Here is a 68,596-nt window from a genome sequence, read left to right on the forward strand (position 1 = left end):
TTTTGATAATAGCCATGCTAAGAGGTGTTTGGTGATATCTCATTAAGATTTTGATTTGCATTTATCTGATAATTAGTGATGTTGAGCACCTCTTCGTGTATTTGTTAGCTAGTTGTATGTCTTCTTTGGAAAAATATCTATTCAGTTCCTTTGACCACTTTTCAATTGACTTACCTGGTTTTTTGCTATTGAGTTGTAGGAGCTCTTTGTATATTATAGATATTAGCCCCTTACTAAATATGTGGTTTACAAATATTTTCTCCCATTCTATAGGTTGCCTTTTAATTTTCTTGATGGTTTCTTTTACTGTACAGAAGTTTTATAGTTTGATGTAGTCCTACTTGTTTATTTTTGCTTTTTTTTTTTTTTTTAATTTTTATTTATTTATGATAGTCACAGAGAGAGAGAGAGAGAGGCGCAGAGACACAGGCAGAGGGAGAAGCAGGCTCCATGCACCGGGAGCCCGACGTGGGATTCGATCCCGGGTCTCCAGGATCGCGCCCTGGGCCAAAGGCAGGCGCCAAACCGCTGCGCCACCCAGGGATCCCGTTTATTTTTGCTTTAATCCATTTTTAATCCATTTAATTCAAATCTTTAATCCATTTTTAATTAATTTTTGTGTATGGTGCAAGTTAGTGGCCCAGTTTTATTCTTTGCATGTGGCTGTCCAGTTTTCCCAGCACTGTATATTGAAAAGACTACCCTTTAATCATTGTATATTCCTGGATACTTTATCATAAATTAATTGACCATATATACATGGATTTATTTCTGGTCTCTCTATTCTGTTGCATTGATTTATGTATCTGTTTTATGAAAATACCATATGTTTAATTACTATAGCTTTGGAATGTGGTTTGAAATGAGAAAGTGCAATACTTCTAGCCTGTTCTTCCTCAAGTTTGCTTTCACAATTTAGTGTCTTCTGTGGGATCTATTACAACCTTAGGATTCTCTTTTCTGTGAAAAAAAACTATTAGAATTTTTATAGCAATTGCATTGAATCTGTAAATTTCACTGGATAGTTTGTACATTTTATTAATTCTTCCAGTACATGAACATGAAGTATATTTTCATTTATTTATGTCTTCTTCAATTTCTTTCATCAACATCTTATAGTTTTCAGTGTATAGAACTTCCACCTTGTTGGCTAAATTTATTCTTAAATATTTTATTATTTTTGATACAATTATAAATGGAATTGCTTCCTTAGTTCTCTTTTTGATCATTATTTGTTAGCATATAGTAATGGATCAGATTTTTTGTATATTGATTTTATATTCTACAACTTTACTGAATTTGTTTATTAGTTCTAACAGTTATTTGTTGGAGTCTTGAGGGTTTTCCATATATAATGTTATCTGCAAACAGAGATAATATTACTTCTTCCTTTTTAATTTGGATGCCTTTTATTTCTTTATCTTGTCTGATGACTCTGGCTAGGACTTCTCCTACTATGTTGAATAAAATGATGAGAGTGGGCATCCTTGCCTTGTTCCAAATCTTGGAGAAAAAGCTTTCATCTTTTCACTACTGAGTATGATATTAGCTGTGGGCTTGTCATATATAGCCTTTATTATGCTGAGGAACATTTCCTTTGTTCCCAGTTTGTTGAGACTTTTTATCATGAAAAAATGTTGAATTTTGTCAAATGCTTCTTCTTAATCTATGGAGAAGATATGATTTTTTTTTTTTTTGCCCTTCATTTTGTTAATGTAGTGCATCATATTGATTGATTTGCAGATACTGAACCATCCTTGCACCCCTGGAATAAATCCTACTTGATGATGGTATATGGTATATGATTTTTTTTAAGTTGTTGAATTTGATTGCTAATATTTTGGGGGGAATTTTGCATTTATGTTCATCAGGGATTTTAGACTATAATCTTCTTGTAGTGTGATTATCTAGTTTGGTATCAGTGTAATGCTAGCCCAGGAAAATGAGTTTGGAAGTGTTCCCTCCTCTTCTGTTTTTTGAAAGAGTTTAAGAAAGACCAGTATTAATCCTTCCCCAAATGTTTGGTAGAATTCACCAATGAAGCCACCTTGTCCTGGACTTCTGTTTGTTGGAAAGTTTTGATTACTAATTCAATCCCCTTACTAGTAATTGATCTGTTCCAATTTTCTATTTCTTCACAATTCAGTCTTGGTAGGTTGTATGTTTCTAGGAATATATCCATTTCTTCTCATTGGTCCAATTTGTGGGCATATAATTTTATACCATAGTCTCTTATGATTCTTTTTATTTGCTTGGTAGAATTGTAATGTCTCTAATATATAATTTCTCATCTTCTTTGTTATTTCCTTCCTTGTACTAAATTTGGGCTTTTTTCTTTTCTTTCTTTCTTTCTTTTTTTTGTTTTTTTTTTTTTTTTTTTTTTTTTTTTTTTTAGCTATATATTTAGGTTATTTACTTGAGATCTTTCTTTTTCCTCAATGTAGGCATTCATTACTATAAACTTCCTTCTCGAAACTACTTCTGCTGCATACCAAGTTTTGGTAGGTTGTCCCTTTATTTCCATTTCTCCTAAGATTCTTTTTGTTTCTTTTTGATTTCTCCTTTGACTCATTTGTTGTTCAGTAGCATGCTGTTGAATTTCAACATATTTGTTGTTCTTCTTATAATTGATTTCTAGTTTCATACCATTGTGGTTGGAAAGAGGATTGATAATGTCTAAATCTTCTTAAATCTATTAAGATTTGCTTTATGGCCTAACATATGATGTATCCTGAAGAATGTTCCATTTGTACATGACAGGAATGTATATTTTGCTACTATTGGATGGAATAGTCTGGATATGTCTGTTAGGTCCATGTAATCCAACGTATAGTTTAAGTCCAATGTGTCCTTATTGATTTTATATCTGGATGATACATCTATTGTTGAAGGTGCTTTATTCTTATTCTTTGAAGATTTGGCTAACTTTCTTACTGGCTCAACTATGGACTTAACATGATGTATTTTATTGTTAACCCAGCATATTTAGATGATTTCAGGTAAAAATCTGGAAGGCTTTCAGGATATCTAGCCAATTACACTGCCAGTAACAAGTTCAAAACAATGATTTGGGGCTGCTTATGTTACCAAGAGTAAAATGACAAATAACAGGAATTTAGAACATGGGATTACATGTGGAGTCAGTGGTGTGGGCCCTAGGCTTCAACTAAAGCAACAGAAACTAACCTACTTCCACACTCCTATTGGCTGCATAGGCTTCTCCAATTTGCTGAAGTTTTCCTCTAATCTAGTTCATATTCCAAGGCTGTCACCATCTTAGCAATCATATCCTTCCTCTTACCCTAAGGCTTTTTGAAATAAAAGCATAAGGTCCCAAGTCAGTCATGGACTGGTCCTACAAATGCTGTAAACTTTATATATGTGTATGTGCATGTGTATAAATATGTGTGATATGTAATGTGATATGGGGTATATATAAGTACATGTACCATTGGGATGGCAGTTTTATGTGAGCCAGTAGAAAATGTGCTAGGTAGGTTTTACACAGCTCTTGTTCTATTTCCAGAAGGAGTGGGGCGCATATTCTTGTGGTAATAGACTCTTGTAAATGTATATAGCTGGATTCTTCCCAAGTCCTTTCCCCCGTTCAACTCTTTGGAAATATACTTTAACTACTGCCCAGTGCCTCTGAGATCTACCCTGAAACTTGGAAGGACTGAGAATCACTGAATCTCATCATAGGTTCTTTTCTAATACAAATATAACTGAAGCATTATGATTTATTCTAGAAGTTGAGAAATATTTTCACAGAATCCAGATTTCTGTCCAAAAAGAAAGGACAAATTAGGGATGCCTGGGTGGTACAGTGGTTGAGCATCCGCCTTTGGCTCAGGGCATAATACCGGTCCAGGGATTGAGTTCCAGATTGGACTCCCTGTGAGGAGCCTGCTTCTCCATCTGTTTGTCTCTGCCTCTCTCTGTGTGTCTCTCATGAATAAGCAAGATAAAAATCTTAAAAAAGAAAAAGGAAAGGACAAATTGAACAATTATAGATAAATTTCAGAGGAATGTATAATGCTGTAGCCAAGAGTTGGTCCAGTGAGCCCCTATCCATCAGAACTTACCTATCTCTCTCCAGGAAGGATCCTGGTCTAAACCAGGGGCCATGTTCTTCCTAAGATCAAAGTGAGTGGGCTCTATTTTAATTGTGTCCCATGGGTGAGACCAAGGATGCATAGGCTTCAGAAACCTACTATCTGAAAATAAATCTAAAAAGGTAGATGACATGCATTTTAAAGAGATGTTGGGATCAACTATGGGAAGAAAAATGTTTTTCCAAGATGGGGAAATAATGTGATAGGGAAATGGTTTATGATTATGTTTATTGCTGATTAGTTTACTTATAGATGCTAGTTAGAAATTGTCCTTCAGTGACTAGTAAACTCTTGAGAGTTCCTGGAATAGATCAGCTCGTAAAGTAGGAAAACATAATTTGAAATATAATTGGTGAAAGGTAATGGGAAGTTTTTTAGATCATAGTATAATTATTAAGGCTCCTTTGGTGGTAAAAGAAATCCATATAGTTAAAAGAAAAAACATTTTTGATAAGGATATAACCTTGTATTTCTTCATAACTAATATCTCTACTTGGTACTGTAGTATATATTTTCTTGTTTGTTTATTATGTATCTCCCACAAAAATATCATTTTAAGAAGACATGAATATTGTCCACTTTTTAAAAAAGATTTATTTATTTATTTATTTATTTATTTGAGAGAGAGAGCAGGGAGAAAGGCGGAGAGGGAAAGAATTTCAAGCAGACTCCTTGCTGAGTGCAGAGCCTGACATGAGGCTTTGATCCCACCCCCTTGAGATCATGAACTGAGCTCAACTAACCAAGCTACCCAGGTACACCTGTCCACTTTTTTTTAAATAACTATTCCCAATACCTAGAAAATGGCACCTAGTATATAATAAATGCATATTATAAAACTGAAGAATAACTAAATTTTCACATTATTCAAAGGTGGGAGTATAGCTAGTCCAGAGAAAGACTAGAATCAATCAAGAATATACACATATACATATTTATTGTTTAGTTAATGAAAAATATTTACAAAAACAACACAATTTTAATTTTTAGAAATTTATTCTTTCCAACTACCTTGTCTATGGTCCATTCACCTTTACTTTTACTAAAGGTTTCAGGAACAGGAATCTAAAGACTATATAGATCCCAGTAGACATGGCTAAATATCCTAAGGAAGTACTGTTTTCTCTTAGCACAGAAGTTTGCAAAGTCCTTGGATTCATATTTTAACAAAGGTAATTCAAAGAAGATAATGTTAAATAGTGGTATCATGAAATAGTGAAATTATTTCCTAATACACTTTTTGTAAAATTTCTCACATTCTAAGATAATGGATATAAACAGGACTGTCATTAACAAACTAAAATATGTGGTTATTCTAATTATGACTCATGTGCAATTGGAAGAATGGATTTTCTCTCATTTCTACATTATAGCCCCTTATAAAAGTTTCAGGGTATGGTAAAGTGAAACATCAAATAAAATGAAATTTGACATTTGGCAATTAATATAAATGTGGAGAAGACTAAAGTTTTTCTTCAGTTTACTATCAAATTTAAGTTATTTTACTATTACAGAAATTTGGAAACATGGAAAACTGATTTTTAGAATAACATCTCAGTCTCAATTAATTATTCTTAATTTGTTTTTTTTTAAAGCATTTTTATAATAGATATCAGGGGGGCGGGGGGGCTTGTCCTACCCAGAAAATCTTTGTTCATTGTTTGGCAATATCAGCTCCTACCTTTCTTTGGAGAGTTTGATTTTAGCTTTGTCATGTGTAGAACTGCAATCACAGTGCTTGCTGGTGCTAAAATGTGGGGGACACATGACGCTAGCCTAGCCAATCAGAGCTCTTCTTAGCAGTAACTACAGTAATTGGTCCACTGGGGGAACATATAAGCCAAATTGGCTAGATTCTCATTCCCCCACCCTGGAGTCACTATACTTGGAGACTTTACACTTGGAGCTGGCTAATTTCACACTCCCACCACATATATAAAGCAATTGCTCTGTAATATGAAATACAAAGTTAGCAAACAGTTAAAACAAAGACAAAAGATAACCATGGTGGCATTGTTGTCTTCAGGTCCCATATCTGAAGTTCCCCATGGTTGCCTGATCCCTGCAGCTCTTCCAAGGCATCTCAAAAAGACCCCCTGAATGACTTCGTTAAAACAATCTTATTGCTTAAGCTTTCTTAAATTGAAGTGTTAGGGATGGTGAATCTAGAAGATACAATGAACCTAACACCCTGAATCACTAGTTGGAGGAGAATTGCCCCTGAACTCTTTGGGAGTTTATATGATTGAGAGACAAACTTCTTTCATACATTTTTAAACAATTATATATTTTGAGGATTGTGTGTTATAGCAGCTACTCCTATCATAAGTAATATACTAACTATTCTAATCTTTAATCTTAATTTATTCTCATGTCAATTGAAATCTTCTCTGAGCTTCAGAATGAACATGAAAGATAGCATAGAAAAGAAAAGGTACTGCTTTAACCAAGCCTAGAAATCTGGGAAGAATTTATTGTGTGATAAAGGAAGGGAATGGCATTTTAACAGAAGAGAAGTACATGTACAAAACATGGCAACAAGTAGGAGCATAGAATATTTGGAGAAAATATATTCTTCCATTTTTCATGAGGAAAGGAGAAGGGCAATGGGGGATTAGTTGAAGTAGCAGATGAGAACTTCTGGGTTCCCATGGCCACGATCATTATGTCACCTTGGAGGACAGAAAGGGCAAGTAATTCTTTAGGGAAATTATTGCTAGGATTCGTGGCATGTGTATAGAAGAAAATTCAGATACTCTGCACAAAATTAACAGAGTTGGGGATTAGGCTAGTTCCAGAGGCACAAGTTCCAAATTGAACTTGAACTTGGGGGTAAGTCAATGGCTTCTGCAGTAGCTTGGAAATAAAACTGCCTAGTAAGAATTCTTTGTATAGGAAGATGACAAACTAATGTAAATTAATCCTCTCTCTTGGGATGTAGGAATAGAAAACAGATCACATAAGCTACAGCTATAAACAAAATAGCACAAAAATATTGTTATAATTCTCCATCAGGCTTACAGAACAACCCAGTTCTGGAAGTTTCAGCATCAGGCCAATTTATAAGAAAGCAAGACATTAACCCAGGTTACCTTGTTTTTATCTTGATTTCTTGTACTAAACCTCTGTTATCAGTGGTGATCTGGGTGCACCACTTCCATGCCACCTTAGAAACAAATACACTTGACCTTTTATGCCACGCTAACAAGTTAGTATCTTGAATAGGCAAGCTACTCCTACCACCAGTTAACAACCACAATATCAGCTCCCAGGATATAAAACAATTGCATTTTTAGTCCAGACCTATTCAACCTCTTTTTACATTAAGTGAAGGAAATAAATGAGTCAGAGGAAATCAATCTAAACAACTGTTTTATAACACATGAAAGCAATATTTTAAAATAGTCCATCTGTCGATAGGACATTGATACTAGAAAATTCTGTGGATAAATTGGCAGGGCTTTTGCATCACAAATCTTGTTAGCCAGAATGTGGCCATGGAGGCAAAGGGGATACTGTCAAGATTCTGCCAATAAATTAGATAAAAATCAAATAGAATAATTGCACATTGTAAGATACAGAGTAGTTGACTTATCAATCAAATATTTTATGTCATTTTGGAAATAAAAATTTCTCAACTTGTTTTTCACAAGATGCTATTTGTCCTTTTACAACAAAAGTTTCCTGATTGCAGGATTTTTCAGTCTATAATATGCTAAGTAAAACTGTAAATGTCTAAGAAAGGGTTTTGAGCATGCAAATTATTTCACCCTTATTTTACCTTGCAACTTTCTTTAGTAGAATACCTCAAACACTGTTCAAAATTTCCAGTGTAACTAGTTTCCATGCACTATTGTCACCAGAGAACTTTTAATTCAGTGTTTCAAACTGAATTCAATTTTCTATAAGAAAATTTAGCCAAAGTGACTGTTTAGTACTATAGTTAGATGAAAAGTTTTACTCAAAGAATTTCTGCTCTGGAGTTTACCATGGAAATCTTGGTCAGAATGAAAGAGCCATATTTACCAGAAGGATCTATAGGATCCTCTCCCTGGAAAGTGAGTAATCATCTAGAACATGAACTATCCAAACCTTTTGGTCATACGAGGATGGCCCTGCTTATCCTAAGAAATGAAGTGTATTACACAAACAAAATTATTTTATGATACAGCTACTTCAAAAAATAGAATATTTCACTCCATTTATATCCAGGTGATTAAGCTAATTTCCTTTTCAACTTGGTGACAAGAATAATATTCTCTTAGAAAGTCAATAGATAGACAACATCTTTCCATTAAATATGGTCATCTTGCTTGAAAAAAGAAAACTTCATTGAAAGATGTCTGGCAGCAATGCAAAATGCTAAATGGAACAGCCATTCCATCTATCTGAGTTAAGATGCGATCTGTAAATTCTATATAATGAGAACATTAAGATTTGTTTCTTGTCATTGTGACAATGACTAATAGACTGATTTTGTTTTTTGTTTCTTAATATCAAATCTCTACCAAGGAAGCTTACTGAGCTAAGATTTTCCTTAGAATATTAAACATAGGCTATGGAATATTTTTATTTATATTTTCTTCAAAATTCCAAGGTAGATATATGAATCTATCCTAAGAACAGTAATAACTACAGAGAAGATGAATTCTGTATAGGAGACAGAAGATGTGTGTCCAGGTCTAGTTCTGTTACCAGAACATTTGGACAATGAGCAAACCACTCCAGGCAACATTTCCCCATCCTAAAATGAAGAAGTTAGAATTGATCATTCTAAGGATCCTTCTAGCTCCAAAAAGCCATGATTTAAAAATAATTTTTTAACCTATCAGACACTTCAGCTGAGATACAAGTAAGTAGATTGATAGTGGGTCCTAGTGTCTCATGTGATTCCCAATTACAAAGTAATGCAAAGATTTCTAAAGGATAGTTCAATGTGCTCTTTGTCTTGGGCAGCTCATCCCTAAAAGGAAATGCCTATTAATCTCATGTGGTGAGGCTAAGGGCACCTCTAGAGGCCTGTGGGGAAGGGAATCTGAAAGGAATGAATTCTGCAAAGTTCAAAGCTACACATATTTGTCCCTTTGACAAACCATTCATATGCCACAAAGATTTCTATTTTGTTCTCCTTGGGTTTCGCAGTTTTTCTGAACTTTCTAGTATGAGTTTGAAGTACATGTAAATGTGAACTATTATATGGGTCCAAGTGATACAAAATCTTATATGGAAAGTCAAGATACTTACAGGCTTATTTTTTTATATTGTATTTAAATTCAATTTACCAACATATAGTATAACACCCAGAGCTCATCCCATAGTATGCTTCTCAGTGCCCATCCCCTACTCACCTCCCCTTCTGCAACCCTTTGTTTGTTTCCCAGAGTTAGGAATCTCTCATGGTTTATCTTCCTCTCTAATTTTGCCCCAGTTTCCCTTCTTGCCTTTATAGTTCCTTTCACTATTTCAGAGGCTTATTTTAAGTGAAAGTTTCTTTTTACATCTTTGAGGCATTTGTGTGAATACTCATGACACCTAGTGGTCAAAAACTGGGAAATGGGATAGTTAAGGAAGAGGAAATAGAAATGGCCTGAAGGAGAAAGACTGTAGATTAAAGAAAGAACTGCTTTTCACCAAAACACTTATTGGTAAAGGGGTCTGATTCTAAGGTCCCTTATTTAAGAAGAAAAACAATGTGAAGGAAACAGAAAACACAAGCTGTGAAATGATTCTTAAAAAGAGAAAGTCTAAAGAACATGGAAATACGCCATCTACAGAAAATGAACTTCATTCATCGGTATCCTGCCTACCCAACATTATGAAAAACAATCAGAGAACACCTGTGGTCTGCATGGCTCAGTCCAAGCACACATGGATCCACACTGGTCTTTAGGACTGGTGAGCTGACAGGTCAACATCTTTTTATTTTGTATCAACATCTTTTTTTATGTTCCATATACTGATGCAGTCATAAAAAAGTGTTTCCAACAAAAGTAAACTCTTAATTATTCATGATAAACCTGGTTTGTAAAGCCTCCAAGGAGAAGAGATGTAAAGCTAGAGTTTCTTTTTAAGAAAAATAGATTATCTCCTCTATTAAAAAACAAAACAAAACAGAGAATCAGAAAGATAATAATAAAGAGAAGATACACAGAGATAAAATGGATTTCAAAAAACAATTTACTACAGGAGTGCAGGCAGGAATGAGCACAATTGTTTACATAGACAGCCCCATTAATAATATTCCTAGAAGAGGTTATAAGTGATCATCCCTTTTGGTTCCTCCCTCAACATTATGGCATTTCTCAATGAGATCCATCCTAGGAATTTTATCATAGAAAGCACTACTATCCACCTCTCTTCATAAATACATTCCATTCCTTAAAACAAGCCATGACCTATTGCTTAGAACTCTATCCAAAATATATTCTAGAATATCACTGCTTTTATCAAAATTTCTCTTACAAGTTGTAAGGATGGTAGTGGATGGAGTTATGTAAGTCTTCCCCTTTTGAAAACAAGCCCTAAATATTTTGTATATATGCTTTGCCTAAGAAGCATGTTTCCCATTAATATGCCTAGTTGTTAATTTTCTTTAATAATAATTAAATTATTAATTTAATAATTACATTAATGTTTATTATTAACATGTTAATAATTAACGTGTTAAATATTAACATATGTTAATATTTTACATTAAACATTAATGGGATGTTAATCATTCTGAAGAATTATTTATTTCGAATCATGTATACTATTGCTCCCCTTCATTGTTCTAAAGAGCCTAATCTGGGAGCGTCTGGAATCTTTTCCAGACCTGAACTTCCTGAGAATCTAATCAGCTCAGTGGATACATATTTTTCATTAATCTGAGGCCGAAAGTTTAAATTGGAGTCAGCGAATGTGCAAAAAAATAAAAAAGAGACTGAGAGAAAGAAAAAGAAATCAAGTTCTCAGGATCCAAAGGTCTAGTAAACAAGTTTTCAGGGAACTAGGGGAACCAGAATACCTTTCATGCATTGAAGTTTCTCTTGAGATTTTCCTCACAGTCCTTCTGGAATTCAAGAGAATGGGACCTAGCAGAGGCTCCACCATAACCATCTGTTTCACTGAGCAAACATTCTTGGTCTTCCTTAATTCATCTTCTAAAATGAAGATATTTTACTAAATGATATCTAACTAAAGTGCCCTTTGGCTTCGGAATTTGATTTTTTAAAATAATTCATTATATCTACTTTTTCTAGTTTTATTATCTCTGCTAATTATGCTCCTCAAGTTCTCAGTTCAATACTCTTTGAGATTTGATCCAAGGAGAGAATAGGAAATCAGTGATGATATCTGTATTCTCACTGCTATGAGAAAAGAGAAAATAGAATGTACCAGAAAATTATCTTGGAAAATAAAATAAACACATCATGAACTTAGTGTAGGCAGTGACATACAATGTGAGTGTTACGTGATATGTACAATTTATGACACTTTTAAACACTACTGGTTTGAAGGTTAGAAATTGGTAATTTAGTGTTTCAAAAGTGGGAAGGAAGTAGACTTCAGGACGCAAGGGTTCGCAAACTAGAAATTGTCTTTAAACAATTCTACACATTTCCGGAGAGATACGAATATCTGATATTGGGTTAAATTCTCTGTAAGTTTCCTTCCAGTCCTGAAAATCTAAGATTCTATATTTATTTCTCCTGGGTTTTCTATCAGAGGCCCTTCCAAGTGCCTCTGGGCTTGGAGTTATTTGATTCCATGACTCCTATCTCCCAAAGAAAACCAGAATTTGTCACCCTAAAATATGTCTCTATACCATACAAATTATTTTGGGCTGAAAACCTTTGAGCAGTAAATATAGACAAAGCTGCCCCTTTTCTGCCTAAACTCTGGACATAAGTCTCCTTGCACTGGAGATAAACTCTTATCAGCCCAGAGAAGTCACTCGAAGAATCTGCAAACAAACCTAACTAAACTAAGCCCTTATCTTCCTACTGACTTCTTCACTGTTTACTGCCTTAAGCCCAAACCCCTTTGTTTTGTCAATTCACAAATTTATTGTTTCTCTGCATAAAAGACATAAAAGCTTCCTGCTCTAGTCACTTCTGGTCCTCATTCTCTGGTGTAGGCTCCACGTACGTGTAAAATGTGTATGCTTTTCTCTCTGCCTTTGTCAGCTTAATGTTCAGACCCAGCCAGGGACTGTAAGAGGAGCGAGGAAAACTTCTCCTCCTCTCCATTACCAACACACAAGAATGGGAAAGCCAGTTCATAGACTAATGAAGACAGCATGGGAAGATGCTTTAGAATAAAGATTATTTGAATTGTTTTTGCCATTTTCAAATTGACCTGGTAAATAAACAATGAAATATAGGTAACTGAGAAAGAGTAAGAAATAAGCAGAAGAGTAGTCAGACTAGTATTACCAGGCAATGCCTGGAGAGAGAAAAAAAAAATCAGTTTTTTATGTTTATTTTTTGGAACACTGGTTTTTGCAATCTAGCGCCTTCATGTTCATTCAAGAGACGCATTCACGTGGTACTCAAGAGCAATTTGCAACTGGGTAGCAGGGCTCCTATACTTGCGAAAGCACTTCTCAGGAAGCGCTAAAGTAAATCTTGTGGCTGAGAGGATCCCTATACTTGGGAAACATCGATTGTTTCAGTTCCTGTGATATTTATTTAACATATAAAGTGTCAGTGAACACACGCTGTACACACCACTCAGAGGGAGAGTACCTGCTACCCTGAACCAGTGGACATTTCAGTGTGACAGTGTTAAGAATAAAAAGTCAAATTCATGGGTCAAATCTGCTAATGTTGCTTTCCCAAATAATAAGTTTGCTGTAGAACTTGAACAGGTTGAACATTCCACATGTTCACCTAACATTTCAGAGCTATTTCTTCCTTAAGTAATAAACATGTTATTAAAGGTAGTGAAAAGATTAATTGTGATACATAGTGATTGCAGAACCTTCATCTTCCCTTTTAAACTAAATTCCTACCCGATTAGTCTGCTTTTATGGAGGCTTATTTCAGGGTGCGGTTCCATATGCTTGACTCGCAAAGAATTATGGAATATAAGGAAATCTAAGCCACACACATTACTTGTGTATATTATGCAATATATGAATTCTGTTGAGAGCAACTCTTGCGTATAGATAGCATCTTTGTTTCCATGTCAAGCTACCTTATTGTAAACCTACTGAGAGTAGGAAGCATTTCTTTTTCTTCTATTTTTTTTTAGAGAGAGCAGAGGGGCAGAGAGGAAGAGGGAGAGAGAATCTCAAGCAGGCTCTACGCCCAGCATGGAGGCCTACACGGGGCTAGATCTCAGGATACCGAGTTCATGACCTGAGCTGAAATCAAGAGTCCGATGCTTAGAGTCCGACGCTTAGACGCTTAACTGATTGAGCCATCCAGGCACCCCTGGAGTATTTCTAACCCAATGAGAGTTCCCTCCAATAAATATCAGTCTATAATAATAATTTCTTCTTGCCCTAAATTATATCTTCCCTCCTGTTATATATTAGCAAAACAACCTTCTAGGAACCTACCTGGCATTTATTTCACTTTCTCTGAGAGAGCTTTTCTAGAAAGGAGTGCAATTGATTTATAGGACCTACTGCTTATCCCAGAAACAGTGCTTTTAAAACACACTCTTGTTTTATTGGATTTTAGCAGTAGGCATTCTACTCACTGTCCATTAGTCTTAGAAAATGCACTGACTCTCAGATGAAATTAAATACAGTGCCATGAGTCCCCTCTCCTATTGTGAATGAGAACGATATTTGAATCTGTAAATAGTTATTAGTTTTCTTGGGGAGTTATTGTAAAGGATCAGGAGGGAACATGTATTCATATCCACTAAAAAATTCTAGCACAGTAACTGGGGGCAGAATAATTTTAAATGTCAGATAGCATAGATAGCATCCACTTAAATTTGTTCTAACTTATTATCAGGTAAAACCCAGCTCTCCCGAATCCTATTAGGAGTATTTAGCAGTTCAATCTGTTGATTTGCATTTTAATGCTTAAGACCCTGGAGTCTCTTTAAATTGAATAGAACAACAACGTCTGGACTTTGGTTATCTATAAGAGCAAAAACTTGAAAACAATCCACATTATTATTAATTGAGTCTTTTTAAAGTAAATGTGTAAATTATTGAAGAGAACAAGGCAGCTCTATATGTGCTGATAAGGACCTATCTCCAAGATAGGTTGCTAAACTAATGAAGCAAATTACAGAGATGCATACACAATTATGCCTGCATTTACAAAGAACGTTTCCAGAAAGATAAACAAGAAACAGTTTATCATGATTGCCTCTAAAAAGGAGACCTGAGTGGTTGGGCACAGGGGTGGTAGGCAGACTTATTGTTTACTACATAATTCTATAATATTATATTTTGAATTCTATAATATGTACACTAAATTTATTTACAGATTCAAAATGATTTATTAATTTTAAAAAGTACTGGAATAAGACAGACTTGGGCTACTGTCTTGATACAGTTACCAGATAAAATACATGATACCCTGTTAAATTTGAAATTCAGATAAAGAATGAATAATATAAACTCTAGGTCCTGATCCCGTGATTTATTTTGTTTGTGACCCTAGAAAATGAGTTAGGTGAGGGTCCTCTGAAGAAGGAGAGGTAGGCAAGCAAGGATGAGACCTCACGCTGAGCCTTTCCTACAAGGAAAGTCCAGAAGGCAAACAACCTCAGAGCTGTCCCAGTCTGTGGCAAGGGAGCTATGCTTTTGTGCCTTGCACCCAGGCTGGCAGCACTGGTGGGAAAAGGAGGGGAACCTCCAGCCCTTTGCAAATAGAATGCCTCCAGTAGTGTTGGGACTGTCTGGCCAAGCAGAACCACGGCTGCAGCTTCTGGAGGTACACTGAAGCTGGGAGAGCGAAAGGAAGGTATAAAAACATATCCAAAGAACAAGAAGTAGGTAGGTCACTGGGAGTCATGGCAAGCAAGGCCACTCCTATTCCTGCCTCTGGTTCCTGAACCTCTATATTCCCCCTGTTGGGTACCCAGCAGTATGTGAGGGCTCCAGACGGCTCTCTGTACAAACCACATCCTGAAGGACCATATGCCCCGCTCTTTCAAGAGACTGTCTCATGTTCTATCGGGCTAAAATCTTCTAAGTGAGGCAGTTCATGGTAGGAACAGTGGATTCCATGGTCATTTACACTTTGTCACACCTCATTTACCATGAAGCGGGTCCTCTGACCCAAGGAGATGTTGTTTCACAGATCAGACACTCTGTGGGGCTTTAGATAGTGGTGTTAGCCAGGGCCCTACAGCAAGAAGGTAAGTCTAACATCTGGAATATATGCCTGCCAGATCATGACGAATTTAGCCACAGATTGTCTCTGAGAATGAGCTGGAAAAAAGTCCCTGCTGTACACACTTACTGCGGTATTGCAGGGAGTTCTAACTACTTATTGCTGCGTATCAAATCACAGTCTAAACAGCAATCATTTTTTTTAATCACTCATGGTTTCCACGGGTTAGGAATTCCCCTGGGTTCAGTAGGGCTGCTCTAAGTTCTCCAGAAGCAGACCTGGAGGTAAGAATTTTTGTGCAAGCAATTTATTAAAGGAAGTGCTTTGGAGAGACCTGTAAGGGAGGAAAAGAGTGGAGGGGAAGCATGAGCAAGAAAAGGAAACCAAGGGATCCCTGGGTGGCGCAGTGGTTTGGCGCCTGCCTTTGGCCCAGGGCGCGATCCTGGAGACCCAGGATCGAATCCCACATTGGGCTCCCGGTGCATGGAGACTGCTTCTCCCTCTGCCTGTGTCTCTGCCTCTCTCTCTCTCACTGTGTGCCTATCATAAATAAAAAAAAAAAAAAAAAAAAAATTAAAAAAAAAAAAAAAAAAGAAAAGGAAACCAAGACAGGGTGTGATCTCAGGCAAAGTTCTTCGGAGCGCTGGCTCAGCTTGATGAGGGCAGCTCTGGAGTGTCACCTACATCTCAGAGTTGTCCTGCCCTGAGGGGGACCTGAGCTTTCACACTCCCACACCAGCCAGTCATTGTTTGCTTGCCACCTCCGGAGCAGGGTGGGTACTGGGTGGAGGGTAAATCCCAGGTGTGCCTTGCTCTCTATAGGTGCAGCTCCAGTTTCCCTTCATGTTGCTTTTAAACCTCTATTCCTGGATTCTTTTTTTTTTTTTTTATTCCTGGATTCTTAAAAAAAAGAAATAATATTCGTATCTACCTCATTTTTTACAGATTAAATGAAATCATGCAAAGTTCTTGCCTCAGTAGCCTGGCACTATTGCAAAAACAGTAGTGAAATTCATTATTAGGAACAAGAATCATCCAAAATACACTCTTGTTTCTACATATTTCCTCTAAATGCTGTAGAACAAATAGTTCATCACAGGCAGATAAATTCTGTTAATTATCAAAGGCAAATGTGAGTATTAGAATCTTCTGAAAGGATCTGGACAGTATCACATTAGAGGAGCTTCAGGGAAGCCAACTGTAGATTCCATCACTTCACTGCCTGCTGACCAAGAACCTGGCATTAGACCCTTTTAAATTAGCCTACATACTGAAAGGCTTTGTGCTAGCTTAACTCTGTGGTCGTTGGTAATAGTTTATTGCAGAAAATTAACATTTAAAACTTACATAGCTATATATATATTTTTTACATGGCTAATTCTTAAAGGAAGTTTTCCTATTTAAGAGTATATGAATTTTTCATGTTTAACGCATTTCTGGACAATCAAAACACTACCTGGTAGCACATGGAAAAGCCTTCAGAAAATAATTTGTCAAATTAATGAATTACAGAGTATTGGTCAAATGATTGCGGGAGGGGAGGATAATTATAGATCTATAATCTGTCATCCACCAATCCAAAAGCCAAAAGCCAAAAGCTCTGAAAACTGATTTTTTTTTTTAAAAAAATATAACTTAGTTAGTGGTTAAATCTAATTGGAGCTGAACTCATCTGGCAGCAAAGCCTGAGATAACCTTGATGCCGGGCCATGTATAGTCTTTATGGGCCTCACTTTGTGTGAATGTTCATGTTTCACTGCAGGTATATGAATGTGTTTGATTTACAGGGTACTTCCCCCCCCCCCCCCCCCCGTGCCACTGGGAGAGTTACATAATATATGGGTTAATACATGGTTTCATATGTGCACTATATTAACGTCAAAATGCAAAACAAATTCTGATTTCAAAAGTTTATCTAGCTCTAGGGATTGAAATATATGTATCCACCTTTCACTGTGATCCTACCTCACCTCCAGGTGACTTCCCAGGAGAGCTGGCCCCAGTGCATGCACATCACCGCCCCCCCCCCCGGCCCCCGCCCAGCACCCCACATAGTTCTTCCTCCTCATGAGCCCCAGTTGGCTCCACACCAAGTTCCTTCCATCCCCTGGCCATTTACTCCTTCCGCTAAAAAGCCTCTCTTGGGATCCCTGGGTGGCTCAGCGGTTTAGCGCCTGCCTTTGGCCCAGGGCGCGATCCTGGAGACCCGGAATCGAATCCCACGTCGGGCTCCCGGTGCATGGAGCCTGCTTCTCCCTCTGCCTGTCTCTCTGCCTCTCTCTCTCTCTCTGTGACCATCATAAATAAATAAAAATAAAATAAAAAAAAATAAAAAGCCTCTCTCCTGTTCATCTCCTGCCTGGCTCCTTTTCTTCCTTCAGGTTTCAAGGAGAATTTCTCTTCCTCATAGAGGCTGTCCCCAGCCTGCCCATTATGGGTTCCTGCTGTCATTCTCCATCAAGCATCCTGTTTAGTCTTTCACAGCAATTACGTCCATCTATAATTATTACATTAGTTTTGCTTTTTTGTCCATCTCTCCCTCTAGACTCTAAGCTCCATAAAGTCAAGAACTTTTCACCTTTATTCAGTTCTGTATGCCCAGCCCTCATCATTTTGCCTGGCACATTGTCGGGGCTCAGCACACATTTGCTGAATTGAATGAATCAATGAATCGATCAGTCCATCTCAAACTCGCTGACTTTGGAGCAGGACTCAAAGACCTCATCACCTAACTAATCAAAGCTAATACAGTAAGACATGCTTTATATATGAGCTATGTAGTCATATATGTTTGTTCTTGATATAAAGAAAGTATGTATCCTCGATTAAAAAAAGAATGACCGTGTATACAGAATTTAGGTATAATGAAGTACGAGTAATGATAATGTGATTTTCTACTTGGCAAATATGCTGATGACATTTTTATAAAATCATCTCTTGGCTTTATTGCCATCACTAACACTGTATTGACTCATCCTGGTCTGGCATCTTATTTCTTATTTGAATGTGTCTTTGTGCCCCTGATCGCAGAATTGAAATAGTACTATTTCCCCATCAACTGCCCAAACATCCAGAATCAACACTGATTTAAGTTTTCTGGGATCCTAGGATTATTTCCCATTTCCAGAATAAGGAACTTAGGTTATCATCAGAGCCTTCTACTGACATGTTAGTCATTTCAACATAAAATCAGAAAGTTTTGAGATTATCTCATCTGTGTTATGGTGATTTCTCCAAGGTTTCTGGGTGTGGTATGCATTTTGTAAAATGATGCATTATACAGGTCAACCTCCAGAACTGGCAGTTTTCCAGAAGTTTGCCTGTTCCAGAAAGGGTGGCATATTTTTTTCCCCTGTGTTTTTGCCCTGCATGGCTAAGGAAGGAAGCTGAATTTAGTGGTTAGTGCAAAAGACTGAGTCAGCAAGTTTAGTTTCTATATTCGGTGGTGTGATTTACTGAAAACCTTTGTCAAACCAACTCTGTCTAAGTAATGAAAGAAGTCTTTGTTCTCTTATATGTTACTTCTCCAAACTTCTGTGTGAACACTATCGTCATTGCCACTCTTCAGAAACTCTGAACGGTATCACTGGGATTTTTCTCCCTTGTATTCCTTGTAGAAAAGTAATAAACCAACAAGCCAACTATGCCAGAAACAAACTACACCAAACGCCAGTACATAGGCATAACCACACAGATTTCACACAACCCAGCAGGGTCATTCACACAAATGAAAATGAGAATATAGGCCCTCAGAGTTGTGCTCAAGTAAACACCATGGTCTTGCATGAAACCCAGCAAACGAGAAAGAGCAAAATTGTCTCATCATAAATAAAATATTGGTCCTTCAACTTGTCCATTAGAGTTGACTTTAGAATGAAAATTTCCCTACCTTAGATACTTAATTGTATAAAGGAGAAATGTGTTCCTTGTTAAAGTAGTTGAAGTGCCTCTTGGAGGCAAACTATTTTGTAGGGTAGAAGTTTCCTTAATCAAGTATTAGTACATTCTACAACATTTTGAGGTCAGGTTTGTCTGCAACCAAGCAATACTTGGCGTATGTTATGAAGAAGGCTGAGAAAGCTCTGGGGACTTAGCTGAAGGGTAAGTACTTTTTAAATATTCTTAAAAGATTTTATTTTATTTATGTATATACATCTATGTATAAAAGTGTTCACTGAACCGTAGTTAATAACTGAAAATTCTTCATAAACTTAAACAGTTGTCAATTGGCAACTGATAAAATTTGATATCAATAAAAATTGATAAAATAAATAATAGAGGTGAGGTACAGTTACATATTATGAAGTTAAAAAAACAATGTGGATATGGTGGTTCCTGATAGGGATCTAGGAAGACCCTGAACTTCCCTCTACCCACAGACACAACAAATCTAAGGGGCCATATATGCAGCAATTCTCTCTGAAAAAAAAAAGCCCTGAGTACCAGCTGAACAAATTCTCCACAGCAAAAGATAAAAAGGCCACTTCAAGACTGGTAAGGGAAGCAGAGACCAATCTGTCCAAAAAACCCCATCCCCAGCACAGAGACCTACAATCTGGAGGAGCCAGGAGAAACCTCACCAATACTGAGCTTCTCCCTGAGGAATTAGGGTATGTGTCCACATCAGGCACCCCAACCCCTGGGCCTTGCACCAGAAAGACAAGCCCCCAAAATATCTGGCTTGGAAAACCAAAGAGGTTTACATTACAGGAGAAACATAGGACCATAAGGAACAGATTCTGCCCTTAGAAGGTTCACACACAGACTCATTTGCCCCCAGACCCAGCACAAAAGCAGCAGATTGAAAAGTGCTTAGATCATTTATGTGAGGGAGATTCATTTGCTAACCTTAAGTCATCTGTGGGAGGTACAGAAGCTTGCTGGGACTCTCTCTGGGTTGGAGGCATGGGCAGGTGCGATTTTTGCATTCTCTCTCTACCTTGCAGGCCAGCAGGGGCAGGCACCATCTTCGCACTCTCCCTCTGCCTGCGGGTGCAGGTGTGGGCGTTTGCCATTTTTGTATTCTCTCTCTAGTGTCAACAGGCGAGCACTCCACCCTCCATGCCACTCCCGCAGTTTTGTATAGTGACAATGAACTATCAGAGAATTTAAGAGAACAATCCCATTTACAACTGCATCAAACAGAATAAAATATCTAGGAATCAATTTAAGCAAGGAGGTAAATGACTTGTACTCTGAAAACTCTAAAAACATTGGTGAAAGAAATTGGAAAGATATTTTGTGCTCATGGGCTGGAAGAATTAATATTGTTAAAATGTCCATATTACCCAATGCAATATGTAGATTTAATATAATCCCTATCAAATTCCAATGTTATTTTTCACAGGAATAGAACAAAAAAATTCTAAAATTTGTATGGAACCACAAAGGATCCTGAATAGCCAACGCAATCTTGAGAGAGAAGAACAAAGCTGGAGACACACTCCCAGATTTCAAATTATATTACAAAGCTATAGTAATCAAAACAGTATATAGTATTTGCATAAAAATAGACACATACATCAATAGAACAGAATAGAGAGTCCACAAATAAACCCACGCATATATGATCAATTGATTTGCAACAAAAGAGGCAAGAGCATGCAATGGAGAAAGGATAGTCTTTTCAATAAATGGTGGTGGGAAGACTGGAGAGGCACATGCAAAAAATGAAACTGGACCATTATCTTATACTGTACACAGAAATCAAAATGGATCAGACCAGAAACAATAAAATTCCTAAAAGAAACCACAGAGGGTAAGCTCCTTGACATTGCTCTTGGTGATATTTTTTTCAGATCTGATTCTGAAGGCAATGGTGACAAAAGCAAAAATATACAAGTGGGACTACATCAAACTAAAAAGCTGCATAGCAAAGGAAACAATCAACAAAATGAAAATGCTACCTACTGAATGGGAGAATATATTTGTAAGTCATATATCTGAGAAGTGGTTAATACCTAAAAGACATAAAAAATTCATCCAACTCAACAACAACAACAAAAATACATGATCCAATGAAAAATGGGCAAAGGATCTGAATACACATTTTTCAAGGAAGATATGCACATGGCCAAATAGGCATATAAAACAATGCTCAACATCACTAATCATCAAGGGGATGGAAACCAAAACCACATTGAAATATAATCTCACACCTGTCAGAATGGTTATTGTCAAAAATACAAGAACAAATGCTGGCATGGATGTAATTATAGGGAACTCTTGTGCCCTGTTGGTAGAAATATAAGTTGGTGCAATCACTATGGAAACTATGATGAAACCACTATGGAGATTATTCCTCAAAAATGAAAAACAGAACTACCATATGATCCAGCAATTCCACTTCTGGGTAGTTCTCAGAAGAAAACAAAAACTAATTTGAAAAGACATATGCATCTCCATGTTCACTGCAGCATTATTTACAATAGTGAAAATATGGGAACAACCTAAATGTTCATCAATGGGTGAATGGATAAAGTAGATGTGATATACAACATATAAAGTAAAATACTATTCAGTGAAAAAAAGAATGAAATCTTGACATTTGCAACAACATGGATGGACCTACAGGGTGTTATACTAAGTGAAATAAGTCAAACAAGAAAGACATTTACCATATGATTTCACTTACATGTGGAATCTAAAAAACAAAAATGAACAAACACAACAAAACTCAAAGATGCAGAGAACAGAATGGTGGTTACTGGTGGGGAGGGATGTTCAGGAGTGGGTGAAATGGGCGAAGGGGATAAAGAAGAACAAGCTTCCAGTTATAAAACAAGTAAGTTATGGGGATGTAATGTACAGCATGATTGATGACTGTAGTCAATAACATCGTATTATATGTTTAAAAGTTGTTAAGAGACTAGATCTTGAAAGTTCTCATCATAAGGGAAAAAAACTTAATTTTTTTGGTAACTTTGTATGAGGATAGATGGTAATTAGACTTAATTGCGATGACCACTTCATGATGTATACAAATATCGAATCATTATATTGTATACCTGAGCTAATGTTATATGTCAATTATAATTATTTTTAAAAATAAATATTTGAGTTAAAAGAGTATTGCCAATAAAATAATGGTTTGATCCCATGTATAAAATGTTTTGAAAAAAAATTAAAAAAAATAAAATGTTTTGGGTCTATATGCACATAAATGTGTGAAGAATTATTTGAATATTCATAATCAAATATTAATATTGATATTCTATGGAAGTCAGACTGCCACTTTGTACCTTTCTGTATTTTTTCTGTAGTATTTTCTAATACACTATTTATCATTAAAAATATAAATAAAACTATATTAAAACGTTCCCACATTTTTCTTATGACACATAGCAAGTAAATAAGACATTAAACATCACCCCAATCCTAGGAGATAACCATTGTTAATTTTTTCTATATTTTTAATGTTCAATTTTTTCAATATTTTTCTATATATACACATGTGTTGTTACACAAGTGAGACAACATGTACATAATATAGTCAATTTTTTTTTCACTTTACAGTGCATTATAAGACCTTTTCAAGATCTTGGTAGTCTTTTTATGCCTGTTATAAATGTCATGTGGTCATACTGTTATTATTTAAGCAATCCCCCATTTCTAGAAAGTTATGTGCTTTCCAATCCTCTGCTAGGGTAAATAGCACTCTCATGACCATCATACCTAAATATTCAACTATTAGGAACTCTTTTTCTAATTCAGTAGAAGATGAGGTTAGCTCATCTACCATCAGACAAAGGGCAATTGTTTCCTTTGTTGCCAAAAGTACAGTTCAGCCCTCTGAGCCACTGCCGGATGCACAAATAAATGTTCCATGGCAAAACCAGCCCTGTCAGTTGGACTTGTGTCTCTTGATTTCTAGATCTATGCTAAATAATTCCTCAGTATTTTATTAGCTCTTTGACCCTTTAAAGAAATTTTTTTAATATAATTTTTTAAAATTTAAAATTAAAATTTATTTTTTAAAAAATTATAAATTTTTCAGTTGTTTTTAGTAGGAGGTTTATTCCGAATGTCAAATTTTCCATTACTGAAAGTGAAACTAGGCTTGTATGGGTTGGGTTTTTTTTTTTTTTTTGGCGAGGGGAGGTCTTCTGTTATTTACTACTTGAGACCCTCCAATGGTTTCTCTTGACCCTCAGATAAACCCAGATCCCTCACTAGCCGCTACCAGATCCCACATGCTCTGTCTCCTACCCAAATATTAGACTACATTTTTCCCACCATTGCTTCTCTTTCGATAAGCTTCTGTCACTCTGCCACTTGGTTTGTCCCTACTCAGGGCTATTGTAGTTGCTTACCTCTCTGCCTACAATGCTATGTTCCCAGATATTTACTTGCTTACTTTCAGTTCATTATTCAGGTCTCAGTTCAAACATTATCTTCCTGAGAGGACTTCCCTGACAATTCCATAAAAAGTAGCTTCAACCCTGCTCACTGCTTATCACACTGCTCTTTTCATATTTTTTCTTGCTGCATTTATCACTCTATGCCATTTGTATAATTGTTTGCATTCTATCTTCTCATACTAGAACGTCAGTTCCATGAGAAAGGACCCTGACCTTGCTCTATCTTGTTCACCATGTCATGTGTCACCAGCACCATAGTAAGTAGTCTTTTCAAAATATTATTACTCTCTTCTCAGACTTTTTCAAAGTGTGCAGAGTGGAAGAAGGGGGTATGGAGGGAGAAGATGGGCTTGATCCCAAGTAAATAGTCACACATGATCTGGTGACTGGTCCTGACAGACCAGATGTCATAAGACTCAAGTTATTTTCCAGTTGCTGTGGGACCAGTGAGGAGTCATACCACCCTGCCTTTCACAATATTTCAAAACATTTGTCACTCAGCTTTTTAAACCTGTCTATCAATTTCATCATTTCTTCCTACTAACCCACATCACACGTGACCACCAAATGGAAGTGAACACTGAAAAAGGAGAGCAGTGAGTACATGAAACCCAAGGAACAGCCACCATTATTCTCATAAACCTAAAAGTGAATTTAAAATACAACAAACATTAATAATCATTGACTAAGAAGCAGCAGGAATTGAGTAATAATGTAAGTTGCGTAGGCAGCAATAAAATCTAGGTACTAAACACATGGTTCCCAACCTTTTTGCTATTATTTTTTTTTTAATTTTTATTTATTCATGATAGGCACACAGTGAGAGAGAGAGAGGCAGAGACACAGGCAGAGGGAGAAGCAGGCTCCATGCACCGGGAGCCTGACGTGGGATTTGATCCCGGATCTCCAGGATCGCGCCCTGGGCCAAAGGCAGGCGCCAAACCGCTGCGCCACCCAGGGATCCCCCTTTTTGCTATTATAGCACAAACACCAGATTTTGAAAAAACAGACGAGGTTAAGACTCAAGAAACCACTGAATAAGTTAACAATAACTGCAATATAATTATACTTGCATAAAACAAAGCCTCATGTTGCCTACAAAGATCACATGGTCATGATTCACCCTAACCATTCATCCTTAGGTACTCAGATTCTGTTTGAAGGAAACGTATGAACTTGTAGCCCTTATAGCATTCAAGGACATAATCCAAAAGTTAAGTCATCTCTTGCCTGTACATTTTTCTTTGGTGAAGGTTTGATTTATGTGAAACCATTTTATTTGTAGCAAATTGTATCTAATCTGTACTATGTTCCACAAACAAACTCACATGAAGTTCTGTTTGACAGACATTGCCTGTTGGTAGTACTCAGCTGTAGTAAAGTAAATTTTAAATGTTGAGAAGCCTATTTACAGGTAGAACAGAATGTCATGACATACTAGTTTAGAAAAATGATGGCACAAATTCCTTACTCCCTATTTCATTCATATTCTATAGTCATCAAGCACATTACTTCTAGAGTAGGTCAAAGACCTGATTAAATTTGAATGATGTATATGAAGGATAAGAAGTATAGTCTTCAAAAGTAAGTTGAAGCAAAATCATAAAGGCTCTTAAATAATATTAAAATGTGTTAAACAGGCACAAAGAAGCCATTAATTAAAGAATTTAATCATTCAACAGATATTTATTAAGTATCTTCTGTGTGCCAAGTTGCTTCCTAATTGAATGCTAGAGAAAGAGAAAAGTGTAAAAATAAAGTCCCTTCTTCATGGAACTTACTTTCCAGTGGGAGAGATGGATAACTGCCCCCTCCTCCAACTTTTTAAAGGAAATATATAGCTAGTCAGGACTGGTGGTAAGGGCAAAGACAGTGGGAGGGAATAGAACTTGGGGGAGGGATGATAGCTATTATATATAGTGTGATCTGGGAATGACTCATTGCTAGGGTGACATTTGAGAAGAGACCTGAAGGAAGTGAGAAAACTGAGAAGCCTGGGCGGCAGATTCCTCACGAAAGATTGTTACAGGCAGAGGCAACAAGTGCAAAAGTCCTGAGGCAGGACCACACTGTGTCAACAACAGTCAGTGGCTAAAGGGAAATGTTTGAGAGGAGAGTGGTAGGAGAAGAAATCAGGAGATGTTGGGAAGTTGGGAGACAGACAAGATTGGATAGGACCTCTGTGGGGACTTTAGCTTCCTAACAGAGGAGTATATAATTTAATTTAGCTATTTTTTTAAATGACAGCTTTGGAAGAATAAAAATGCTGACAGGAGAGCTAAGGAGAGATGGTGTTTGAACCAGGTGGTATTTGCTGAAGGGGTGAAAAGTAACTGAGTTCTAAATATAGTCTGAAGGTAAAGCTGAAATAATTTGCTAATGGATTAGATATGTTATCAGAGAGAAAGGAATTAAAGATCACTCTCTAGGCTTATAGGTTGGGAACTGGAAAAATGCCATTCCCATGTATTAAAATGGAGATTACTGCAAGAGGAATAGGTTTGGGATCAAAAATAAGAAATTCAATTTTGGAAAACAGATTAGCATCATGGATATTAAAATTACATTTTAATTGATTAAATTTAAACAAAAAATTCAATTCCTTAACCGCACTTCAAGTGTTCAATACCACAAACATATGGTTAGTGGCCACTCTATTGGATAGTGCAGATGTTATAGCCTGTTTCACTGTAGAAAGTTCTATTGAGCAGTACTAGAGACATTGGGCCTTTACTGTGTGCTGGGCCCTGGGCTAAGTGCTTTGCATACATTATCTCATTTAATATTTAAAACAATTGTATGAGTCAGGTAATGTAGTCTCTTTTTACAAAGGTTCATCTTGTGCTAAGGGGTCAACTGACATTAAATGATCCCTTAGGAGAAAGAAGCGCTTACTTGACACCAGGTAGCATACAATTGAGATACATTTGCTCTACCCAGTGGTTCACAACTGGGTATGATAACATACTTTTATTTGGTAATGTAGAAGGTGTTTGGGGTAGACTGATAGGAAGGAACGATGAGTATTCTGTGGCCACAATCTTAGGATGTTAAGAGTCTTATGATGCTTGCCCTACTTCAGCATAGTGAAAACTTCTCTCACCCAAAATGTCAACAGTTCCCATGTAAGAAACATGGGCTACCATCCCTCAGGCAACACTCCACAATCCATAAACTGAGGCAGTAAAGGTATTAGAAAAGGATGGCTAGTAGCACTGGCTTTACCATCAGATGAACTTGTGCTCCAAAATGTTGTCTGCCTTGTACTCACTTTATGCCTTGCAACCCCACTACCAAGACTCTGAGCCTTTGTTTGCTCATCTAAACAAGGCAGAAAACAATAGTTAATGCACATAATGTAGGGTGGTTCTGAGAATTACAAAACCCTTGAAGTATTTGGCCCAAGGAGAATTAAGTGTACACCATTATTAGAAGTGAAAAAAGAGGATGAAAGAGGAACTCTAGCATGAAAATCAAAATAAGCAAGATGGAAATTCAGAGAGAAAAGGAAGTTCAGAGCAGCACTGTCCAATAAAGACATGGACACAAAAATGCCAGCACATATAATTTGAAAATTTTCTGTAGCCACGACAGAAAAACCTAAGAAACAGGTAAAATTATTTTTAATATATGTTTAGATAACCATCTATATCCAGAAATGTTATTTCAACATGGAATCAATATTTTTAAAAAGAAGCATTTTACATTTTTTGTATCAAGTTTTTGAAATCTTATGTGTATTTTACTTTCAATACATCCCAATAGAGACCGACCACCTTTCAAACACCTGTGGCTCATTGCTACATATTAGGCAGCAAAGGCCTAGGGTCAGTGAGCTGAGCTCTTTCCCTGACTGCTAGCTTTCAGTAATTCTTAAAACTCTTTACCAGCTAACATTTCAGAGTGGCTTTGCAAAAGTCTCAATTATTACACTGAGGGATGTTATAGTCTTGAGATCTTAATACAAGCTGGAGAGGCAGTGTTGTAGGATGACTGAGCAGTCGTTGAGTAGACTCTGTAAGATGTAGGTTCCCAGTCCTGCTCTACTAATTCCTATGTCCTTGAACAGGTTAGCTAGTCCAAACCTGTTTTCTTATTTGTAGAATAGAGATAATGGTAGTACTTCCCCTAAGTATTGCTCTGGTGATCATGCACACAAGGCTTTAGCCCAATGTCTACAAGCTATTTCTCCAAATGTGAACTGCAGATGTTTGTACTGGGTTTGAGAAACAGAACAGGTGTTCACTAGAATTCTAGTTATTCTTTATATATGCACACAGGAAGCATTTTAGAGCTGTATTACTTCTACGGCTTTTGTTAATAAACCCATTGTGTTATTCCAAAGGTGGTGTTTTTCCTCACAGTGAAGATGATTTGACCTGGTGTCTAGATATGCCTCAACCTCTAGAACACTGCCTGCACATGTAAGTCCTCAAAAAGTTAATTAAAGGAATCTGGGGTTGCAGAATTCCTGAAAAATAGTTGTAATTACACTATTAAAAGTATGATCAGAAAAAAAAGTATGATCAGTGGTCAATGATGGTAATTTGACTTTTATTCTAATATTTAAATTACAAAGTTTATGTAGTTCTTTTTTAATGAGAATAGTCTTGCCAGAAATTTAGGATTTCTGAGTTGATACAAAGTCCAAATAGTGTAGGGCAAGCTTAGATGATAGGTAGTGTTTTTTTGTTGTTTTGTTTTTATTTGAGAGAGAGAGACCGACAAGCAAGGAGCCTGAAGTGGGCCTCAATCCCAGGACCATGAGATCATGACCTGAGCCAAAGGCACACACTTAACCAACTGAGCCACCCAGGCATCCCTGACTGGTAGTGTATTTGCCATAGAAGTAGCTCTACAAATAAATTACTAAAATATGATCTGAGTATAGCACCCTCAAGACTACCCCCAGAATTTAGTCAATTCATACTTATTAAAATTCACTAGTTTCCTTATGAAGTTAATAAAAAGCATACAACACTGGCATAGCACAAACACATTTATTTACTAACCAAAGGAATGATCCTAATTAAATCAACACTTTGAAATAGTTGCATGTAAAATGTTTGTGGTAAAGATAATTGAACACAGTAATGAAAAAAAAAAAGCAGTATGGAGATTTGCTCATTGAACTGAGCTTGTTCATCCTCACAGCTAATTCCTGTCCAAAATGATGATGGAATTTTTACTCTACTTTTTCATAGATCCGCGTACAGGTGACATTGTTCATGACGCATTCCTAGAAGAACAATAGTGAAGAATTAAGTTAGTCTTGCATTGAAGCACAATGGTAGTAAATACTAGGATCAGCATCCTACAAAACTTTATAATCTACAAAGATGGAGAAAATGATTTTTAGAATTCCTGCCATTTTGTTTAAGATGCAGGTATGCTTTACTGCAAACTAAAGTATTAATTTGCAAAATCTGTAAGGTATTCATTTGATCATGGCAATTGTTCCTCATTTTAAAGTAAATGGAAAAATATATGCCCAAGAGGGCATTTTGGTGGCTTGCCCAAAATTTTACTGTCATGTAACAATGAACATAGACTAAACCCAGCTCCAGGTACAACCTCTACTACATTATCTCATGTCTCCACCACCATAAAGTGCTTTCTTAGTTATTAGTGTCTTAATGTTTACCTTATTACTTTGCAATTTTTTTCTACCCAAACCTAGTTATTGTGTTCACGGTCAGTGATACTAAACAGTTACGTGAACTCTGAATGTAAACAAGAAGCCTAATAAGACATAAAAAATTTGGCACTTACCACCACCAATTTCCCATCTTCCAACTTTCTTGTTATTGTGCTTTCCTTCCCATCCCATTCCTGATGTTGAACCAATGCGCCGTCTGTGAAGTTGCAGACAGTCTGCAAAAATACACTTTTTAATCTTCCAAAGTATGTTGTAAGACAGATGCCATGGCTCATAACTTCCTTAATCAACATTTTTTCATCTTTTCCTTTCTGGGTCTACTTCATTAACCCATAACGATTTTATGCTTCTCAATCTAGAGCCCCACAAAAGACACTTATTTTCTCTCACGTTACTTAAATTATTTTTCAAAACAGACTAAGTGATGAAGCTGGTACTTTCACTAATTGGTCGAACTCAATTCATAAAATAATTTGGCTTTTTCATTAAGTTTTGCCTATAAACAGTAAGAATATTATTGATACAATCTATCACCGTGGAAACTTTTGTGATTTTTGTTAACTTATGACTAACCTGAGTTTTTCTGCCATCAGCTGTAGTTTCTTCAAACTTCTCTCCCAGATTACACGAAAACTGTGTTGTTTTCAAAGTGCTCTCAGTTTTTATGGTGAGGTTTTTGCCGTCAGAAGAGATGATACAATCTGGTTTGGCCATTGCACCCACCTTTCGCAGAGCCATTCCCACTCCTGTAGGATGTTGTATCATGTTAAATAACAGAAATCCAAAGTGATAGTTTACATCACAAATGCAGCAATTCAATTGCACTTACTGTGTTGTACATATTTTCACTTATTCACTTCTCAGTAACAAGTGTAAACACATATCCAGTACTTACCATATGCCAGCACTTAACATATATTAATTAATGGAAGCCTTGCAACAACTATGTGAGAGGTGGAGTGCATGGTCTCCATTTTACAAGATGAGAAAGTAACTTACCCCAGCTCATTTAGCTAGAAAATCAAGGAGCTGGAACCAACAGAGCAGGCAGTTTGGCTCCAAAGCTTAGCTCTTGGCCACCATGCTATGCTGGCCTTCAGAAAGCTAGAGAAGAAATCTGGGCTTCTAAAATGGATTTAACTCATTCCACCAAATGTTGTTTCATAGGACTCTACCACACCGTCTGACACATACAAAGCTATTTTTTTTAAAGAGTTTATTATTTATTTATTCATGAGAGACATGGGTCGGGGGGGGGGGGGGTAGGCAGAGACACAGGCAGAGGGAAAAGCAGGCTCCATGCAGGGAGCCCGACGTGGGACTCCATCCCAGGTCTCCAGGATCACGCCCGGGGCTGAAGGCGGCGCTAAACCGCTGAGCCACCCAGGCTGCCCAAAAAGCTCTTGATAAACGACACAAAATCCAAATCAATTCTGTTCAAATAGCATGGTGTTTTATGAGTTAACTGCACAATCATGGTGCTAATAAATTGGGAAAACTTTATCCTCAAAAACAGTATGCATATCAGAGCTGATTAACTCAATTACTAGACGGATATCCTATTTAATTTAGATTCTGTGTATTTCTTCCTATTGTTAATATTTACAAGGAAACTAAGATTTAGCTCAAATCCTGGTTTCACAGATGAGACTACAACCTAAGCAGAATAACTGGCTTGATGATAAAAATTCCCCGAGGCTTGAAATGTCCTCTTGGTACCTTCTCTTTTGCCAGTGTGGGGGTTGGCACCTCATGTTGTTAGTGAAGTCATTAATTCTCACTTTGGACAACTAAAAGGCTCTACTCTTCCCACACCTTGATTGTTCTCTAATGAATTGAGCCTTGACAACCTTCATGACTCTAGAACCCTGGAAACAAGCCATCCAATAAACGCATTCACTTTCCAAGTGAGAGAAACAGCATTCTTTACTTGGTCCTCACACAAGTGAACACACACAAACATTTCTTGGATATCAGTGCAGTAAGTGGCTTTCTCCAGAGTTATCTTCATCTAGATTTACAGTGCAAGAAAGAAAAAGACTGAATTCTACTTGTACTCACAGTAGCATAAATACACTCAAGATTCACTATTCAGGGGCAGCCTGGGTGGCTCAGCGGTTTAGCCCCGCCTTTGGCCCAGGACCTGATCCTGGGGACCCAGGATCGAGTCCCACATCGGGCTCCCTGCATGGAGCCTGCTCCTCCCTCTGCCTGTGTCTCTGCCTCTCTCTCTGTGTGTCTCTCAGGAATGAATGAATGAATGAATGAATGAATAAATAAATAATTTTTAAAAGTCAGAAAAAAAAAAAAAGATTCACTATTCAGCCTTAACCTCTCATTGCTTCGGATAAAGGCTAATGAAGGTGGATTCTCAGGTGCCACAGGGACTAGGTTTCAGGAGAGGGTCTTTGTCGTGACTTCTGCACCAGAAAGCAGTCATGTTAACATTTGTGGGATGTGCAGCTTCTAAAGCACCCTTGTGGTCCCAGCAGTCGTCTCCGGGCTGGAAGCCCCTTTTCAGATAAGATCCTCGGTAGAGTACTCCATCCCGCTTCCCAGTGGCCTGTGACAAAGGTCCTTTTCTGTTTCCTATCCACCTAGTGTGTCAACCAGCGTACAGTTACTGTCACTGGCTTGGAAAAAAAGGACAATACCAGAGCATCAAGTACTATTTTGAGAGAGGGACAGAGAGAGAGAGAGAGAACTGGAACCTTCCTAGAGACTCCTATTGCCTTGAGGGGTTGGAAGCCATCGAGGGCTTTCTGCGGGGCCACACCCATCCTGCATGCACTTGGGAAATGAGCCGCAGGACGGCTCTGCAGTTTCTGACTGCGGTTTTCCAATAAAACCCACTCCGGGGTGTGATCCTGGAGACCCGGGATCGAGTCCCACGTCGGGCTCCCCGCATGGAGCCTGCTTCTCCCTCTGCCTGTGTCTCTGTGTGTTTCTCATGAATAAACAAATAAAATCTCAATCAATTGATCCATCCATCCATCCATCCATCCCACTCCCTGCCTCGTGGCCCCTCACCCTCGGGCCGAGGGCGCAGGGCGGCAGCGGGGCCAAGCGGGCCCTGGGACGGGCCACCTGCCCACGGGGCGCCCGGGGCTGGCAGCAACCTGCTGCCCGGGGGCGAGGAGAGCCCGCCGGTTCCCCCGGGAGGGCGGGGGGTGGGGGATGCTGAAGCGGGGCCCCCTTTCAGCCCTTCCGAAGGGTTTCTGCCGGACACCGCGCCCCGCGGAGCAGGGGGACCCGCAGGCCACCTGGGCACCAAAGATGCGGCGGCGCGGGAGCCCGGGGGGGGGGGGTGGGGAGAAGGGGCGGGGAGGGCGAGCGCAGGGAGCGTGTCGGGGCCGCCTGAAGTGGGGCTGGGGGTGGGGGTCGGGGGTGGGGGTCGGGGGCAGCGCGCCGAGGCCGGGAGGCAGCGCAGGTGGGAGGCCCGCGACGGCGCCCGCTCTCCCCGCGCTGGGCCACGTGCGGCCGCGGGGGGCGGGGGCCGGGCCAACAGCCGGGCTCGGCACGCGGACGGCGCCGCCGGGCCGGGAGCCTCACCTACTTCCTTCATGTATTCGTCAAAGCCCTTGCTCTCCACTAAGCGCCATCTTCCTACCAGCTGCTGAATGGTGGCCATGGTGGGCGCGGGCGGCGGGCGGCGGGCGGGCGAGCGGAGCGGCGGGGCGGCGGGGCGGCGGGACTGGCGGCAGGAACACCGCCGCGGCGGCCTTATAAAGGCGGCGCGCGCCGGGCGGCTCCGAGGGGCCAATGGGAGGCGCCCCTCGCCAGGCCCCGCCCCCGGCCCCGCCCCTCGCCAGGCCCCGCCCCCCGCGCGCTCCCCGGGGCCCCTCTACCCCCGGTCTCCAAGGGCGAACCCGCTCCACCTGCCGGGGGACCGAGGTAGGTTGGGGGGAGGCGAGGTGGCTCCCCCCGCCAGCTCCGCGCTTCCTGCAAGCAGGGACTCGCCCGGCGCGCCCCACGCCGCCCGGGACGCCTGCGCCTGCGAACCTCCGCGGAGCCGGGGAACCGGAGGGGTCGCTGCGGGGGGCGGGGGCGGGCCTTCCTCCCCCTCCTCCCCTCGGCTCCACCGCTTTACCTCCCACGCCGCCACTCTTTTTTTTTTTCCTCCGAAACACCCGAGTGAATCACCAGTCCCGGCTGGGCGTGGAGGGTAGCGGGGCAGGGATTGATCGATCGGGGGCGGTCTGGCTGACTGATGGATAAACCTCTTGGCCTCCCTCGGGTCTGCTCCTAGTCGGGCGGACTGACCCACATCCCACACCTTCCCCGGGGAGCCTGTGCTCCCCACCCTCGGCCGCCCCTCACCTCTCGCCTCAACTCCCTCCTCCACTCCTGTCCAGGTATAGGGCCTCCGGGAGACTGTATGCCTGATTTGAGCTAGACGATTTTATCAGAAGGTGCAGGGCAGGGGGAAGATGTCCCAAGAAGTTCAGTTTCCAAACTAAAGCTCCTTAAGATTCCTGATTCTGGGAAACTAACAAAGGGTTGCAGAAGGGGAGGCGGGGGGAGGGGGGGTAACTGGGTGACGGGCACTGAGGACGGTGCTTGATGGGATGAGCACTGGGGGTTACACTCTATGTTGGCAAATTGAAATTGAACATCAATGAAAATATATATTTTTTTAAAGTTTTAAAAAAAGTGTGAGTTTAAGTGACTGTCATTGCTATGAAATGTACCCATCAAGAATGTGGTGTTGGAGACACCTGGGTGGCTCAGTGGTCGAGCGCCTTCCTTCAGCCCCGAGGGTGATTCTACAGTCCCCGGATCGAGTCCCGCATCGGGCTCCCTGCGGGCACCCTGCTTCTCCCTTTGCCTATGTCTCTGCCTCTCTCTCTCTCTCTTTTCTCTCTCTCTTATGAATAAATAAATAAAATCTTTTAAAAAGATGAATGTGTTATTCGTTTACATTGCTAGTGGATTGACCCCTTCATAGTTTGTTCTGACTCCCAAGTGTTTAGGCGCTTTCCTCTTTGCCTTTAATTATACCAAGACCCTGTATTTGTTGTGTAGAACACTATACTTGTCAAAGTGTACTTGTCATAGTATCTTACTGTGTGATCACAGGTCCTTGTAGGAGTGGGTGGTGATGAGGTGAGAAAGTTGCCATGCAGAGAGGCCAGCTGCCTTGGTGGAGATAAGGTTCATTTTTTGAATGTCTGCTTGTGCTGGAGGCTGTGCTTCCTGCATACTTTCTATCCATTAACTCTGAGCTCCACTAAATTTTTGCTAGTGTTATCCCCATTTTTTGAAAGAGGACATAAGGCAGGGAATGTTTGCAAAGTGGTAAAACCAGAATCCCTGTCCAGTCCTCACTTCAGATCTTGTGAAACAGGACCACACCTGGTTGCCTCTAGCTCACTGTCCTCATAGAGCTGAGAGGAGAGGCTACCCAGTCACCTGACCCATACCAAGACACTGGTTCATGTTCCATCCTCAACAAACTGACATCTGAGGTTGGTCATTTCCCCTCATGCCTCAGGACATTTACTCCCCTGAACCATAATTCTTTTATTTCAAATCCCTGCCCTAATGTTAGGATCACTCCAGTTTTTCTTGTGGTACCATTTTAATACTGAAGTGACTCAGGCCATGTAGTTGTGCCATTAAGAACTTGGATGTCCCACACCTGAGGCTGTACAGCTGAGAAAATGTTCAAGCTCTGAGGTCATTTGTTCAGTGATGCAAGTGCTGCCTTCTCTACATTTAGGACGGCTTGCTGCCCCTGCCTCCTACAGAGGCAGCTCCTGTTGTGTTTGGACTTGCATACTTAATATGCTGGCTCTACATGTTTTATCCATTTTTGTATAGAACACAGTAATAACAGCCAAAATTCTGTACTGGAGTACTAATTTTTAGATTATCATAATCAACCATGTCACAGAAATTTCAAAAGGAGAATGGCATTCTGGTACTAAATACATAAATACTTAAGAAATAGTTTTTAAACTGGAGTTAAAACTTAACTTTTAAACACACTCTTTGATGTAATGAGTGGAAATAATCCTTTTGGGGTTAACACACCCCAAGAAACAGAAAGATATAGGCCAAAATACCTGGGAGTCTCCTGGACCAAAGAAGGGCATGGTGATTGCTTTGCTACTGTGGGTGACACACTTCATAGTAGATAAGAAAACTGAGTTTCTGGAGATACTAAGTAAAACTGCACCTGCCTTACAAATGATGGTCTTCTAGTGCTATGGAGGGGAGAGTTGCTGGTAGGCTTTGGTTCTTTAACCATTTCACTATGAATAACGTGTCATTATTGTTGTTCTGGTGCTTCTCATTTTGATATATATATATTTTTCATATATATACACATATGGAAAGCGATGGGAGTAGATTATTTCTAATGTCCCTTAAGCCCTGAAAGCCCTGAATTCAGATTCTCTTCCTTTTTTTTTTTTAAGATTTCATTTATTTTTTCATGAGAGGCACTGAGAGGCAGAGACATAAATAGAGGGAGAAGCAGGTTTCCATGCGGGACTCAATCCTGGAGCCCAGAATCACAACTTGAGCCAAGGGTAGACGCTCAACTATTGAGCCACCCAGGTGTCCCAATTCCCTTCCTTTCTTAAAAAAAAAATGATAATGGATTTCAAGTTCTGAAAAACATCAAGTATTCCCTTGACCTGCTAACTGAAGTTCTAGGCTACTTGACTTGAACCCAATATGACATGTAAAAACCAAAAATGTTGTAAAAACAAATCTGATTAAAATCTTGTATGACTTTATGGGATGGTTGAGTATCTCTTCATCGGAGAAAGGGAGCCTTATTACTTGATCGAGATTAATTATGTTACGATACAGGGACAAGAAAAAATAGTTTTATTCTAAACCTATCCTTACAAATTTAAGTGACTACACTGGTCACTAGTTTTAGCAGCGATACAGAGGCAAGGTAGGTGTCACATTGTGCCTTCTCTTCATGCTGGAGGATAATGACACGTTTATTCATAGTGAAAATGGTTAAAGAACCAAAGCCTACCAGCAAATCTCCCCTCCATAGCTCTAGAAGACCATCATTTGTAAGGCAGGTGCAGTTTTACTTAATATCTCCAGAAACTCAGTTTTCTTATCTACGAAATTAACAAGGTAAGAATTACACCAAATGATTTCTTAGGTCCCTTTCAGCTTACCTCCTTAGTAGTTCATGGCCCTGAAAAATATACTCAAAATTGCTCTATTTCCACCTAGTGGTAAAACAGAATATTTCTCTCCACTTTTGTTGGATGGGTGTAATAGTTGGTCAGCTTCATATTCCACAAACTCGCATCTAAGTTTAGTGTATGTTATGTCATTTTATTTAAAGACAACCTCCTAGTTTGTGTGGATAAATGTGCCTTCCACAAAGCTGATTGTTGTACCTAATCCTTTCCTAAGGACCCTAAGCGTTGGTGGCCAGGAAGTATGCAGCTGGTAGAGAAAGAGCACCACATGAAAGCAATCATTGGAGAGACTACCCAAAGCAATCCATGTTCAAACAGCTGCATCTTTTCTTTTTTTTTTTTTCTTTTCTTAGTACATGTGCAGATTCAGCAAAAAAGAAGGCAGGGGGAGGGGCTTTATAGTGAACACTATAAAGCAGTACCTCTCAAAGTTTAGTGTGCAAACAATTTACCTGGGGATCTTGTGAAAATGCAGTCAGTAGTTTCCATAGCAGGGCACAAGATCCTGCATTTCTAACAAACTCCCAGGCGAAGCTAGTGTTACTGGTTTGGGGACCATGCTTTGAGTAGCAAAGCTGTAGGGTATATAAGAACTTGCAAATGGCTTTGCCACATCAGGGTGCCTTTCACTTCCGAGTTTAAGGATTTCTGATTATATCCCCATAAAAATATATAGAAAAGACAGGAAATTGAACAAACTCACTCCAAAAATTATCTTACTCAACATTTAGACTTGTTTCTAATTAATCCGAGGCAGCTATCTTCCTGTCTGCTCATCAGGACTTCAAATGTGGTAGGGAGGGTGGATAATATGTTAATTTAAATCTAGTTTCTCTCTTAAATTTTATAGCCAGTTTTTTGATCCGACTCTTTCGTGTCTTGCTCACTCATGCTTGTGTATCCCTAGCTTAAAACTAGATATTCCTTAAGAAAATCCCACTTGGAATCAGTTCCAGAAGAAAAGCCTAACAAGTGGATAGAGCATGGATCTGCATCTTGTCAAGTTGTCTGTAACCGCGAAAACTTCCCAGATAAGATCAGGAAGCTACACAGCTTCAGGCACACGCTCAAGTTTTAAATCCTTCAGTGTATCCAGCCACGACAAGCTACCATTCATCAATGGAAGGTTGTTTTCTTTTGTTTTTGGTAATAAGATTATTTCTCACTAAAGCATTTTAAAAAAGGAGTTCTTTTATGAATTTTGTCCTTTCACTGGAGGCAGTTTGATTCTTCCCCAACGTGCCTGCAAATGGATAGCCATTAAAATTTCCCAGTTGCCTAAATAATTCATCATAAGTATGTGCTTGCTAAATTAACTGGATGTGAGAATAGAGAGAAAAGGAGACATTGCAAAAGTTACAATAAAAGTTACAATTTTAAGAGGTTATAATGAAGGTTGTTGGTTTTAAATGATGCAGAGGATATAATGGCTTATCTCAGTATAAAATCAATCCATTTCTCTTCTTACATAGATCTTCCTACTGTCCAGACATATATTGTTGGGTATGACCTTTGTCATTAGCTCATGGTAAGACATTAGCAAAATATGTAGTCCCTTCAATCCTCGTGTGGGTGGTAGTCAGTGTTCCAGGTCTAAAACAACATGTAAGAGGGTATCTTGAAATGGAGCAGAAAGAGGCTTGTAAGACCATCCCAATAAACACAAAATCTTAGTAAAAACACTGTGCTTATCAGGCAATGCTGTCTCAAAACAAATCGCCTAGCATCCTCAACCTCCTGAAACCCACCATCAGCCAAATTGCCACTCCCAATATATATTATTTTATATTATATTATATTATATTATATTATATTATATTATATTATATTATATTATATTATAATTTTATATTCAAAGTCTGAGGTTGGCCCAGCTGCAAGCACACAGACAAATTCATAAAGTATGCCTTTGTCCTTTGAAAAATGCCCAAACAGGGGCACCTGGGTGGCTCAGTCCCTTTAGCATCTGCCTTCTACTTAGGTCATGATCCCAGGGTCCTGAATGGAGTCCTGTATCAGCCATCCTGCTTAGTGGGGAGTCTGCTTCTCCCTCTAGCCCTCTTACTCCTGCCCCCCAACTTGTACTCTGTCTCACATACATACATACATCAAAAAAAATTAAAACTGCAAAAACAAAGACCTCCAAATTAGATTTGTCCACTAGAAGAGGCCGAATTCTTTTCTGGCAGATTATACGTTCCCATTTTTCAGTCCCACTTTCCACGTGATACTCTGTGATTTAAGGTTCTCTCCCCCAGACTCTAACACCATTTGATCATTTCTCTTTATTAATATTTATCCATAAGACTTCATTTTTAAGATTTTTTTTTTTATGATAGACAGAGAGAGAGATTGAGGCAGAGACACAGGCAGAGGGAGAAGCAGGCTCCATGCAGGGAGACTGACGCTGGACTCGACCCCGGGTCCCCGGGATCACACCCTGGGCCGAATGCGGCGCTAAACCGCTGGGCCACCGGGGCTGCCCACCAAAGACACTTTCTCAATCCTAACTCTCATCCTCTTTACCTGGTGGTGGGAAGAGCTATTCTAAATCCCCCAGAGTATTACACAAAACACAATATTGCACAGTATTACAAAAAACAGCATCGAGCTGATTCTGTGTACTCCTCTAAAGGAGCTAAGAGACAGGATGGATATCTTTGTTCATCTACTTTTAAACAATGTAGGACACTTTTTGTCCACTGGCTCACATCTGCATCCATCACACTTAAAGATATAAATCCAACAGCGTGTAGTGAAAGGTTTATTGTACTCTCATGCATTTCCCTACACTGTCCTGCCTCTTATATGCCCTCATTCCTCTTAGAGCAGGTGTTTCTCAATTAAGTGACTCACAAATGAACAAATAGTGAGAAACCAATCTGCGGTTCCAATGAACCACATTCTGTTTTCTGTATTGGCTAAACAGTGTGGTTTCATACACCTCTTCCAGCCCTATGTTATCATTGAGGTGGGTGTTACCCATTGAGGGCAACCATGATCTTGGTTTGGGTCTAATTTAGAAGGTGGGAATAAAGAATATTTGTGCTACAAATCTCAAATTTTGTCACCTACTTTGCAGCCTCAACATACATAGTTAATCTCTCAGGACAAAGCCTGGTTTCCTAATGGCTTTTCTGTGTTGGTTAGCAGAACTGACTGCACTGTTTTTTGCATAGCCATGATATGGTGTTGTCCTAGTATAATTAAAAATAATGCTCTCTTTCACTCCAAATATCACAGATTGAATGAATGATGTTGGGTAAAGAGTTGTGAGATTTGATTCTTACCTATCAGGCAGTTCCAAAGCCTAAATTTCGAGTACAGCATTATCATGGCACTCTAGTATCATCTAATGTAAAACCTGAGGTTTGTTTTACAGGAGGGAAAAAGTGCCATAGGGCCATAGTCCATCTTTCCCTACTCACGTGGTAGACAAATGTGTCATGCGTGGACTGCTCTGCTTACCCACACACAAAGAGCCAGAGAAGCTGTCCACATAAGACCGATTCCTTTGATTAAAGTCAGACTACAATTTCAGATCACCTAATAATTATGTGAAATAACTTTTAGCCATTGCCTTCAAGGAGTTTGTTAACCTAAGCTTACACCAGCTAAGGAACTGCTTTTTTTTTTTTTTTTTTTTTTTTTTTAACATTTGTTAAAGATCTTCTGTTTTAGTTCAGCACATTCTGGAAATTCCCAGGTATTAAATGTCTTTGAAAATGTCAGATAAATTCATTTTATCTTTATAATATTAAGTGAATTTTCCAAGAAGATATCACACAATCTTTTTAGGGTGGGGGAAGGGATACATAGTCCTGTTGCTTTCAATTGTATCCTGGAAACTCTAGAGTTTTCTTTGTTTGTCTGAACAGGTCATCTCTTCAGCAGGAACCAGGTGGGTGTACTAAATGGATACATCCTGTTTAAAATAAATGTGCCAAATGCCGCAAAGCCACCATCTAATCAGGAGATTAGAAAGATCTCATCTGAGAAATACTGGGTTCAAGACCGTGATGCAACCCGCATCACTACCCACCTCACTCTGTGTTTTAGAGTGAGTTCCTTACCATGAACTTGGAAATAAACTGACATTTAGCTGTCCTCAAGGTTGTGGCACATGCTGAGATACACAACTTGCATAATAAAATCTGCCAGTGTACAAGTTGAAACAAGGATTCTGCACCACCCCAGCCAGATTGGTAAGGACCAGAAAATCTTGCTGTGTCCCCTTTCTTGTGTCATTTGCATCCACTTTGGAGAGAAGAGATTTCAAAGCAAAGGTTAATGATTTTACCACACATGCTCTGATGCCCTTATCTTTCAGTAGAAACTATATGTGATTCCTGGGGGAAGAATGTGGCTCTGTTACGACAAGTTTTATTGCATTTGTTGCATGGTATAAAATATTATCACTTCTGTAGCTATGTTATCAGTACATCCTGTAAAGTAGTAAAACTCTAGTTAGTCAAAACAACAACAACAACAACAACCTGATAGAGGTATAATAATTAATCCTCTTAGAAGCTACAGACCCAAACCAGTCTTGCAAAGAACCCCTTAAACTGAAATATATCCCCAAACTCTCTTTTCTTCTACTATTCTAGAATAGTATCAGCCTCTAGAAATTGGAAAGAATATCATTTACCAGTGTCCCTTTGAATATCACTTACTATATGAGTGTTATTTAAGTCATTTGCTATATGAAAAAAAAGTTGTTTTAATTGACTGCCTTTCCACTGTATTGTATTTTGATGGACATAATTATTCTTGATGTATATTTACAGATACAGAAGTTTGCTCCATTATGGAACAGAAAATCATAACTATCGAATATTTTACCTGAAAGCAGGTAGGGATATAAATCACAATTAAAATAAAAATCACTTCTGAATCAACAATGCTTTCATTTATCACTTTCCAATAAACATGAATAGTGACACCAAATCTTGTGAGAAATGTAACAGGTTTCCTTTTGATTTAAGCTTTACTGAGCTACTGGCTATAGCCTCTCATTTCACAGGGCAAGGCTCTAGTTCTTTCACATGCTCATCTTTCTCAGCTCAAAGCCTTAAGTCCGCAGGGCTCTGAGGAAACCTACCTAGTTCAAGTCACTAGTGCATATTCAGAAGTAAAATCTGACCTCTGGTGCCCACACCCAAGTTGTATAATTTTTAATTGCATCTTTTGGCAGCAATTCCTAGTCAGACCTGATCTTGGCCCAATTGGCTGTTGCTTGAGCATACATATTATTAGTAAATCCTTTAAAGTTATATAGTTTCATTTCTGAATATGCACTTGTGACTTGGATTCAGAACTAAAGACGAATCTTAAAATCCTAGAGTTCGGAGGAATTATAGATGTCTTCTACTTCAACTAAAGCCTATTAAGTTTCTCTCAATACAAATAAAACCAGTCTCCACTTAAATCCTTCTGGTGATAGAGGCCTCACATTTTCCCACCAAGAAGCCCTTTCTATGTTCTAATAGTTCTGATTGGGACAAAGCCATAATCTCTATTGTGCTGAAATCTGCTTCCAGTAATTTTTAGCTCTTGGTCTTAGGTTGACCCTCGGAAATAATGGAATGTTTGCTCACTTATTCTTCCATAGCCCTTTACAAGGCCTATAAGTATTTGATGATGATATATCATCATCATACCCAAATGTACTATATGTAAGATACCTGAGAGAACTAGAAATAAAACTCTATAAAGTATGTGTTTTATGTATGTGTATGTATATATGTGTGCACATATGTGTATATATATATGTATGTGTGTATGGATATCTGTGTGCATATATATATATATATATATATATAGAGAGAGAGAGAGAGAGAGAAGGAGAGGGAGAAAAAGAGACATGGAGAAGGAGAGGGAGAGGGGCATGAGTTTATAGGAAAAATAATAGTGAAAAAGAAGAATAATTCCAATTACATTTTTTAAAATTTTTATTTATTTATGATAGTCACACAGAGAGAGAGAGAGAGAGAGAGGCAGAGACACAGGCAGAGGGAGAAGCAGGCTCCATGCACCGGGAGCCCGATGTGGGATTCGATCCTGGGTCTCCAGGATCGCGCCCTGGGCCAAAGGCAGGGGCCAAACCGCTGAGCCACCCAGGGATCCCCAATTACATTTTTAATTTCAAATAAGGTTAGAGGCTAGGAAGGACCAAATAATGATTTTAACTTGTTTAGCAGGACTATTACAAAATATTCTGAAAAAAGAATCATTTCCACTCAATGTAATTAGAACGTTTGCATAATCCAACTGCACTTGGTGCCTGAATAAAGTTTTTCCAGAGTAAGAAATAACATAATCCCAAATCATGTTTACCAAGAATGTCAAATATACTTTGTAATTAATTAGGCATTAAAAAAATACTTTACAGGGAGAAATAGTAAAATGAAAACTAAGATGGGCCACCTGGGTGGCTCAGTGGTTGAGCGTCTGCCTTTGGCTCAGGTTGTGATCCCAGAGTCCTGGGATTGAGTCCCGCATCGGGCTCCCCACAAGCTCCCTCTGCCTATGTCTCTGCCTCTCTCTCTCTCTCTCTCTCTCTCTCTCATTAATAATAAAATAAAATAAAAATAAAATAAAATGAAAAATAAAGCAAGAGGATTGGCCTAAAAATTAAATTATTTCTATTAGTCATATTTGGCCTATGAATTGATGATTACAGCAATACTATTGTATGGACTTTAAGTAGCTATGGAGAATTTAGCACTATAATTAATTATGCAATTGCGTGGCTTCCACCTTTGTTCCTCAGGAAAAACCATGTCTCATATAAATATAATTTGTTCACTATTTAAACTGTAACAGGGACATTTAGGTGCCTCAGATTTCTTCAAAAAAATGTCACAATCTCTGTAGCCTCAATTGTCCTTTGTCTTCACTTGAAAAAGATTATCTTAAGAAGATTATTTAAGAATTGAATTAGAGCAGCTTTTGTGTCTATCATAACCACCCTTAAATACTTTAAGATATGCCAGGCAAAGAAACCACTCATAAAGCAATCATTTTATTAAGTATCCACCCTAAAAGCATAAAGCATAATCCTAGGACAGTGGCCTAGGATATAGAACACCCTCTTTGTAGAATTTACTGTGCTACAAAATAACTGTATAAACATAGATTTTTGTTTTCTCACTGTAAAATGAGAAGAGAATAAATCAAGTTTATTAGTTTCAGATCTTTAACAATCTAAAAAGAAAGCTGCATTGACAATAACAACAAAAAATCCTAATTGTGTCTTTTAATCATTTTTCATCTAATTTAAGGGTGTAATATAATGGTTGAAAATTAATATTTATGTTATTGACTGTTTTCAGATCCAGACTCCTGAGCAAATTTCATAATATAACCTTAATACTTACTGCCCAGCCTACTTCCACCTCACAAGATCTTGCTGAAGGGGGCGTTATAAGTAGAGTAAGATGGGAAAGTTCCTAGAATCAAGAAAACTGCCAGGGAAAAATTTTCAGTGTTTGGGGGTGGGGGTAGGGGTGATTAGTCACACACGAGATCCACAGTAACAGCTTGCTCACACACATACACACACAAGTAGGCTTTAAATGTCCACTTAGTGCCAGGAATTTGGCTGGCTCAGTCTCTTAAGCATCTGCTTTTCTCTCAGATCATGATCCCAGGACCCTGGGATCGAGCCCCACGTCAGGCTCTCTGCTCAACGGGGAGCCTGCTTCTTCCTCTCCCTCTGCCTGCCACTACCTGTGCTTGTGCTTGTGTGCTCTCTCTCTCTCTCTCTCTCCCTGTCAAATAAATAAAATCCTGTTAAAAAAATGTCCACTAAGTGCAAAATAAATTTCAGATCTGTTTATTATTCAGATGTATGTAACTTTCAGATGGAACCATTCCAGTCAATTAAGACTTTCTCTACCCTTTATTTTCCCTCTCTTCCCAACTCTAGAGAAGCCAGAGTAGTCTCACCGAGATAGAAGCATAGTTGAGAAGTCTCCACTTTTCTCTGATGGAGGTTTTTCAATCTGCACAGAAGTTCAGGGACAGGAGGAAGCTGCTCTCTCTGCCTGTATAAGGAAAAGGCCTCTCTCTCTCTCTCTCTCTCTCTTCCTCTTTAATTTTAGTTATTTATTCATGAGAGATGCAGAGAGAGTGGCAGAGACATAGGCAGGTAGAGGGAGAAGCCCACTCCCCGCTGGGAGCCTGATGTGGGACTCCATCCCAGGATCCTGGGATCACTCCCTGAGCCAAAGGCAGGTGCTCACACTGAGCCCCCCAGGTGTCCCAGGGCTCCTCTTTAAACCTACCAGTCACACATACTTAAATCTGTGGAAATGCACAAGAGGCACTTTCATTCATCCACACTTCCTCCTCCTTCCTTAACCCCACTCTTGTTTTCCCTTTTTTTTCCCTCACCTACCAAAGATTTCTATTACTTCTTGAGAAAATTGCCAGAGTCTATGCTAAATCTATTATTGAAACCGATTAAGTCAACTGGATGCCACTGAAAACAAATGGCAAGAAGACAGCATGAGTAGATTTAAACATGAAAACCTCACTTCTAGGTTACTGGGTGTGTTTATTGTTTTTTACGATCATCAGACACTTGATGATAGCATCACTCTGCCCATGACTTCATGGGCTGAAGAAATGGTGATGAAAAACATTGATGATGCATTGGAAATTAGTGATCATTCATGTAATTAAGAAAAAAAAAAGACAATCAAGAGGTTGCAAATGGACTTTGTGGGCTAAAGAAACTTTGGGTGCTGGAAATACCATGGAGATTAAATCTCTCTTAATCTTCTATTTATTATTCAGAGATGATATCTCCTTTCCTTCTTCACCTACTTAAGGCATATGAGGCAAGGAGAGCAGGTTCTCTTTGAAGGCTACAAGTTTAACTTGCTCGTTCAGTTTCTCCTTAACATCACCAAGAAGAAAAATTATAGATGTATATACATTACTCACAAATAAATCCAAGAATGTCATTCTCTTTTCTTCCCCACACCATCTCCAAAGTCTCGGTGAGCTTTTCAAAAACAAGGTAAAGTAATAGACATTTCATTTTGCAAATTTATGTCTGGAATTGTTCCTGGCCCCAGAGTCATTTCAGGTAAATTGATCATCTCTCACAGGTTTCCTCTTAACTGAGAAAAAGTAGGTATAGTTTATAAGAATTTCTGAAATAAGGTTCTTAGGGTTTACAAGGAACTTTAATAAAAGGTTTCAACCTGCTTGGAAGGAATGGGTCAGAGGTTTTAGGCACCTGTTGTCAGTTTAATTAATGCTGTCTTCTGGAATAATGTATTGCAAAAGTTCTGGTATCTTCAGAACTTTCATGCAAACCCTATGATAAGCGTGAGATGCATCAAGAAGACCTCAGTGTTCCTCCTAGCACAGTGTCCAGGCTTAGTGCCTCACTCTCTGAGTGGCTTACTTTGACATTGCTCTTTTCAGGCCAATGAATCAACAATTTACTAAGATGATTTTAAAGTGGTTACTCACACATGAGATCATACTGGTACCCTGCCATATGTTATTAAATAGTCTCAGTTCACAGCATCGACTTCCAGCTAAAGTGTGAACAGTTACAGCTAGGGAGTAGGTCACAATGACAAAAGATCCAGAAGACAGCTTAGTTACCTGGGGTAAATAGAATATATAAAATCGCTATGCTGCATTTAAACAGGGATGATGCTTCCTCTGAGCTCCCAACTTTACAAACAAACATCAGAAATTAGCACTAATATGGTAAGTAGGAATTCTCATTCACAGCTGGGAAGATTGTAAGTTAGTACAACCACTTTGGAAATCTGTTTGGAATTATCTACGGAAGTCGAACATTTATATTAAGAGACATGTGCAAAACCATTCATGGTAATGACTTTGGATAGCCTCCATATGGAAATAACTCAGGTTTCTATGAACAGAAGACTGGATTTTTTAGTGTGGTGTATTCATACAACGGAATATCATGCAGCATTGAAAATAAAATTACAGGGATCCCTGGGTGGCTCAGCGGTTTAGCACCTGCCTTTGGCCCAGGGCACAATCCTGGAGTCCCAGGATCGAGTCCCACATCAGGCTCCCAGCATGGAGCCTGCTTCTCCCTCCTCCTGTGTCTCTGCCCCTCTCTCTCTATGCCTGTCATAAATAAATCTTAAAAAAAAATGAAAATAAAATTACAGCTACTTGCAACCACTTGGATGAAATTTTATAAACACAATATTGAATAAAAAGAATCTGCACAGATTAAAAACCTGACTATTCTACTTGTAAAAACATTCAAAAATAGGTAAAACTAATCTATAGTGTTAGGAGCCAAGACAATGATTTCTTATGGGAAGAGAAGAAGGAAGAGCCATTGGGAAGGGCATGGGGGGAGCTTCAAAGTTATGGCAAAGTTTTCTACCTGGAAGATGACTACATGGGTTAGTTCATGTTGTGATATTTTATCAACCTGTACACATAAGATTTGTGCATTTTTCTCTATCTAGTGTTAGGCTTTAATTATGGATGTTTAATTTTAAAAGGAAGGTGTAAGCATTAGTGAAAGAACTTTGAAATTTCTTAAGTATCTCAGGGAAAAATAGTCAATAGTTCAATAAAATTCTAAATATATTATTAATCCTCACTTTTAAAAGAGTCTCTTAAATTATTTTAATTAGTGAGGGGATTTCTAACTTGGAAGTTTTTAGTCTGTCAATTTTAACCTATCAGCTGAGTACAACTAGAGTTAGTTGAAGTCAGCCATTAAGGAAGGGGATTTTGAGGGGATCTCACCATAACTTTTGATTTTCTAAATTACAAGGTCACACAAACAAACACAAAGGTGAGATGTAACTAAAAAACATTTGCAGACACCTTTTGGGAACTAGTTGTATGATCTTGAGCAAGTCACTTAATTTCTCTGTTCACTTGTCTTTAAGGAGAATCATAATATCCATTTAAATATATAAATATTATATAATATATACACTCACATATATGTAGGTATTTATATATGTAGGTATTTTTAAATACCACATATTATTTGGTTAATGGTAACTATTATTATGAATAGAACTATGTAACTTATTTGCTAACAAATTAAATAAACTGAACTGATATAACATGTAAGTTCTCAAAGTTTTTATTACATGTTAAAATGTTCTGAAAGCATAGTCTTGGCTCCAGCAAATATCTGGTAAATTTTATAATGTCTGGGGAAGGTATTCTTTGTGGCTGCAGATACTCTCTTCAGAATCTAAGTCAACCACTGTACTCCTTAAGACTTACTTGGTGCTATGGTTTAGCTAGTGTCCTGCACATGAGGACTTCAGACCACTGTCAATGACTTTCACCTGAACTTTTATCATAGAATGCCTCTAGGAAAATGGTATAGTGGAGAAGAAGATAGGACATAAGCACTGGAAGGGCAAAAAGAGCATCGCTATTAACATAAACAGGGGTAAGGGAATTCTACATATTCACAGAATCCCTTGAAAGGAACGTGTAGATGGGGAATTTAGTATATGATATATCATAAGGAAACATGTACATCAACTGTACAACCAGCACTACGCAACCTAAACATTAATATCTTAAAGTTTTATTTTCTGGTCTGTAAAATGGATATAAATTAGAGCTTTTAAATTCTTCTTTGAAGTAAAATTAATTATTTAATTTTTTAATTGTTAAAAAAAGCTTTTAGTGGTCTCTTGTTTCTTACATCTTCAAAAAAAGTACATCAGTCTGAAACTACTTATCAGGGATGGAGAGTTAGTGAAATTAATATAGACCACTCTCTCTTCTGTGAGCCCAAAGAATACTCAAAAAAAAAAATCTCAGTTGTTTTAGGGGCTTTGAATTCTATTCAAATCATTTTTAATTACAACCACAGATCTTTGAAAGGGAAAAAAAAGACTTTCAAGAGCTTATTCTGGCCCAGTAGCCAGAAAGGCAAAGAATTGCTGTCCTCATCTTATCTGTCTTTGAAACTTCCTCCAAAAAAATGTTTTTTGACCTAAAAGTATTGGTACGGACGTAATTTAATTAAGCATGTGTGAAACTGCAGTGTTCCAGAATCTGAAATTGATATAATTAAAGTGAAATGTAAAGTGTGCACCTCTGATACCATTTTTTTAATGTCACACTCCATCACTTCTGTTTAATATCAAATCACAAGAGAGATTTTTCATCTGTTAATTGCATTTTACATGCCCTTCATCAGTGGCCTTGAAGCAATTAAATTTGAGAAAAATTATTGAAGCAAGGCGTAAGGTCCAAAATAATCAAGTTCACAAAAGTTGCTTTCATTTAATAATGTCTACTGCAGATAAGTTGCCATTCATAGTTTCATTCTACTATAGCTATTTTACTCTCAAAAACACCAGATTAAAAGCTGAGTGATATAGAGAAAGATTTCTATTTTCAGAATATTTGTGAAAATCTAACAAAAAGAACACTGCTTATTTCTAATACCGTGTTATAGAAATTATTATTTTTTACATAGAGTATACATTATTAGGAAACAGTAACAATGAAATTAATATTTGCCAATTTTCTTATCCTCCATCCATGTGTTTCATGAACTACAAAGTATTCTTGGCAGTCTTGTGGCTCAAGTCTTCCCTGTAGACTTAGCACTGATTTTGACATGAAGGATCTGAGAATCTGACTGCTAGTTAGTAATAAACCTAAGTATTGGGTTGAATCATGTGAAATTACCCTATTTGTAAATCATCAAATCCAGGCAATTCCATATAATAGAACCAAATAGCTGATGGGTTTTGAATACAGGCACTTGGTACCAGGCACTATCTTTCTCCATTTAACAGATATGAATATGTATTTTGGAATTAATATTTGATCAAGGGATCTTCTATTTACTATTTCTCTTTTTCCCTATCCATATACTCCTTTATCTTTTGAGGGGGAAGCTTCTATTCTATCATCCCAATAGAGATTCCTCGCTCCAAAATCACTGATAATTGTTTAGGAAATTGAAAAATCCACAAACTTTTCCCTTTCATCTCAGCCCGTCTACAGCCTGGGCCAATCTAATCATTCCCTCCTTTGAAAGTGTTTCTTCTTTTGTGTCCATGTCACTGTACTACTTGTTTCTTGACTTACCTTTCTAAATTTTTCTCTTTTCCATTAATCACCTACATGAAGACATTCTACTAGTCGCCATATTTTTTCTTTTTTCTTGCTCTATAGATTTATACTTTGACCCTAATCTTGTTCACCTGAGAGAATGAGCTCTTTTTCTGCTTTCTGGTCACCACAACATACACACTCAACTGCACTCTTACCTGTTACTACAACCACCATTTCTCCTTGCCTCCTACTTAGTAATAATGTGTCCTTTTTTCCTCTATTAGTAACCCCTCTTTGTGCAATCACCTGCCTTCCTACTATCCCAGGGACACTGTTAGCTTATCTCTTGTCCTACACCCTCAACCCCACCACCATAGGCTCTTTCCTCTCAGAATATCAACTTGCTTGATTTTCCCCTATGATATAAAGGAAAAAAAGTCTCTTGACCCTATGCCACCTTTTAGCTACTGCCCTATATCTTTCTTTCATTTGCGATCCAGCTTAAATATTCTAATTTGTTTTCATCTTTGTCTCATTATAACGTTTATTATCTAATGTCATAAATCGGACAACTCCAGAAGGTGACCCTGATGAGAATTTGATGGGAGTGACTTATTTGGGAGGCAATCCCAGCCAGGGGGATGGGGAAGTGACTCAGAGAGGGAAAGGAGTCACTATAGGGTGTGTTGATGCATAGGAAAAACTGCAGGAAACATGAGATTTGAATCTCATTGAGGACATGTGAGAAAACTATGCAGAACATGTCTGAGAGTTTTCCCTCTTTGGAGGTGGGAATACTGAGGTACTTACAAATCAACTCTCATCCTGGATCGTTGAGGGTTGCTCCTGGTGACATTGACTCTCTAGCACTTCTGGTCAGCTCCAAGATAAAGTTGGGCTCCTGCTGGCTACAAAGGTGGAACATGGCAGGTATTTGCAGTAGGAAGCCATCAGCAGGTATGGGAATGGCGAATGCCAAAGGACACGGGAGGAGCACCAACTGTGTCTACTATGCCCATGTAATTAGCCTCCAGCTTTTACCACTTCGTTTTATAGTGAGAAACCACTGATCTCATAATTACCAAGCCTAATGCAATTTCTTTTGTCTTCATCCTTGACCTCTCTATATGCGGCATTTGGGGCTTCAGTCATTATCCTCCCAGATATTTTCCTTTTCTTGGCTTTTAAGAAGCCAGTCTTTCTTGCTTCTTCCATCTCTATACCTACTTTGCCTCCTTTTCAGCTGTCTCTTCTCCAAGTGTTGATGCTTCACTTTGGATTTCTCATTGCGCACACTGTTACTTGGACATCTAATTTTATAACTCCCACGATCACTTAGACACTGTTGACTTCTAAATCTGCATGTCCAGCCTAGACTCTTCTTCTGAGGTCACAGCCATACAACAGCTCGTATCCCATGCTTCTGCTTCCCGAAGCGTCTGATCATCTCAGCCTGAATATCAAAAGTACTCGGTGCCAGCACTCACAAAACAGGATTCTCTTTAATTAAAGACACATGTTCTTCCTCTTATATTCCTTCTCGGCTAATCAGTAACACAAGAGAGAACCTGGGAGTCCGTTGAGTCTTTCCCTTTTGCCTTACTCTTCACATCCAGGTAGTGACAAAGCACTGCTGATTTTGCCTCCTAAATGCTCCCCAGTTCACTCACTCCTACTCTTTTTCTTCACGTCATCTCATTTCTCTCTCTTTACGCATGTTTTACCTCTAACCTCCTTCCTCACTCAGTAACCTTCATCCTGATGCTAGAAGGGTGTTTCAAAAACATAAATCTGATCAGTTGCTTAGAGGGAAAGCCTAAATACCTTACTACAATATGAAGAGCATCATGAATTAGCCCTAACTGGCCTCTCCAGCCTTATGACTCTCCCCACCTACCCTGTACTCTGATCATTACAATTCCCAAACTGTTCCATAGAATTCCAAAGCCCCATGTGTTGATTTTTTTTAAACTAATACTTCTATATAGCACATAGCATGCTTGTAATTGGAGAATTTACAAATATTTAATTATTTAATCCTCATAACAACCCTATGATGTACATACTATTATTATCCTCACTTTATAGATGAGGAACTTGAGGCCTACAGAGTTGAAGTGATTTGGCCAATGTCACACAGCTAGTAAGGATTCAAATCCAGGCAGTTTGGCTTCAGAGTCATTTTTGTTGACTTCCCTACCACAATGAGCTGGATTTGTGAATCTCATCTCTGTGTCTGGAACATCCTCACCCACTTCCAGGGTCCTTGTCTATCAAATCGTTCTTAATCCTTCACTATTTTGATAGACCCGAGTCCTCTTCTTCTTTGAACCCCCTCTGTAATTAGTACAAACATACACTTATTTCTGTATGTATCCCTTTTTAGAATAAACTCCTTGACTGCCTCACTCTGACTAGTTCCTATAGTTTTCTCTGACTTTAAATGTTGAATATTCCAAGATTTTAATTTTAATTTAGCCTTTGAGAGCCTTTTCTCTTTATCTACACTTATTCTCTCTGTGATTTCATCTACTTCAGGCTGCAAATACCATCTGTACAGGGCAACTGCCACATTTATCTCTTGCTTACAATTCTGTTCTGAACTCCAGGATCATATATAAAACAGCCTCTTCCATGACCTCACCTGGTTGTCTAATGGGTACCTATCTCATGGTTAACATGTTCAGACAAAATTCTCGATCTTTCCTTCCTCCCACAAACTTCATCTCAGTGTTCTCCATCCTAGCCAATGATAATGCCATTTTTCCAATTGCTCAGGACAAAACATGCTGGAGCGACCTTTTATTCTCAATTTTCTCTCACAGCCTGTAATCAATCAATCAAGTCCTATTGGTTCTACTTTCAAAATATATGCAGAATGCAACCACTCTCCACCTCTGCTGCTATTAACCTAGGCTGAGCCACCGTCATTTCTTACCCAAATTAGTCTTCTTACTGCTTCTGTTCTTGCCTCTTTAGCTATTTTTCCCAGTGGAAGCCTGAGTGATACTACAGAACATAAGTCAGATCATGTCACTCCTCCATTAAAATCCCTGTGATAGGCTCTCATCTCATTCTTAGGGAAAGCCAAAGTCATGTCAGCAGCCTACAAGTTCTTCCTACATTAGCTGTTCCCTGTCACCTCTGTGACCTTATCTCTTATCACTGTACTCTGCTGCAGAAACCCTGACCTTCTTGCCATTCTTCCAGTATACCGGGCATGTTCCTACCCCAGGGCATTTGTACTTAGTGTTCTTGCTGCTGCTTGTTGCTCTGCCTGGAACGTTTGTTTCCCATACGTCCTTGCTCCTTTACCCACATCTGGTCTTTGTGCAAATGCTATTTTCTCAGCAAGGCCTTCCCTGATCAGCCTATTTAAAATGAGAGTCCCTAGCTCTAACATTCTCCATCTTGTTTTCAGGCTTTATTTACCTTTATTTACCTTTACTTCTTAATTTTATTTTCTATCTCTTCCCACTAGGATGTAGATTTCATCTAAGTTTGCTGTTCCAGTTTTAGCACTGGGCAGTGCCTATCATATAATCAGTGTTCCAAAAATGTTCTTCATTGTACTCATCAGCCTGTAGCCCAGAGCAGAGAACACATTAGGTCTTTGATAAATGTTATCAAATGGATCAGTAAAATTGTGACTGAATGTATTTTCCTTTTATCATATACCTAAGCTATCCTAAGATCTCTATAAAATAACTCCAATCTCTATTTCTGTTCCAAACCTTTCTTCCAAACCTCAAGGTTGTGATGCTAACAGCCTCTTGTGTATCTCATCCTAGGTGGTATAGCACCTCCAACCCAAAGAGTCTAAAGCTACTCATCCCTGGACACACACCCTCCAAGCTCAACTAGCTTTCTAATATTTTGATTAATACTCAAGACCTCATCGTCATTTGGTCATCATTTTCATACCCACTGACTTCTATATTCCTGTATCCAAGTAATTATCAAACCCAGAGAATCTACCCAAACAATGTTTCTCCAGGTTTTCTTTCTCTTTCATTCTTACTAATAACACCCTCATCAGACTTTGACCATCTCTTTCTTCTGTCAATCCGATCAGCTGTTTGGGTCTCCATCCACCTCTTCATATATCAGCAAATATTTATTTAGTCCCCACCCCACTAAGTAGTTCAAACTATTATACAGAAAGTTCCATAAAATGGTTTTCTTGATCAGAAAAAAAAAAGTCACTTGGTAGAACAAACTGACAATAGTATCTTTCAATCCTTTCACTGTTTAACACTAATTTGTTTGACTAGATAAGCAAAGCCAAGTCCTGAATCCATCCTGGTCAAAGCCCATTTAAATCTTTGTGGTGCTGAAGGATCTGATATAGTCCATTTGTTGCCCGTGCGCTGGTCCCTCACTCCTGGGAATATGTTCTACTTCATTTTGTGAATATTATCTCTCCTGTTGACAAACTGGGCAATTACGATTAACAGTTTGTACTTCTAGTGCTATGGTAAGGGGTGTCATTCAGCTCAGTGTTACATGGCTCAGGCCCTCCTGTGACTACTCATGTCATGTACCCAAAAGACCACTTCTAGCTAAAGCATCTATCTGGTCCTCTCTGATCTTACTAGGAGGTTGTATTCTGTATTACTGAATTTATTTACAGGCTGCTGTGAATACTCCCTCTCCCCAAAAGCTTATGTTTAATGATAACAGGATCTGTGCTTTAGTAATCTCTTGTACTTTCTATTTTTTATTTTTTAAAGATTTTATTTATTTATTCATGAGAGACACAGAGAGAGAGAGAGAGAGAGAGAGAGAGATTGAGAGAGGCAGAGACCCAGGAAGAGGGAGAAGCAGGCTCCATGCAGGGAGCCTGATGTGGGACTCGATCCCAGGACTCCAGGATCACGACCTGGGCCGAAGGCAGGTGTAAACCGCTGAGCCACCCAGGCGTCCCATCTCTTGTACTTTCGATACTGTTTGAACATACTAGAAGGTCTATGAATGTTGAAAGTGATTGAATAGAATTGCTTACAGGTTACACTCATTTAGAACATATATAACTGTTTTGGCATTAGAAAGAGCCGTATATAACATGCACTACACATCTAAACAATAACATTTCATTCAAGAATGAGTCAAAAGGCTGTTCTTTCTTTGATTTGGCCAATAAAGAGGAAAGATTCCGCTAATCCTCATGGATTAGGATTATAACACCAGCTCCCTCTGTTGTTCATTTTAGAAATAACATGGCATTTGAAGCTATTTTGAGCCGGCACAAAAATAGAAGACCCCCTCCAAAAGCAAGTATTAATTAAACTAGAATAAACTAAAGAAGAGGTATGTAAAAATTTTAGTTATTTAAGGCTACCGTTCTGGATATACAAGGAAGAAAAAAATCAGATGGTATTAAGTGACGACTTCATACAGTGCCTCCTTCCCTGCTGATTATTATGGTCAAAAAATATACACTGTGTTTAGGAAAATTCAATGATTATGGAGTCTAACATAAACATATAATTTCAGGTTCTTTGAAGATAGTTTTAGTTTACATAAGGATAATCTGGACAAGTGGTTCTCAAGCTTTGGAATGCATCAGAAATGCATTCAAGCCCTGGAAGGATTGATAAAACACGGCCCACAGCATTTCTGATCTGGTAGGTTTGTGTTGGAGCTAAGAATTTACATTTGTTGGGATGCCTGGGTGGCTCAGTGGTTAAGCAGACATGTGCCTCCGGCTTAGGGCGTGATCCCAGGGTCCAGGGAGGGACTCCTGCATTGGGCAACCCCCAGGGAGCCTGCTGCTCCCTCTATCTATGTCTCTGCCTCTCTCTGTGTGTCTCTCATGAATGAATAAATTTTAAAAATCTAAAAACAAAAAAAAAGATTTACATTTATCATATTCTGAGGACAACTACTCTCGGCCACACTACTAAATGTGATCTACAAAACAGCAACATCAGCATCACATAGGAGATTTGAGAGAAAAAGAATCTCAGGCCCCCTGCCAGACCTACTGAACCTAAATCTTTTCGCAAATGATTTCTGAGTGATTCACATGCACATGAAAGTCTGAGAAGCAGTGAGGGATTGCAAACTTTTTCAGTGAAGGGCTAGATAGTAAACAGTTAAGCTCTACAGGCCCATAGAGCCTCGGCCACAACCACTTATCTCTGCCATCTTCGTACAAAAGCAGCAATAGACGGAGTGTGGCTGTGTGCCAATAAAGCTTGACTTCTAAAAACAGGCAATAAGCCAGATTAGGTCCTCTGCTCATGCTTCATTGACCTCTGCCTTAGAATGCATTTATGTGTTTTTTTTTTAAGATTTTATTTGTTTATTTGAGAAAGAAAGAGAGAGAGAGAGAGTCACAAGACAGAGAGCTCAAGCATGAGGGGGAGTGAGAGTGAGCAGAGGGAGAGGGAGAAGCAGATTCCCCACTGAGCATAGGATCGATGAGGGGCTTGATCCCAGAATCATGACCTGGGCCGAAGGCAGATGCTTCATCTACTGAGTCACCCAGGGGCCCCTACGTGTATTTTTTTGATAAATATAGTTTCACCTCCCACAGTTTCTGTTTCAGTAATTCTAGGATTAAACCTCCTAAATGTATTTTTTACAATAATCAGGAAATTTTGATTCAGGCGGGCCACACACAATGCTTTGAGAAACACCTTCAGCCATCATTTTTCACTGAAGCATTGGATTATTTTACTAGATTTCTATGGTTTTCTTTTAAGTGGCTTGTAGAAAAATAAAAATGCTTGATCTATTATGCTTTTCAACAACACCTTCCATGGTCTTCCAAATGTTTCCCACAGTAGGGCTGGACTGGCTCTGATTGTATATATTTTCCCCCAACAAAGCAAAGTCAGCACCAGAAGCAGAGTGGGTTCCTCTTTTTCTTTTTCAAAGATATTATTTATTTATTCATGAGAGACGGGGTGGGAGGAGAGGGAGAGAGAGAGAGAGAGAAGTGAGAGAGAGAGAGGCAGAGACATAGGCAAAGGGAGAAGCAGGCCCCATGCAGGGAGCCCAATGTGGGACTCGATCCTGGGACTCCGGGATCATGCCCTGAGCCGAAGGCAGACGCTTAATTGCTGAGCCACCCAGGCATCCCTGTGGGCTCCTGAAAGAGTTACTACCACACGTATTTTCCCACAAGGAAAGAGGACAAACTGCATGCGCATTTAACCAGGAAACTCATTACAGAAGAAAATTAGAGGCAGTGAAAAGTGCAGCTCCTTCTCCTTTATTGCTTCTCTCATTTTTCCAAACCCAAACTCAATTGCTCTAGCTAACATCTTCAGGGAATACCTTTATGATTAAAATAAACAAGCAAAAAAAGCATTGTGCACTTACTTTCTCTCAGTCCTATATCTAGCAGAGAAAAGAAGAGAAGACACAGACAGCTGTGAAGCCAACTTTGTCCTCATCCTCCAGATGGGCGTGTGGTGCTAGGGTGTTTCTTTCATAAAAGCAGATTTGAACTGAATTTTTGGCCCAGGAATCCCATCCTTTCTCACCACCTCTCCTTTCCCCACAAGGCACTAGCTCTAAAATAAATCTATTCTTCTTTGCTTGAAAGAGTTCTGGGAAACAATACACGGAAAGAAATTTGTTTATGAACAAACATGAAAATTTTAAATATTATGTGTTTACTTTTTTGAAGATGTGTTTTTCTCAAAGTGTGTGAAAAGACGTCTAGATTTTTCTTAGCTTTGGTTTTCGCTGTCTTCAAGGGTAGTTTGAAATTGTAAGTTTCTTGGGGTCTAATTCTTTTTACAGTTCTTTCCTAATTATTAAAACCATATGGTTTGTGATTAACAATTTTCAAATGCAGATAAATGACAAAAGAAATCATGCATAATGCCCCCACTCAAAGAGAGTCTCTACTAACTTAAAAAAATAATTTGAGGTGACATTTCCATAACATAAAATTAACTGTGTTAAAAGGAACAATTCAGAGGCATGTAGTATATTCATAATGTGGTGCAACAACTGCCTCTATCTAGTTCCAAAATGTTTCCATTTCTCCAAAGTAAAACATATTACCCATTAAGTAGTTTCTCCCCATCCCCTTGCCCCTTTGCCCCTGGACCAAGTGAAGCTGGAATCCCCCATACTGTCCACACTGACCTACTCCGGCTCAGGGAGGCTCGTTGCTCCAGGAGGTAAGACGAACTAAAGCAACATCCTTTGCCCTTCTCTCTGTTACCATGGCCCTAGCTGAAGGGGCCCCCGCAGGACAAGGGTAGACTCTGGTAGTTTTTAGGTCCTCACCATAAAATCCCCTTCCATCTGTTTAGTTTCCTATCCTGTCCCATGGGGAAGAAGATCCGAAAGGGTGGGTGATGCTGGAAGCCAGCTGCAAACCTGCAGACCTCCTGCTGTTGGAGGAGAGAAAGGCTGGGACTCCAATCAGAGCCGTCCCTGGTTGGGGAGAAGGTCTGGGGACCTTGAGCTGATAGCACCTTCAGCCGGGGTCCTCCAGCTGGTGCCTGAGGCAGGGTCAGCCTGAAGCCAGGTTGAGGAGGCGAGAGGCACAAAACAGGATAAAGCCTTTTCTCTTTGAATTATGAATGGAGAAGAAATAGGCAACTTAGAATTGTCATAATCAATCAGAAATGCACGAAATTAGACTATACTTATATTTAACTCTGGCTTCAGATGTACCATTGAAAAGAAGTGTTGTCAGTGCTAAGTTTAGCTGCTTTTAGAAAGTTTGTTATTGTTGTTGTTAAAAAGAATTCCAAATATATCACCCAATTTTCCCTTAGAAGGGTTTTCCAACTTACACTTCCATTCAATCTTCATCAGTTTGGGAAATAGAAAACTGTATTTCTTTGTTTTAATTTTAACTTCCTTGATTCTCAGTGATATTGATCCTTTTTCATGAGCTTATTGATCATTTATAATTTTTGGTCTGGAACATTTATTTGTAGACATGCTTCAACATGACTGATTTTCCAAATTGGATTTGCAGACTGCCATAAACCCATATGAATACAAGTAAGAAATTATTATTATTATCATTGTTTTATCAGTGGATTACCTCCTATAATATCCTTACTTATACACAATAAAGCTTCTGAATATCAAAACCCTTCATTTTAATTTTGTGGATAATTAATAAATCTGAATATTTGAGAAGAGAAAATAGCTTGGCTTGTCTTTTACTATATATCCTGCCTGGAACTATGACTCCATATTTAAAAAGTATGACTTCAGTAACTAAGATGAAAAAAATAGGGGCTCCTGGGTGGCTCAGTTAGTCCAGCATCAGCTTTCGGCTCAGATCATTATCCTGGGATCCTGAGATGGAGCCCCGCATTGGACTCCCCTTCTCACCTAGGAATCTGCTTCTCTCTCTGCCTCTGCCCTCCCTGCTACTTATGTGCTCTCTCTCGAATAAATACATAAAATATGTATTTTTTTTAATTTAAAGAAAATAAAGATGAAAAAATAAATGTCTTGGGGCACCTGGGTGGTTCAGTGGTTGAGTGTCTGCCTTTGGCTCAGGTCGTGATCCTGGGGTCCTGGGATCGAGTCCTGCATCAGGCTCCCTGCATGGAGCCTGCTTCTCCCTCTGCCTATGTCTCTGCATCTCTCATGAGTAAATAAATAAAATCTGAAAGAAAGAAAGAAAGAAAGAAAGAAAGAAAGAAAGAAAGAAAGAGAGAGAGAGAGAGAGAAAGAAAGAAAGAAAGAAAGAAAGAAAGAAAGAAAGAAAGGAAGGAAGGAAGGAAGGAAGGAAGGAAGGAAGGAAGGAAGAAAGAAAGAAAGAAAGAAAGAAAGAAAGAAAGAAAGAAAGGTAGGTTGGTCTTTGGTACTAGGTACATCCCATGATCCTACTTAAACTGGCACTGCAATAGAACTTTATAGAATTTTAGAGCCGGAAAAGACCCAAGAGACTATTTAGTACAGTTCTCTCTACTTTTATAGAGGAGGAAGCTGGAGCCCAGTCTGCTGAGTTTAACAGAGGTCACCGTCAGTCAGGGGGAGGCTCATGATGTGGCAGTCCTTCCAACAGGCTAGTCTTTGTAAAGCTAGCAAAACAGTAAGGACTTAGAGCCTCTGGGCTCCCTCTGCAGGTCTCCGAGGCTAAAACGTCTGCCACAATCTAATCAATCATTTGAACAAGGAGTGGGAAAAATATGGACCCTTTTAGCTTTGCTAAATGTGTTTTTCTTGTCATACATAGCCTTAAGGTAAGGCAATACAAATATTTCAGGTATTTCAAGGTAAGCATTTCCTCCTTCCAAATCTTCTCTAATATCAACACAGCAATCAAAGAAAGCAGGATCTTACAGTAAGTATGTGAGAGCCTGAGCCCTAGATTCAGAGTTTCTGAGCATGACTTCTGGCTCAATCATTTGCTAGCTACGTATTCAAGCCGCATAGTTTCACCTGTGAAATGGAAATAATAATAGTTATTATATTCAGAACTACTATGATAACGGTGGAATAAGAAGTAATGCACGTAGAATACTTAATATACAGATTAGCATATGACATTGGTGACGACAAATGGTGTAAGTACTTTTGAAAATATTAATTAGTTGCAGAATGTGTGCAGTATACAGCTTGTTCATTTAATCTTACTGACAGTGGGAAAAAACTCCATCTGCGGTAGCTAGGATTGTTGACTACTTCAAACTTTGCCACACATTTTTGTTTTGGAGATGAAGCATTGTAAAAAATACATGTGACTTGGAATTTTCTTTCACAGCATATGGATTTCTTCAACAACCCTGGATGTGGGATAATATGTTCATTAAAAAACTATTCAAGTCACAGAGCATGGAAACAATAATACTTTAAGAATCTAAAGTATGTGTTCGAAGAATTAGAAAAAAATTTCAACACAATTAGTCTACTAAAATGTCATTAACATTTCAGACCATACCAAAAGCTATAATTAACTAAAATATATAGATAATGTTGGAAAAGAAATAATGAGAAAGCTTCCCAATTATTTGATGGGCAAATTAGTAAAGAGTAATAAATCATATGAACACACTGATAAAAGATACATTTCTTGCTGATTTGACAGGAAATTATTAACATTAAGATAACATAAGATTTATAATATACTACTATAAAGCAGTTAGTGATAGCTAACTGGGTAATAAGTATTGTCAATGTGAGAGTATTTGAAATTAATCACTGCTTGAATGAACTGGAAATGACCAGAAATTTCGTCATTTGTCATATAAAGAAGTAACCAGAGAGTAGGCAGCCAAAAATACTAGGTAAGTATTATCACAAAGTTGCATCAATTATTTAATTAATTTGAAGTCTTATATTATGTTTGCAATTTTGTGATGTTTGGAGGATATGTCAGCTTTTTAGAGTAAGTCATTTGTTGTGATTTTTTTTCAATTGAAATAAATAATTAGGCTGTAGCTAATTCTGTACTTGTAATTTTTGTTGTTTTTCCTAAAGAAGAACTCCCAAATTATCTATGTTTCAAGTCCACAAAATCTGGATCTCCCCCCGGAGTAGGGGGGGATATGAAGAATCAAAACAAGGTAATTGAAGGGATTCAGTTCTGAGGGGAGTCTCAGATGCCAGCTGACTCCTCTTCACAGTAACTGACCCAGCTTCTGTGGCCCGTTGAGTCAGTGGAGTACTGTGGACTTTCCACGGTTCTTGCATATTTGCTACAATTACTAATGCTGTTCCAGGGATGACTGTCTGTCAGGGTACACTATTGCACTGAGTGTGTAATACAGGAAGTACAGGAGTACTTGGCTGTGGGTAAAAGGCAAGCATAATCATCAGTGCCATGAAAGAATGTTTAGTGGAATGTGAGAGTATATTGCCTCTTGAATATATAGAAGAGCTGTGGCAAGGCAGATAAGGCATTATTAAATACGCAGTAGTGGATCTAAAATCAACCAGTGGTGACTACTGAATTTCATATGTAGGTCGGCTTAGAAGGAAAAGATAGTAGACATGTACACTGAGTTTACATAGCTAGATCCATCTTTTATTTCTTTTTAAAAAAAGATTCTATTTATTTATTCATGAGACACACACAGAGAGAGGCAGGAACATAGGCCATAGGCGGGGGGAGAAGCAGTTTCCCTGCGGGGAACCCTACATGGGACTCCATCCCAACCTGGGTCACACCCTGAGCTCCAGGCAGACACTCAACCACTGAGCCACCCAGGCATCCCGATCCATCTTTTATTTCAACTGTGTTGTTTGCAGTGGCTTGCAGCAAGGGGGGATGCTGATGATATGGGGCAAGGGGTAGGGTCAAGCACCTCTTTGCCCATGCCATCCCGGGGAGCTTGCTAAGGTTTCATTCCTTGCTGAATTATTTAGCTTGATTTGTTTTGTTACTCTTTTAAAATGGGTCACTGAAAACTTGAAAGGGTGTAAAGCATAAAAGATTGATAACCACAAAAATGTAAGGAAACCCTTTTGAGCTCAAATGTAAGATCTACCTTTGGCACAATTAACTCCAGAGATGCGTTCAATCCATGCAAAGTTCTCTGTTCTGTAGTAAGTGATGGGCTTTTCAAGATCATTCAGCACAGATTTGTCACACACCTAGTAGGTCTAGGCATTGGGTCTGCAGCTGGGCATGCAAAGAAAAAGACACTGTTAATTGAGCTTTTTATCTGAGCTCATTGAGCAGGACCCAAATAACTATATTACAAGGCAATATATAGTAAGTGCTTTGGGAAAGACAAAGCTAACAGGGATTTAAGTATGTTGACTCTGTTCTGGAAAAGACTGAAAGGAAAAGAGCTTTTGTTTTTTATGGAGGTGGAATCAATGCCTAAGAGAAAAAGGAACAGAAGATGGAAATTATTCCTCCATGAGAATGAGGGTGAATTGCTCATTTCTTCCTCGGAAATGCTTTTGTAAAGCACGTCCTTCTTTTATCTTCAGGGGTCTAACAGTTTCTAATTAATTTATACTAACATACTAAGTTTTAATATATTTTTCCTTATGGTAGAAAAAGCATGATTGATAAGTGCCTTGGGGCCATAGTGGGAACAAAAACCGAGAAGCATGGAAAGATGTTATGGCAGCTGAAAACTTGCTTGTCTCACTTCATGATTTTGCTGAAAATCAGCAAAAATTGCTTCCTTTTACCTCTGTTCCATTTAAAAAAAAAAAACTCCTGTTTCATTAAAAAAGTATCTTTAAATAAGCAACCCAGCCCTCTTATTTATTTAGACAAAATCCTTGAAAGTTCTTTTTGAAGACTGATTAAGGTTTAATTTAAGCTCCTACTTTGAAGAGACAAGCGCTTTTGCTACGAGTTTTAAGGAGAGCTTAGAAATATCCTTGATATTTGTAAATCTCATTGAGATTATCACAGTAGGAGCCAAACCATATCTTGGTTTGCATATAATTTTCTGTGCTGCTAATAACCTGCAACAGTTGAGAACTAATCATCTCAGCATGGCTGTACCTGCTGTTCTAAGCTTGGAGGAGGATAATTGCAGTAGAAAGTAACTGAGGAGAGAAGGACAGAAAATGTAATATTATTCCCTTTGTAGAGAATAGGGATGGTGGTAGGAAAGAATTCTAGAAGTGTGATTTCTGAATTTTTTACCTTGGATCACAAATGTCACAGGGCTTTTAGTGAGGCTTTTGGTCATCACTTAACAGGAGTGTTGCTGCATCATCTAAAGGCTCTCCTGATAAAATTTAAGTCATTGACTCTCCTTCCAAGGAGAGGGTGGAAGATAAAACAATAGCTATAGACATAAAGTGTGGATAACAGAAAATGACTATAATTCTGGAAAAAAAAAGAGATACTGAAAATTCCATTAAAAAGACTGAAAAGACTGCAAAAGGGTGGAAGGGTGGAAGATAAGAGAATTGTTATCACAAACCATTGCATTCCATAGACCTGGGAAGTACAGCTAAGCAAAGAAGCCACAGAAGGAAAAAGCCAGGCATTTCCAAAGAAGTGGGGGCTAGGTTCCATATGGCTCGCCGTGGTGCGTAGCAGATGGCCTGGGCAGCGTGCTGTAAGAGCTGACAGGGTCCAGCAGGCAGCTAGTGAGTATGCCCGTTGGAGCCTGTCGTGTGAAAAGGGTTTCAATCAGTTAGGGCAAGGAAAAGGGATGATTTTTATGTTTATGATGCTTTGCCTCATGTCTTTTGAAGACTGAAATAAAATGTCAGGAGGACAGATGTGAGAATAAGACAGAATAATCTCTTGATAGGTCAACGGGTGCCAGAAGCCGGAGGAAGGAACTCTGGTTGCTACCTTCGAATTCTAACAGCTCCCGAATAATAGCTAACCACAGTGCTTTGTATGCCAGGCTTTTAAAATGTCACAACCTCACCAGGTAGGTTCTAATTTTGTTCCCAATTTAAAATGAAGAGAAGAGGTTTGAAGTGAGAGGCTTGATCACTTGTCCTCAGTGAATCTTGGAGCCATTCCTGACTCCAGAGTCCACTTGTGCCCTCCTCACTTTTGGCTTTTTTTTTTTTTTTTTTTTTTTTTTTAGAAGCTGTGTACTTGGGGCACCTGGGTGGCTCAGTCGGTTAAGCATCTGTCTGCGGCTCTGCTCATGATCCCAGGGTCCTGGGATCCGAGCCCCATGTTGGGCTCCCTGCTCAGTGGGGAGCCTGCTTTTCCCTCTCCTTCTGCTATTCCCCTGATTCTGCTCTCTCTTTCTGTCCAATAAATAAATAATTTCTTTAAAAAAAAAAGATGTGCACTTGTTGGAAAGCAGGTCTCCTCTATCATCCATATAGCAGGAAGAGCAGAAGTCATTCATTCACTCAACAAAATTTACTGGATATCTGCAATGTGCCAGGCGCCATCAGGACTGTTAGGGATATTTGAGGTGTGAAGACCTAGAAGTATTTATAACCCAGTGATTCTCAATTAAAAAAAAAATCACCCTTTCCTCCACCTAGAGAATTCATATGCACATACCTTCTAAGCTTATATGGTAAAAATCACAGCACCAGCCATATTGGCCTGGCCTACCATTTGTGACAGCTTGTGTCGGCATTCCTCTGCCCTCATACCTTCCTGGCCTTACCTCCCTCTCTTCAATGAAGCACACCTTCTGCAGCCACCAACCTGACTCTCCTCTGCTCTCCCCCCACACACCCAACCTTTGCCTTCTTCTCCTTCTGAGATGATTCTCTTTTTTCCTACCTGAGATTCATCGCCTCTCACCACCCCCTAAAATCCTTCTTGTCCAACTTAAATGCAAACTCTCTCCACACACTGTTGGTAGAACTTTGCCCATATGCCATGACCAGAAATGCTCTCTCCTCCCTGGGGGCTCTCAGGATGCTTTGTCAACACCTCTCAACATTGGGTACATTTTATCAGCGGTGTGATTATTTTGTCCTGGTCTTCCAACACATCTTGGTGGGAGATTTCTCTAAGGGAAAGTTTTTAGTCTGTTCATCTTTACACCCAGGATCTAGCAATATATTGAATACATGACTTAATAAAAAAATTTTTTTGAACTCAATTCTTCTGTATATTACAGGCAACCTTATGATTCAAAACTCAGTGATGCCAGATTTTTGAGAAGGAATGTCATTTATCTCAGATCAGTCAGGGATGGACGACTTTCCAGAACATTATGATAGACAGTCCCCAAATGGCAGATGCCATAATTGGAATTTTCAGTCTTTTTAATGGAATTTTCAGTATCTCTTTTTTCCCCCCAGAATTATAGGCATTTTCTGTTATCCACACTTTATGCCTATAGCTGTTGTTTTTCTAATCGCTCAGCCTCCAACTTAGAGGGCCAAGTTCTGGCCCTCATCACCTCTGTCCTATATTCTTGCAATACTTTCACAGATGGGCCCTTTCTGTTAACTACGAATCACCTCTCTCCAGACTCCAAAGTATCTTTCTAAAATATTACATCAAAGGGCAGCCTGGGTGGCTCAGTGGTTTAGTGCCGCCTTCGGCCCAGGGCATGATCCTGGGGTCCCGGGATCGAGTCCCACGTCGGGCTCCCTGCATGGAGCCTGCTTCTCCCTCTGTCTGTGCCTCCCTCCCTCTCTCTCTCTCTCTCTCTCTCTCTGTCTCTCATGAATAAATAAATAATAAAATCTTTAAAATAAATAAAATATTACATCAAAGAGGCAATAGACCATAGTGATTAAGAGGCAAGACTCTGCAGTCAACGATATTCAGGTTTGTACTTCTGTCTGGCCATTTACTAGCTGTGCGACTTTGGACACATTACTTCTTTACGTCTTATTTTCCTGTCCCATGTTATTTGAGAAAACAATGTCTCATAGCATTATTGTAAAAACCCTTATGTAAAATGTTCAAGTAACATGCCTGGCATAAAGTCTCAATTCCTCAATACTGTTATTTTATTTTAAAGATTTATTTATTTATTTATTTATTTATTTATTTATTTATTCATGATAGACATAGGGGGAGAGAGAGAGAGAGGCAGAGACACAGGCAGAGGAAGAAACAGGCTCCGTGCCAGGAGCCCAACGCGGGACTCGATCCTGGGTCCAGGATTGCACCCTGTGCCAAAGGCAGGTGCTAAACCGCTGAGCCACCCAGGGATCCCCAATACTGTTATTTTAATGTTACTCCTTTGCTTGAGAAGAAGAAAGAGAAGAAGAGGATGAGGAGGAAAAGAGGAAGAAAACTTTAAATGACTCCTAATGGGGTATAATATAAAAAACACACTTTTCTTGGCTTCCAATATAAAAATATAAAACCCTTCCTTATCTAGCCTCAGTCTATCTTTACATTCTATCTTTCCTGCTCTTTCCCTCCATGTAAGCCCTCTCATTAGCCACAAAGAATTTTTCAGTTTTTCCATGAAGAAAATTCCCTTTCACGCCCATGAAGAAATTGTTCCCTCTGAATGGAATCTACCTGAAGCCCAACAGTAAACTCCTACATCATTCAAGACTCAAGTATAAACTCCTTTGTAAAGTCTTCCCATTACCCATGACAAAATAAGCCCCCCATTTTGCTTCCAAAGCCATAGTATTCTTACCTCTATTAAAGTGAGTTTCATACTGCAATGCCACTGTTTGTCTTATTCTAGGTAAGCCATGAACTGCTTTTAAGAATGTGTCTTATTAGTGTCTGGTTATGTAACGCTTAGTAGAAGTGTCTGGCATGGAGTAAACTTCCATAAATATCTGCAAAGTGCAATTAATAAATGTATAAGCGAATAACTCCAGAAACAAAAGAAATCATCCTTTGTAAAAGAAAGATATAAAATCAGCTAACATCTTGCGCCTGAGGATTTCACGTATAAAACAAAATGAAAAAATGTACACACACAAATGCACACACAAAAATAAGCAATAAAAAATAAAGCAAACAACTGAATATCAGGGAGTGGGTTTAGAAAATAGTATGCCTTCTGTGCTTGCTCAGCGTAACCTTCCAGAGCCTTTCTTCACATCTTCAATAATTCTGGGCAGCTGAAGTTCATAACAGTGACCTGGAGCCATCATAAGCCAAAACCCATTGGTTAAAACCAAGTCGTGGTCCATCAGGGCTTATTATAATAAGGCAGTCAGTGGGGGATTATACTTCTGGGACTCATGAAAGCAAGTAAGCCTGGGCAAAGGAAAACCTGTATGCCCAAAGATTTATTTTGTGTCATTACAAATAATAGGCAAAAAATGCAAACAAGCTAACATCTAAACTACAGTGATGTTAAGGACACTATGGCACATTTATTCAGTGGACTTTTGGTTTTTCAAATTGTTTTTTTTTGTGTGTGTGTGTATACAGTATAATGGGAAAATCTTTACAGTATGTTAAGCTTAATAATCAGGGTATTTAGCTGCAAATAGACAAGGTTCACAACCGAGTGATAAAAACAATGTATAGACAAAACACCGAAAAAAGATCAAATATTACCATTTGGGTAGCAGGGCCATGATTTTTTATTTTACATTTTTAGTAATTTCCAAATATTCTTTAATGAACTCAATTATTAGTACTATTATTAAGATGTTACTTATGGTTTAATCCAAAAGAATACTTTGATGGGACGAATCTTGCCAACTCAAGCCAGTAGGCTGATTTAGTCCAACGTACATTAGAAGCCCCTCTGACTCATTCAGCCTTCTTAAAAAGTTGTTCTAAGATATTTGTCAAACTTTCATTTCTGTGGAGCAGTGTTGTGTGAAGTCTTTGTGTTAGGCATTGTTTTGGGGGAGAGAAGATACAAAGACAATACACGACATCCCACAGCAGGCACTTCACACTCTAGTTGCGACCACACACGCCTGATTCCTGTTTCTCTCCAGTAGACACTGTCAGATGCTCTAATAGAGATGAGATTAAAGGCTACGTGGCATTTAACTCCACCTGACAGCACCAGAGGAGTATATGGGAAGCTGACATTTGAGTTGGGAGTTTAGGACTGTGAAATGTAAAAATGTGAGGGAGAGTATTTCAGAAAAAAAAGAAAGAAAGGCATTAAAATGTATGCAAAGTAATGAGTTGTCTGCCATGACGGGAACATTCAATATGAGGTGGGGAAAGGCTTGGAATGAGGCAAGTGCAATAATGCATTTGCTGGCAGCGAACACAAAGAGCCTAAATAAACTTGATCTTCTTCCAAGCCTTAAATATTATATACTTAATTTATTCTGAAATACCTCATATAGCATAACTTGATTTTGCATACTTTGGCCTATTTTTAAGTTCTGGACTTGCATAATCATAAATACAAACCATCAAATCTTTATTCAGGATTTACTTGTGCCAGGCACTCTGCTCAGCATTTTCCATATATTATCTCCTACCAGCCTCGTGAAAACTGTAAAAGGTAGGTCCTTATTCCCATTCTACAGGTGAATAAACGGAGCCTCAGAAGTATTCAGTAATTTTCCCGAAGGTCACACACACAGACAGTAGGTAGGGATGAAAGGACATGAAGGTCAAAACTAATCACATGACTCATTAAATTAAAAATAATTCTTGACCCTTGAGCAGATCAGA

At 38.8% G+C, this 68,596-nt stretch overlaps 1 protein-coding gene and 1 long non-coding RNA gene across 2 annotated transcripts; one reads left to right on the forward strand and one right to left on the reverse strand.

The window, feature by feature from the left end:
* Positions 1 to 28,749: 28,749 nt before the first annotated feature.
* On the reverse strand, positions 28,750 to 33,137 carry FABP5 (fatty acid binding protein 5). Its single transcript, XM_077876449.1, has 4 exons — positions 32,975 to 33,137; positions 29,996 to 30,168; positions 29,536 to 29,637; positions 28,750 to 29,002 (listed from the first exon to the last, which is right to left on the reverse strand). The coding sequence occupies exons 1-4, from the start codon at positions 33,051 to 33,053 to the stop codon at positions 28,949 to 28,951; spliced, it is 408 nt and encodes a 135-aa protein (XP_077732575.1). The 5' UTR covers positions 33,054 to 33,137; the 3' UTR covers positions 28,750 to 28,948.
* A 118-nt stretch (positions 33,138 to 33,255) lies between these two features.
* On the forward strand, positions 33,256 to 41,539 carry LOC144300187 (uncharacterized). Its single transcript, XR_013366775.1, has 4 exons — positions 33,256 to 33,316; positions 37,511 to 37,729; positions 40,482 to 40,808; positions 41,394 to 41,539. It is a non-coding gene; the product is annotated as an uncharacterized LOC144300187 (long non-coding RNA).
* The last annotated feature ends 27,057 nt before the right edge of the window (positions 41,540 to 68,596 follow it).

This window comes from Canis aureus, chromosome 28, assembly GCF_053574225.1.
Source record: "Canis aureus isolate CA01 chromosome 28, VMU_Caureus_v.1.0, whole genome shotgun sequence".
Lineage (NCBI taxonomy): Eukaryota > Metazoa > Chordata > Mammalia > Carnivora > Canidae > Canis > Canis aureus.

What these genes read in the sequence shown, in the direction of transcription:
- FABP5 (XM_077876449.1), bottom strand. Translation starts at nt 33,053, where the DNA reads ATGGCCACCATTCAGCAGCTGGTAGGAAGATGGCGCTTAGTGGAGAGC. An exon ending in CTGATGGCAGAAAAACTCAG is followed by an intron (nt 29,638 to 29,995) that starts GTTAGTCATAAG and finishes GTATTTTTGCAG; the next exon opens with ACTGTCTGCAACTTCACAGA. An exon ending in AAGATGGGAAATTGGTGGTG is followed by an intron (nt 29,003 to 29,535) that starts GTAAGTGCCAAA and finishes TTGTTCTTCTAG; the next exon opens with GAATGCGTCATGAACAATGT.